This window comes from Lampetra planeri, chromosome 39, assembly GCF_965212315.1.
Source record: "Lampetra planeri chromosome 39, kcLamPlan1.2.h2, whole genome shotgun sequence".
Lineage (NCBI taxonomy): Eukaryota > Metazoa > Chordata > Hyperoartia > Petromyzontiformes > Petromyzontidae > Lampetra > Lampetra planeri.
Window position 1 is genome coordinate 8,056,764 of NC_136145.1, and position 65,018 is coordinate 8,121,781.

General features: G+C 52.7%; 1 long non-coding RNA gene across 1 annotated transcript; it reads left to right on the forward strand.

Annotated features, from left to right (window-relative positions):
- The first annotated feature begins 12,376 nt into the window (after positions 1-12,376).
- LOC144731412 (uncharacterized) lies at positions 12,377-58,663 on the forward strand. Its single transcript, XR_013587953.1, has 3 exons — positions 12,377-12,623; positions 39,847-40,032; positions 58,524-58,663. It is a non-coding gene; the product is annotated as an uncharacterized LOC144731412 (long non-coding RNA).
- Positions 58,664-65,018: the final 6,355 nt, after the last annotated feature.

Below are 65,018 nucleotides of genomic sequence, written 5' to 3' on the forward strand. Positions count from 1 at the left end.
CCATCTGAGGACCAAATCAAAACCATCACCTTGCCATACATAGCAGGGGTCACAAAAAAGATTTCCAAAATCATGAGCAAACACAAAATCAAGGTTCGATTTAACACAGTAGATCCAATTCGTGACCTGATCCCATCTGTGAAGGATGTGATCCATGACATGCAATACCCCGGCGTCTACAAACTAAGCTGTGTCTGCGGCAGAAGTTACATCGGGGAAACTAAGCGACATGTCTCAGACCGTGTTCGTGAACATAAGGCAAATCTCAAACACGATAGGACCAATACCTCGGCCGTGGCTGATCATTGTTTTAATGCGGTGGGCTCACACGAAATTGATTTCTCTAAGACGAAGGTACTTTGCAAACCCACTGGCTATCAACAAAGATTTGTTCATGAAGCCATCCATATATACAGACACGGACACAATTTCAACCGAGAAGATGGGTACAAACTGAGCAATCATTGGAAGGACGTTATCAACTAGTTTAAGTCATAACTGGCTGTGATGTTCCCATCCTACCACCTTCCGATGTCAGTTGATATTTTCGGCTCTCCGATTTTACATGAACAGGTTAAATTTCACACTTACACAGCCACCTTCGCGCGCCGACCTAGAGGTTGCGGCTCTGCGATCTTCCATTAACATGCTAATCTCTCACATTAACATAGTCACTTCAGCACGCTCGCCGTGGAGGCCGCTCACCGACCTTACGTTAACATGCCAATTCTTTTTTTTACCTGGCAGCCCTTTAATTGGTGGAAAACCCACCACCGTCTCGGTCGCTGCCCACCACTTACATTAACATTTGCTGCCCCGCCCATGCTGCTAATATTTTGGCTACGCCCATTTGAAACCTTTATAAACAGTTTGCCTTTAGAAGCTCACCCCCCTTTTCCTGATGACGACCGCTTGTGTTGCGGTCGAACCTATCTACGTGACTTTACTGAAAGACCCAAAGAATAAGAATTCCTGCAGTCACGAAAGCTTTAAGTCTATATGTCGCTTTTTCAAAAGCGACATGGCTCTTACAAATGATAGCTCAACGAAGTGGCTTATCACGTGGAAATTTATAGCAGCCAAACACTCTAAACGCGTGATGTTGATTCTAAATGTGGAGGGGAAAACTGGAGGACCGGGAGAAAAATCCACGTAACCATGGGGAGAGAGACACCGCAGACTCCAAATATACAGCAGGTGTCAGGGTCGGGTTCGAACCCACGACCTCCTGCGTACCCATGAAACCCGGTCACCTCGCTGCCCCCCCCAGCCCACGCCCCCCACTCCCATCTGACCACCCACATTGCCCCCCCACCAGCCCCGAACAAATGCTCACATGCAAGCAGGGCCTGCACAATATCGCCGGTGATTACAGGGAAATAATACGGTGCGATGGCTCCCGCTGCCAAAGGAGCAATCTCGCGGCATGGAGGCCCATCCCGCGAGACACTTTTCCCTCTCCTTGCTCTCTCGCTTTGTAATTTTCTCTCAAACTTTTCTGGCAAAAATGGAAATTTACGGTACCCCCCACCCCCTCACCCCCGTCTCCTCCTCCCACCTATTTTTTTAACTTAACAAAACTCCGATCGTTTTTTGTGTTGTTTGTTGCGGGGTCCAATTCGCTGGCTGGTTTAACCCCCTCAATGCTCGCCGTGCAGAGTTGGCGCCACGCGGCCATCGTGCAACGCTGCCACGTGGCAAGCACGTGGGGCCCGAAGTCTGAGGCACGCGCTCCATCAGCGTCGCACTTGTTCACTTACATCAACTTACCACTGCTCAGAGGTCGCAAACGGGTTTTGATTCCTTACCTGTACCCGTACCCGGCCCGCACCAGGGTCGCAAACGGCTACCCGTACCCGTACCCGGCCGGGTACGGGTAGCTGGGTATCGGGTAGGGTACGGGTATCGGGTACCCGGTTGCGACCTCTGCCACTGCTGCAGCAAGGCCAACTCCGTGTCAGTCATGATCAGGTTCTTTTGACCAGACTTTAGTAATAATTGACTTATCATGAAAATAATAATAATTCCCACTTGTACCGTGCCACGCAGTGTTTGCTCACTCTCGTAGGGAGCATCCCAGAGGTGAGCCGGCGCAAAGTATCCTCCTGCCCCAAGCTCTGCGATCCTCTCGCTATCAAGGTGTTATCGGCCCAATTCGTGAGTGTTTACATGTGAGAGCAAACCGGAATACCCGGAGAAAACTCACACGTGCGGAGGGGACAATATCCAGATGGAACAAGAGTTTACAAGCCTGGGTGGGCACCTCCTCAACGCGCGCGGGGAGGTTACGGCAACATGTGTGCGATGATCCACCAACCCTCTCTGCCTCCACAGTGCTGGATTACGGTGCCACGTGTGCCACTTCACCACGCTGGTGAACGGGGGCGGGGGGCACCAGAGCCGCTTCAGATGACACTCGCCAACAATGCTAGCCGCCGCCGGGAATCGAACTCCGATGGCCGGATGTCGAGCGCAGTGCACTCACTGCTTTGCCACTCCTCTCCCCTCCCTTCCCTCACCAAGCACATTTTACCCAAATCACCCCAGATGAATCCAACCTTGTCATATTCCAGAAACGAAGAAGGTTTGAACCTGATCAGTCCTTGGCTGGGAGACCGTTTAGACACACCTGGTGATGTAGGCCTGAGCTTCACGGTGGCCAGGCGATGGCTGTACAGCGATGGGCTCAATCTATCTGTGTGGAGCTACGATTGTCAACCCCTCTTTCCTACGCGTGGTGGATTTTCTCCGGGACCTCCGGTTTTCTTGCCACACGATGCCAAACACTCGCTTGTGGAATTTGGCCGAACATTTCAAATGCCGCAGGATCCTCCTGAGGAAGTCTTGAGACTCGTCCGAGGCTTTTCCTGAGGTAAATTGTTGGCATCGTTATTATGATTTCTCACTCCTCAGCCAAGAAGTCAACTTTCATTCACAGCAGTGAAGGAAACAGGTGGACTCGAGGGCTGGTGATGTGAGTGGAATCTTTGGGGATCTGCGGTGATCATGATGAGGTGGGTGGGGGGGTGAGGATGAGCTGATGGGGGTGTAGTGGGGGGGGGGGCAGCCTCTTTTTTTGTTTCTTTGTGGCGGTGGTACAATTAGTTCCAGGGCCTTGGTGCATTCAAGACGATGACAAAAGAGAATAAATCCTTGAGCTGTGACCCAAAATATTATTAATAAACCGCGCCAAATCCAGGGCTCAGATCCAGCTGCGTCTGTCCGGGTCGGCGGTGCGGAAAACATCTCCACACCCGGCACACCACGTCCAGTATGCAGTAGGGTACCTCCCACTGTGGCTGTGGCTACTGCGAGTCACGTGCTACCTACTCTAGCAGCGACTGAGAACAATTTCTGCATGCAGCACACAATCTATATTTGTATGTACGTTTTTTTTACTTCTTTCGCACCGTACGTAGCCAACCGTGCTAATCGGACGTGCGGGGGAAGGACAACAAACTAAATACAAAACGCATTTTTAAAAAATATAAATTAATTTTAAATCTAGATTTAAAAGTGCATAGCACCCAGTGACTTCCTAATATCGGAAGGGAGAGCATTCCAGACGGCCACAGAAGCGCATTTGAGAGCGTGCTGCGCGGTGACCGTCTTTGTGATGGCTCGGCATTTGCCGCTGCGATGACGACGGGAGTCCGCGTGATGGTGGTGTGCGGTTGTGTTCGTCGCCGCGTGCCGCCTACTCCAGATCACCAGCGACCCGGGGACGAGCAGAGCGTGACTCCTCGTGCGCGCTCTCGCTCGCAGAACGGGGGTGGGGGGGAGGCGGTCTGGCTACCTGCGAGCGTTGCGCCAGATTCTCAAGAGGCAAAGGATGCCACCAGAGAATCTGAGTCCTTTGTTTCGACCGGAGGAGGAATCCAATGAGCGATGGGGCTCTTGTTCCCACAGACGTCCAGAAATGCAGTGCACTGGCGGTCAGCCAAGTCGGCGGGAGAGGTCTCCACAGGTTTGTCTGGAGCCAGTCGGTGCCCCTCGGTGGGAAGATTACAGCAAAGTGGCGGAGATTCTGGCAAGTTGCAGCGGTGCTAATCTTAGTCACAGTCGTAGTCCAGTCGACTGTAACCTGTGCCGTTAAAGTCGAAACTCAGTCTGTGGATCTCGATAAAAACTCTAAACTATTTTTTTTTTTATATTTTACCAGCTAAGGCCTCACTGAGCTATGTAGCTTTTTTAAGAAGCGACCTGGCCACAAATGATACCTCAACGAAGTAGCTTATCACGTGGACATTTATAGCAGCCTCATACTCTAAACGCACACTGTTTCTAAATGTGCAGGGAAAGCCAGAGGATCCTGAGAAAAATCATTGCGACCACGGGGAGAGAGACACCGCAAACTCCAAATATACAGCAGGCGTCAGGGTCGGAATTAAACCCACGGCCTCCTGCATACGAGGCGAGCGAGTCAACGTCTTGCCATCTCGTCGACAAAGCAGCCACAATGTTCAGTCAAGCGCTCCGAATTACTCAGCGTTGGTGACGAGGGGTGCGCAATCCCATCCCCTTAATATTATCGGGCCAGCCAGCCAATCAGTGAACCCAGTAAATCTTGGTATATATGTGTAGTGTAGAAACTTGGCGGGAGACGACCTTACGGGTAGCACACTCTTTTATTAACACCAACTTATATTACACGGGTGGCTAACTCCAGCCTTAACCCACGGGGTTCCCCCGGCTACACCCACACGGGCTCTTACGCCCCGTAGCCTCTCGGAACACACCCAGCCGGTGTGTCCGTCTCGACTCTGGGTCCCACAGTCTCGGCCCACATGGACGTCAGACCACGGGTCCCACAGTCTCGCCTCCGAGCCACACAGGGCCCCGGCCCTCACAAGGACAGCGGGACTAGGGGTCTCAGGGCCTACCTCTTGAACTCCGTCTTCGGTCTTCGACTGGTTAACAACTCACCGAGTGCTCCCGCGCGTCCCCCTTTATAGTCTTTCATGCGGACGTCGCTGAGAGCACCCACCCCAGTTGACCAATCACTGCGCGCTGCCCACGATCCTCTTTCCCACCTTGTGTCAGCGCGCACAACCACGCACCCCGCGCCGCCCCGTAATCTCTCACTCTCGGCGCGCGCGTCAACACCACGTCTACATCGCGTGCCCAACCACGCACCCCGCGCCGCCCCGTGATCTCTCACTGCGGGCGCGCGTCAGCACCACCACTACATCACCCCCTACCACATAGCTCGCAGCCGACCCGGCTGCTATAAAAAATTTGATTACCCCCCCCCCCCCGTGTGTGCCCCGTAACACAAGCAACAACGACAACAACAACACAACAAGAACAATATGTACAACGCGGCGAGCGACAACAATAAATGTGTATGCAAAAAAATGACTCGTGCAGCGTCCCTTCATTTCCGAGCGCCCCTTGAACGGGACATTACACCGGGCAGAAGGGGAACGCGGCGGCGAGCTCGGTTTTTTTTTTTCATGAAAAGTGTTGTGTCTTAGCACGAGTCCGCCTGGCCGGTCCGTCGTACGGCACCAGACGCGGTTGACCGTCCGGTGGTACCGGCAGTCCAGGAAGGCACGGGGCAGGCATCGGAGATCAGCGCGTGCCGCGGGGTTCCGGTTCCCGACGGTCAACAGCCGTCAGGTCCGAGACACCTGGGAGTGGGTCAGGTGGAGACACGTGTGGATCAGCCTGCGACACATCCCTCCCCGAGTCGACGACCACATCACACGCTCGGTCGTTACGGCACAAAGGGAGACCATGCGGTACCGCGAAGGGTTTCAGCCGGGAGGGGTGTACGTACCAACGGCGTTTTTCCCATTTAATCTGGATACTCTGGGGTCGTGCAACACGCACGATTTCCACCGGTCCCCTCCATGGTCTCAACAATTTAGGGGACGTAGCCAACGGTGCATGTGGACAGTGCAGCCAGGCCTTATCGCCTGGTTTCCAATCGTGCGTATACACCTTTCGTTCATGCAATCTTTCGTTAGCGATCTGGCGAGACCTCGAATTCAACCTCGCAGCCTCTCGCGCTTCAGCCAGTTTGGCGATATTAAATTTGATGTGGTCGGCCAAGTTAGATTTCGCACGTGGCTGGGAAATCCCCAGTTGGACATCCATGGCCGGATCGGCCTCCCGCCCATACATGAGAAAAAATGTGGAAAACCCCGTCGCCGCATGAGGGGCTATTCGATAGGCCGCGAGTACCCCAGGTACGTGTAAGTCCCAATCAACCTGATCATTGCAGACCTGTTGGCACAGCATAGAAGTAATCGTCCTGTTCAGACGTTCAACCATTCCATCAGTCTGCGGGTGGTACGGGGAGGTACGCACTTTCTTTGTACCCAACAGGTCGCACACCTCGCGCAACAAAACGCTCGAAAAATTCTTCCCTTGGTCCGTCAGCAAGCGTTCGGGGGCGCCTTTGTCCAAAACATAGCCCTGGACAAAGGCGTCCGCCACTGCCGCAGCCGACTGGTTGGCGAGTGGCCATGCCATGGGCCATCGGGTGAAGTATTCTACGCCAACCAGCAGGTACTTATTACCCCTAGGTGTAGCGGGAAAGGGCCCCAAGATGTCGAGCGCAACCAGTTCGTTCGTGCGCGAAACCTGAATGGATTGTAGCGGTGGATTAGCCGCTATTGGTGGCGGCTTCCTTTGGGCGCACCCCACACATCCCTTAAGGATGTTTGCCACGTCGTTGCCCATACCCGGCCAATAATAGTCCCGTTGGATTAGGGCGAGCGTTTTGTGAAATCCCAAATGCATGAGTCGTTCGTGAGCAGCCAGAACGACCCTACCCCGCATAGCAAATGGCACAACGAGCGCATGACGCCGAGACATATTGTCCCACTTCATCAGGAGGCCCTGTCTGACCACCCAGGAACCGACCCGCGTCTCCCCCCCCCCGGGAGCGTCAGCCTTCCGACGCAGCGTGAGTAGGGAGCTGTCGGCCATTTGGAGACGGCCCCACTCGATAAGAGGCAACGCTAGTAACGAGTCCCTCCCCGTGGGAGCGGCGGGCGCGTCGACCCCCGGAGCGTCAGTGGCGGCGAGCAAAACTTCCGCGGGGACGGCGACAGGGGGTTTACACCGCGCCGATCCCAGAAGACATGCGCATTCCGAGCGAGGCGGCAATCGCGACAAGGCATCCGCATTCGAGTGCCGCAATCCCTTGCGGTAAATCGTCGTGAATTGGTAGTCTTGGAGGACCTCCAGCCATCGGGACAATTGGCCGGAGGGTTGCGCCACCCGCATAGCGTATTGGAGAGCCGCGTGGTCCATACGAACAGTAAAATGACGGCCGTAGAGATACGGCCTGAATTGCTGTATAAAAAAAACGATCGCTAGCAATTCACGACGTGTTACACAGTAGCGTTGTTCCGCAGGTGACAAAACTCTGCTACCGTAGGCGACCACCCGTTCGACCCCCCCGACCACCTGTGAGAGCACTCCCCCGATACCCGTGTTACTGGCATCCGTGTCAAGCAGGAACGGTTGCGTGAAATCGGGGTAACACAAGGGGGGAGCCCACACCAAGGCGTCTCGAAGGGAGCAGAACGCAGCCTCCTCTTCCGGCCCCCAGTGAAACCTTACTCCTTTAGCCGTCAAAGCGTGTAGGGGCCTGGCTATGGTGGCAAAATGTTCGACAAAACGGCGGTAGTAGGAGGCGAATCCTATGAAGCTGCGGACTTCAGTGACTGAGGTTGGCGTTGGCCATGAGCTGACGCAGTGCATCTTAGCAGGGTCTGTAGAGATCCCTGAACGGCCAACGATATGCCCCAAGTACCTGACCGATTCCCGAAGCAGGTAACATTTCGCCGGTTTAAATTTTAATTTAGCGGAACGCATCCTGAGGAACACCGCTCTCAGTCGCTGGAGGTGCTCCTCGAAAGTCCGGCTGAAAACGATGATATCATCGAGGTAAATCAAACAGGTGTCCCATTGGAGTCCTGACAAAACCAATTCCATGAGCCTCTGGAACGTGGCGGGAGCGGAATGTAAGCCCATGGGCAATCGATTGAATTCAAATAGGCCTCCTGGTGTCCGGAAAGCGGTCTTTGGTTTCGATTCGTCATCGAGGGGCAATTGCCAAAATCCCGAAAGCAGGTCAAGCGTCGAAAAAAACTGTGCTCCCGCCAAGGCATCCAGCGACTCATCCATCCTGGGGAGTGGATACGCGTCGGCCATTGAGATTTTGTTTAGGCGGCGGAAATCCACACAGAACCGCAAGGACCCGTCCTGTTTTTTAACAAGGACGATGGGAGCACCCCACGGACTGGAAGAGGGCGAAATGATGTCGGCCGCCAACATGTCATTAACAGCCGACTGCACATGCTCCTTCTCGGCTGGGCTGAGCCGGAAGGGATTCTGCCGAATAGGGGCCGCGTCACCCGTCGCTATGTGGTGGCGCAACAGGTCTGTGCAGCCAATATCGTACTTGTTTCTGCTAAACACGTCAGCGAATTCGAGTAGCAGGCCCCTCAACGCTCCCAACTGCACACTAGACAAGTTACTAGACCCAGCACACAACGAGTCCAACCACTCTGTCCCCTCCTCAAATGGAGGATGCGTATCGAGGCCAGAATCCACGTGTGCAACGAGCTGTTCATCGACGGGTAGCGGCGCCGCATGAGCCAGCACCGTGCCCTGTGTAATTACGGCTGGCCGCGACCCCGTATTCAGAACCATAACGAACGGCTCCCTGTCCGCCCGCACAATGGTCTGAGCTACCGCTAAGTCGAGGTCCCCAACAGCTCTGTTTGACGGCCCCAACAGAACACCCTGTTCCGCCGCATCCACCCCGAGGGGTTTTCTCAATCGAAGGGGTACCAACATTTGCGATCCCGGGGGCACCCGTACAGTCTGAGTTGCCAGCGCCTGAACCGTCGCGCAAACCGTGCGTATTTTTGTAGGAAAAAATGCAACCCGCCGTCTCGATGGAAGCTCAATGCAGGCCTGATCGACGAGAATTTTAATGGGCATTTTAGCCAGAAAGTCCGTACCCAGTAAACAAGGAACTGCCAGAGATGATGATGCAAAAACAGGACCCGCCAATTTGATATCGCCAATACAAATAGTCGCCCGAATCTGTCCGATGATTCCCAAAGATCCCCCGTTCGCCGCGTAAAATGGTATGTCCACCGGCAAAAGGGGTCAACATTGGATGGGGAGGATGTTATAAATAAGGTCCGAAATGATAGTGGCTGACGCACCCGTGTCCACCAGCACCCGGACCTCAACCCCGTCAATAAAACCCGTTATCACGGACGACCCGGCCGACGCAGCCACTATCCTGTGGGCCAATTCGGACCATTCGACTGCTTTCGGGCCGTGTACGAACCCCCCTCGCCGAACCGAATCCCCGGTACCCATACGCGGTCCCCCCACCGCGAAGCGGCGACCCGAGTGTGCCGTGTATGTGGACCGAGCGTGTGGGGTGCCGCGACTTGCCGGGGTTAGCTGGGACGACTTGGGGCCTTGGTCGTCGCCCGGACGTGGTCCTGTGGCGCGCTGACGCGGAGCCCGGCACCCGGACGCGACGTGACCCCGAAGGTCGCAGTTGTAACACATGACGAGGGACGTCGTGGGTTTCGGTTGCTCTAGCTTGCGGGACAAACGTGTGGGCGAACGACCTCCCGATCTCCACTCCCCTGGTCTCGACACGGTGAAGGCCTCCTCCCGAGCCGTAGCAGTCTGAGGCCCGGCGACCATCGCGGCAGGTGCCGCGATCCCCGCCGATGCACAGACGACCGTCCGCTTGCGCTTGAGGACCTCGTGTGCGTGAATACTTGTAGCAATCCCCAAGGAGCAGATGTCCATTTTGTCCGCCGTATTGATGGGGACTCCCAGGTCGTGAGCCAACGCCAGCAGCTGCTCTGTCACCATGGCGTCCTTCCCCTCCTTGTCCATGCGGGGAAAAGCGGCGTCCGCCAGGGCGAGCAGCGCCGTGCGATAGGCGAGCGTAGTTTCTCCAACCATCTTGCGCCGTTCGTAGAACTGGTGGCGACAGGTCGAGTGCGGTCCGAACACCTTAGCCATTAGATGTAGCGCGGCCTGGAGCGTTGAGCGGGACGACCTTGGGGCGGATGTGAAGGCCGCAAGCGCGTCGTCGTCGAGCGTCGCTGGCAGCGCGCGTAGGGCAGTGGTGTCGGACCACCCCGACATTTCTTGATGTGCGAGGAACCTTCGTTGGAAGGCCCCCCAGTCGCCCCCGTCTGCCTTGAACGCCGTCAGCGCGGGCAGTCGTTGCTGGAAGACCTGGTCGTCGTCCTCCGAAGAATGCTTTTCCCGTGCGCCGCTGTGGTTGACGAAAATGTCGGCTCCGTCGGCAGGCGCATGGTGGCGAGCTCTGGCGTGCGCCGATGACGCGGGCTGTGCAGAGTGGAGGTCTCCGACCACGTGGTGTCCACGCTTCCCGCCAACCGATGGTGGACCCTCAAAAATGGCGCCAATTTCAAAACTTTCGGCGCGAAGCGCATTCTGGCGGGATCCCTCCGGCCGCGCTCCCTCCTCCAACCTCGTAGTCGTCCTCCCGCCTGCTGAAACGGTGATTTCTGCCAAAATTGAAGCGGCGGCGAGCAGCAACTCCGCCAGGCGGGAGTGTGCATCCTGTAGGCTGGTGTCGGAGACGAGCGGAGCGTCGGCCATCGCCGCGAAGTGCTGCATCGGCGGCAACTCCTCGTCCTCGCCTTCCGAGGTTTGTGGCTCCGGTACGCCGTCGTCTTCCCGATCTCGCTCGTGGGTACGGGTAGTCTTCCTAGTATCCATCCTTTTGAAGACAGGTTTACTTCTGACGCCAGTTGTAGTGTAGGAACTTGGCGGGAGACGACCTTACGGGTAGCACACTCTTTTATTAACACCAACTTATATTACACGGGTGGCTAACTCCAGCCTTAACCCACGGGTTCCCCCGGCTACACCCACACGGGCTCTTACGCCCCGTAGCCTCTCGGAACACACCCAGCCGGGGTGTCCGTCTCGACTCTGGGTCCCACAGTCTCGGCCCACATGGACGTCAGACCACGGGTCCCACAGTCTCGCCTCCGAGCCACACAGGGCCCCGGCCCTCACAAGGACAGCGGGACTAGGGGTCTCAGGGCCTACCTCTTGAACTCCGTCTTCGGTCTTTGACTGGTTAACAACTCCCCGAGTGCTCCCGCGCGTCCCCCTTTATAGTCCTTCATGCGGACGTCGCTGAGAGCACCCACCCCAGTTGACCAATCACTGCGCGCTGCCCACGATCCTCTTTCCCACCTTGTGTCAGCGCGCACAACCACGCACCCCGCGCCGCCCCGTAATCTCTCACTCTCGGCGCGCGCGTCAACACCACGCCTACATCGCGTGCCCAACCACGCACCCCGCGCCGCCCCGTGATCTCTCACTGCGGGCGCGCGTCAGCACCACCACTACATTTGTCTATAGCCAATTAGCATGTTTGATCTTCTACCAGTGCACCGCAGTCTCTATTAACGCCGCTAAATTCTCCCAGTCCGCGCCTCCACTTAGACCCGTTCATTTCTCCTCTCCACGGACGGTGACGCTTTGCTCCTTTGGTTTGCAGGAGTCGTTGTCGCGCCTGGCGATGTCCATCCGGGCTTCGTCACGACGGTCGCCCTCTGAGGTGGGAACAAAAACAAAAGGCACGCGTCTCTCTTCACCGAAATTTCCGCCGCCGAATGTCGTGAACGACCTTGGCTACGTCCAGCGGCCCAAGGGGTCGGTGCCGGGGGGGGGAGGCTGCGCGTTCCATCGGCGGACATTCGCGCGCATACATCGAGTCCCCGCTTTAGAGGCGAGGACATTGGCTTTCCTCGGTGGGGCGGGGGGGGGGGTTGATATTCCTTTCAGCAAAAGTTTCTAAGGGTATACAGTATGTACGTGTATTAAAAGAGCTTTTGTTATGCGCTATATTTATTTATTATTTCTAACACCACGAGGTTGGCGAGTGCTCCCCGTAATTTGCCGCACGTCTAAATGAGCTATTGAATCAAGGCGACCCTGGATGTGACATCAGCGCACGAGATTTTAATGCGATGCTTTATGCTCATGGTCTCTCGGCCTGGCCTCTCTCTCTCTCTCTCTTGATCTTCATTCCCCCCCCCCATGACCCCCCGACCTCCCACTCAGTCCTCCCCTCCTCCCACTCCATCTCCACCACTATTCTCCCTTCCACCACTCCATTCTCCCCCCCCTCTTCATCATCTATTATTCTCTCATAGCCCCACACCAACCGTCTCCCCCACCCACCCCACCACCGTGCCCTCCGGCTTCTCTCATGCTCACCTCTCTCCCCCTCTCCATCTCACTCCACCGCCTCCGAGCCTCCCTCCCCCGCTCCCTCCTCCTCACGTCGCACCTCCTCCCCGCGCGATCCGCTCCTCTCGCTCCGTCCCTGCGTCCCCCCACCCGCTGGGCCGGCGTGCGTGTGCTCGAGTCGTCTCCGCGGCGGGCGGGCGGGCGGGCGGGCGAGCAGCAGACGCGGTGCCCTCTCCCATCGCGGGCTCGTGCCGCTTTGCCGCCGGGAGACGGCAACACGCGATCCACGGAGGACGAGGGGGGCCGGGCCCGAACTACGGAACACTCCGGAGAGGAGACGGAGCGAGAGAGAGGGGCACTCGGGATCGCACGCACGCTGCCAGGTAAAACTCACGCGCGCGCGCGCGCGCACTCCCCTCCTGCGTGACGCCACGTGGGCGCGTCTGCGACGGCGACCCTCGTTAGTGTTGGGGGGTTCGTCCGGTGCGCAAGGCGCTCTTCGCTCGGATGAGTGCTCGCGCGCGAGAGAGGGAATCGTTCCCCGTGGCGCTGCGTTAAGCGAGCGCGCAGGAACCCCCCCCCCACCCCCACGAGCTGACCGCGGCGGCACTTTTTGGGGACGACGTTTGCCGCGGGACGTATAAAGAGGAGAGACACCGCCTACGCTTTTTAACGGCGACTCTCCTGCGTCGGGTAACGGACTGAGTTCCGACAGGTTCCACAGAGCGCTTTTTGAAAATTGCGGCGTCACGGTACAAAACGAGAGACCCGCGGTCTCGACGGGCACCCGCTTGGTTATAAAAAATATCCATAGACACAAATGCGTGGCTTCGCTTTTGCGCGCGTACGGCGGCGAGCTTCATTCAACGTTCTTTGAGAGATCTGTGCCGGCAACAACGGTCGCGTCTATGTCACGGCACGCGGAGCGAGGAGCCGCCGGGTGCCCATCGGCGCGGCTCCCAGCAGGGGCCCTGGGGAGCCCCGCGCCGCCGCCGCTTCCCCACGACGCGGTCTCCGTCAAACGGCGCTTGCTGAAATGACAGCGCGATGTTTGGCTTTGTGCCGCAGCAAAATCTAAACGACCCCTCCCCTTCCCCTCCGGGGGGAGAGGAGGAGGAGGAGGGGGGGAGGCTAAAAAGGTTGCCCTGTCTGGCGCATGCTCTCTGCTGCGTTGCTTTGATACATTTGCCCTTTTTTAATTCATGAGCAACCTTTAAAAAATAAAACTATCGGGAACAACATTCGGGACCGGTGGGTGGTACCGCCATGCATTATTGCAATCAAAATAAACCGGAGGGAGATTTAGAGGTTTTTTTTATTTCTATTTTGCAAAGCTGTCAAAGTGGGGGGGCCTCGTTGACAGCCCCAGGAACATTCGCCTTCAGTCGTGAAAAAAAGGAAATAAAACAATAAAAACATCACTTCCCTTTATATTTCTTAAAAAGTGGCAGCAAAGATTTCGGTGGATTGTATTTATGAGAGGAGTTTTCTTTACCCCCCCCCCCCTGACGTGGGTGGTACGGTGGCATCGTGAACCGGTGAACCCGAGTTCGATTCCTGGCCACGGCTAACATCAGAGGCGCGTGATGCCTGCACCGGTGCTTAGCTACCGATGTGCACTGCTCCGTAGTGGTGAAGTATGGTGGAACAAAACAATCCCCACGTTCGACGGGGTGTTTGGGAGACCTTCAACCCGACAGAGGATTGACAATGGGGCTGCATCATCATTATTATTACATGTTTAAGTGTATGAGGAATGATCATGGGAGGATGCCTCATATCTCCAGATTACGATCAAGAGCGGCTTAGAGCAGACAGAGTGCTTTTGTTAACGAAATCAGAGGTTTAGTTGTGGTTTTTGTCTTCTTATTAAATATATTCAAATGGATATTTGTCTTTTACTCTAAGGCTTTACTGAGAAATATTGAAATTGCTACGGGCAGGACAGTAAATCCAATGCAAGAGACTTCTAGAAAACAAATCGCCGCCGAGCTCCTGATGACAACACACGCGGCGCTTTTGCTCTCCGCGATTCATTCGGCTGCTCGCTTCTCGCGTTTTTATTTTTTTAAAGGGCCGCGCTTTTGCGGGCCGCGTCGACACGGCCGTCCACAAAGGTGCAGCAACACAAAAAAACACAACAACGCATCTTACCAACGGGGCAAATTTTGCAACAAAACGTTACATTCTGAAACGTAAACAACGTCCGGCACGGTCGGAAGGCCGTGATTCGTGCGGAGCCCACACGGAGCCGCGCGATCCACGTTGGAGCCACGTGGAGCCACGCGATCCATGTGGAGCCACGTGGTGCCATTCGATCCACGTGGAGGCACGCAATCCGTGCAGAGCCACGCGATCAGCACGGAGCCACGCTGAGCCACTCGGAGCTACGCACGCTGCAGCTGCTCAGCTTGTAGTTCAACATTTAATTGATTTGGTGCCTGCCGCAGCTAATCACCGGCAGGATTTAGCGCCTCGGGCGGGCGCAGTTTATTAAAATTAGCGCGGACGCGACCATATGGCGGGGTGTTTATTTGCTTGGCTTAAATGTCAGCGCCGCTGAAACGATAGCGCCTCTCAGTCTGGGGCTTTGAGCGGCGCCAGGTGTCTCCGTGCCTGGAATGTCAACCCGGGGGGAGCGGGAGAGCCTCCGCGAGCGCCTCCCTCCCCGATGCCGCGGAGAATCCATGGGCGCCGGCGTCCGTTGCTTCGTCGTCACCGTCGCATCCTCGGGATGGGTCGTGGTCGCGTTTACATTGACGATGCTGTTGCTGCTGCCTGCCTGCCTGCCTGCTGCTGCTGCTGATACGTGCGGTGCGAAAGAAGTTCAACGTCGTGCATACAAGAACAAAAAGCCACAAGGCTACTTCGAGCGCAAGATGTTTTCGCCAAATGAATACAATGTGTGATCAGTCAGGATGACAGTAACAATGATGGTAACCGTGGCCGATTATGCTGAAAACAACACCCCCTCTCGCAGACATCGCTCTCGCTCCGCGGGTTTCCGTGGCTGTGCAGCTGTGCGGCTTTCCGATGTGCTCACGGTTCGTACCGCGCGTTGTTCGGCACGATGTCCGACGTGTCGCTCCACGTGCTGGGGGCTTCTTCAGGAACCGACTTTTGTTCAAGCTGGAAACACACCGGAGAGAGAGACAGAGACTGAGAGAGAGAGCCGCTCCCAGAGACGTCGCAGCCGGAGCTTGCGTGGTTGTCGTAATGTCGAGGGGTCAGTTTTGTTTGACGCAAAGGGCCCTTCAAAGGCGTTCACTCCACCAGGAGCGCCCGGCGCCGTTGAGTTGTGGCCGTGCCCCTTGAGCTTCGTTGGACCCCGCGTGGACACCTCGAGGAGTGTCTCGGAGAAGTCTCGCCGCCTCTTCATACCTCACGGGCACCTGTGGCTCCCCCTACACTGGATTATGGCCAGAGTTTCAACTTCATTCGTTGAGGCCAACCACCACACTGCTACTGTTGGGGCAAGCGCTGTTAGCGAGCACCTATGAATGAGGGCACGACACACGAGGGGGTGGGTGTCCAGCACCACGCCCGACCGTCTTTGTCTCCCTAGCGGTTTTGTTGAGGTTAAGTCGACCTAGGGGAGGCCTAGGACCGGTTCAGATAATTTTTACGTCACAACTATACGCTCACTCACCCACCTACCTACACACGCACCCACTCACCACACTGCAGGTCACAATTACACACTCAATCACCCACCCAATAACCACAATGCAGGTCACAACTCCAGCGGTTGAGTGAGCGGCTCGCAATTGGAAAGGTTGTGAGTTCACATTCTGGCTGGGGGGTTAACTTAGCCCACCGTCCCTCCAGAGTCGATACAATTACCACGATGTTTGTGGGGTGATTATCCTAGGAAGCGACCCGCCCCTGCCATAGAAATGTTGAATTTCCACCACTGGCTCTAGGCTGTTCGAAACATTCATGAGCACTGCTTCGATTTGAGCGAGAAGCCTCTGACTCAATTGCAACTTTAATCGTGCCTGTTAGTTGTGGGCCGCTTGGCATCCTTGGCTTCTCGTCCTGTGCCCAGGGGATGGCCTCTGCGAGTGGCAGTGACCGTGGCTGTGTGGAGGTCACGCCCCGTCCCCACCACCCCTGATATAAATCAATCGCTGAATCAAAGCCCTTGTTAATAACCACGTGCTTTAAATGTTGAGATCAAAGTTGATCACTCCTCGAGGCGTGGTTGACGGAGGTTTCTATTGCGTGTTTTAACAAGAGAGCAGTGGGGCGGCTGGCGAGTGTGTGCAGGCGGTGCAACTGCACCGGGGCCCACCGAGAGTGGGGGGAGTTCGGGTGACCGGACTACGTAGAGAAGTTATAGAGGCGGGGGGGGGCAGCAGCCCAATTTCACTCCTTGCACGAGGACCCCGTGCCAACCACCCGACGCCATTGATCGACACGGTGGCTGGGAGATGTTAACTAACTCGCCTGGTATACAGGAGGTCGCGGGTTCAATCTCTACGCTGAAGCCTGTGTATCTGAAGTTTGCATGTTCTCCCCGTGGTCACGTGGATTTTACTCTGGGTCCTCCTGTTTTCCCCTCCACATTTAGAATCAACATCGCGCGTTTAGAGTATTTGGCTGCTATACATTTCCACTTGATAGGCCACTTCGTTGAGCTATCATTTGTAACAACCAGGTCGCTTCTGAAAAATAGTGGTATAGCTCAGTGGGCTTTACCTGGTAAAATAAAAAAATAGTTTTAGTTTGGTTTAGACACAGGACACAATTACTACCGCATCGATGTCACTGCGGCTGTGCCCTCCGGCACTGCGACGTCTGCTCGTGTCGTTTTGTCACAGACGTTAGACGTTCAACGCTCCACGTACGCTGAAATCGTCGCTTCCCAGCATGCAGCGGGAAACGTCGGATGTCGTGCCGAACAACCCCGCAGCGCGGTCGGAAATCGCGTCCTGAATAGCGCAATTATTTTCTAATCAATACCGCAACCGACGGCGCGAGAGACATTTCTGCGTCGTAAATTATCCCTCCGATGCTTTCGGCAAGACATTTTTTGTTCCACACGCGCCGACGACACGGCTCGAGAAACGCACACGCGTGTAATGGTTCAGTGCGCTGACGTGGAAATAAATAATTTCGCCGGTAAAACAATCAGATCTCAGCGAAACAAAACTGGTAATGAGGCAGCGCAGACGGAGCGCGTTTGTTGTCGTCAGAAACGAGGATGAGGAGGAGGTTTCCTCCAGCGTCGTGTTCCGCTGACTCGGCGTGCCGCTGTTACGCCGCTCACGCTCTGCGCGAACAATTCCGCTGCTAATTGCGCACGGAACTCTCGTCGTCAACACTTGAGCACTTTACTTTTCTTTGCCTTTCAAAGGCAGGCCGTGTTCTTGCCGCGCACAGCAGGAAAGATTTGAAAAATGCGTGGCGAATGTTGTCGTGGAACGCGGGGTTTTTTCTATTTCTAGATTCGTTTTGTGCTGAGAATTTGTTTATGGTCATTGCTGCTGCCATCGCGATCATCGTCGTCGTCGTCATCGGTACCATCAACGTCACTGTCTGATGTATCTACGTATGTTGAACTTCTTTCACACCGTACAAAGCATTGCAGATGACCGCAGGAGCGCATCTAAAAGCGTGCGTTGCAGTGACCGTCCTTTGTCCGATGTCTCGCCAAAAGTCGCTGCGAGGATGACCGGAGGTCGGGTGATGGTTTATGCTCCTTGACAAGATCAGCAAGGTATTGTGGTTGATGGTGGTTTGAAAGGTCTCACAGGCTTTCCTGCACCAGGAAGTGTTTCATGCAACATACATTTTTCTAGATTTTTAACCGTGTTACGACGTTTTCTCAACCCCCCTCGGGCCTTGAATGGAGGGCGGGGGTGGCCATCGCGGTCCACTAAAAACCCCGCTGACAGTGGCAGCACTGGGGTTCAAAGTTCACTCACATTTGCTGCCGCATTCTGGACATAAACTGCAGTTTGTTAAAGAAAAGCCCATAACAATCGCGTAAACAGTTAACTATCATGCCCCAAAAGATATCCAAAACGTTTTTTGCATTTTATCAAACGGCTTAGACACTGGAAATAATTTTCTCAGCTTCCAATTTTACACGTTGAGTGTAATGGCAGTGGTGGGCTGTGACCTTTTGATTATATACATATACATATTTGCTAAATCCGCAGAGCAGAATTACACGGCCAGATTAATGGAAGCTTGCTTTTATTGTAGCTGTCAGGCCCATTAAAAATCCGCGGGCGGCTGGTAATCACTTCCCTTCACCCAATAATGCCCGTGTGTTCCACGTGGCTTAAATTGGCTAAATACAATTTTTTGGGCCACAATGTCACTCGGTTGGCACAAAACAAAGCCACGGCGCATCGTGATTTGGGGGCATTTTTGTGTCGTTTTTATCTCACCGCGCTGGCACAGAACTATCCGCATCTCTCCTTTCGTTCTAAAATAGCGGTCACAACGACGACGACGACGACGGCGCCCCGCGTGCCCACAGGCGTCGCGTTCGAGCGCGAGCCGTCGTCCGCAGGCGACCACCGCCGCGGCCGCCACCGTGGACGGGCCACGTGAGACCGCACACCTGCGTGGCAGGGCAATTAGCCCGCTAACGACCCCCCAGTGACTCCACGAGAACGCTGAAACGATAATGATCACTTCAGAGACGTCAGTTCCATAACTGAGCTTCCACGGTGTCATGGTTAGCGCCCCGGACTTGCAGTATGGAGATCATACTCTTGGGTTTTTTCGGTAAAGTCACGTAGGTAAAAAATAATAATAATAGAAATAAAATGATTTCATTTATTATTATTTTATTTCTATTATTATTTTTATTTTTACTTTTTTTACCTACGTGACTTTACCGAAAAAAACCTAGGCGCATGAATCCTTGTAGTCACGAAAGCTTCACATCTAAAGTACGGAGATCGCCGGTTCGATTCCATCAAGGGGGAACATTTTTCAAAACCCGCCCCCCCCCCCCACCCCTCGCACAGCTTCCACCCCAGCGGTATCAGTGAGTTGCCCCGCAGGTCACGTGCGGAGGGGCAATGGTGTTGGGGGTCCGTCCACCTCTTCCAACACGTCGGGTCAACGCGCAAGAGTCGAACAAATTCCGTCTCGAGTTTGCGCCGAGTGGGAAGCCCTTCCCGCAGCAGTGGCGTGAGCAACCAAATCGCAGGGCTGCGCCCGTGCCTTTTCATTTGCGGCTGCCATTATTAAAGCGACTGAAGGTAAGTGCAGGGGAGGACCCCGTAAGCAAATCAACTGGAGCGGTAGAGTGGGACAGTTGCTGGGAAGCGGGACATGTGGCTGGCGCGCGAGGGCTTCAATTGGGGAAAAAGGCAGGAAATTTGGAGGATGGTTAGGGGCGGTTAAGGATGACAGAAGGTGGAGAAGAAGAGAAGCTGGCAGAGAACCTTCTGGAAGGTTCGAGAATGAACGGAGGGAGCGAGGATACGGGTGGGGGGCGCCGTGGAGCGAGCCCGCGGTTCTTGGCGGTGAAGCTCCGTACGAGGGCGTTGCGTGCGTGGCACGGCGGGAATAAAGCGCCGTACCAAATATACGTCTCGCGTGCACTCCCCCTCCATGAGTAAAGAGGTAACCGACGTCTGTTGAATGTGTTCCAAACAGCTACGTCTGATTGTAACACGCACACACACACAAATGTCCTTCGCCACTAAGTGGCGGTGATGTCACTATGGCGCTTGTGCCAGGCTAAGTGCACTTTAAGGCCACGTGAAGTGTCGAATGCCTGTTGGCAGGAGGTCACGGGAGAGAGATCCAAGTGGCATGGGTTGACTGACTTGAGATGACTGACCGATGCACCGCCTGTGCCCCCTACTGTGCACACACACACAGACACTTGCGCGCACAGACACGCACACTCTCCTAAAGCGCAACACGGGCGCCACTGCCTTCTCCACGTTCGTTTGGTGTCACGAAGCAGAATCAGAATCTTTGTCTAGAGCGCAGGAATTCAATGAGCTATGAAGCTCTTCTGCACAGATGTCCAGGAGAAGCAAGGGCAGAATAGCAATCGCGATGAACGTGGACGTGGCTGTGTGTTGTGTGAATGTAGGGAGCTGTAGCCTACCAACTTGTCGACGCACGAGCCGTTTAGCATCATGAAGCATGAATCCGGCATGAATCCGATATCAAGATCTGGCAGAGCGAGTGAACCCAATGAGAATGGCAGCGGTGAAATGGGCTCGCGTGCAGATGACTAAGTGGATTGTCGTGTTGCACGATCGTGACAGATAGACGGCTTCGGGAGGTCTTTAGCCAGCAGTGGATAGATCGTGGCTCATGGTGGTGGTGGTAAGAGCAGTGAGTGTGTTGGTGGAGGAGGCTATGCTCGTAGAAAGGGTTCCGTAATTAGAGCCCTCACAGCAGCAGTAGCTGCTGCTGCTGCCAATGTGGCATCACACAACTGCTATCACCAGAAACACCACGACACCATCACTCAATCGCCACCAATATCGCCACTGCACCACCACAGCCTCACCACGGTACCACCAATATCACCATCACATCACCGCAGCATCACTCAATCACCACAAATATCACCGTAACACTGCCACAGCATCGCCACCATCACCACAGCAGCACCGATATCACAAGATCAACACCATCACGACGCCATCGACAACAGCATACACCTTGACCACATCGCACTGCAAGAAAGCAACACACGGAGGGGGTGGTTAGGGGTGGGTGTTGCGGGGAGACCCGGGAGGGAGATGTTCAAGCGTAGCGCCCCCGGTATACAGAGGGGAGCCTCTTTGAAAATTAGCAGCCGCTGGGCTCAAGACGCCGGGATTTGCCAACACGAGCCGAGCTTGATCTGTAGCAGCAGGCCGCGGACATCACAGGGGAGGCTGCTGCTGCTTCTGCTGCTGCTGCTTGTGCTGCTGCTTCTGCTGCTGGTTCTGCTGCTGGTTCTGCTGCTGCTTGTGCTGCTGCTGCTTGTGCTGCTGCTGCTTCTGTTGCTTGTGTTTTGGTGCTGATGTTGGCTGCTGCTGCTTGTGCTGCTGCTTGTGCTGCTGCTGCTTCTCATTTGAGGCTGAGTCAAACTAGGGGACCGGTTCAGGTATACGTCGCTGGTGTTTGCCGGGAGCGGGAATCGAACTCGGGTGGCTGGGTTCGTAGCGCAGAGCGCTAACCGCTCCACCACCGCTCCCCCGCAACAACAAGCGACACACACGGACACGTGCACGGAATCCTCGTTTCCCGTGCCGCACTTTGAAAGCCACGCGTCTCATTGCCGAGGAGCGCGCAGCAGTCTGTCTGTGCACCTGGAATATTTTTGGTACCACGGCATCCCACGTGAAAAGCAAGAAGGGGGCGGGGGGGGGGTGAGCGGGGGGAGGGCTGCCATGGCAACTGAAAGCTGACGCATATCGCAGCACCTCCGCTCAATTAGCGTGGCCACAATTACACCACCACCACCACCACCGTCGTCTTACTCATTGCGACCTCCCTCTGTAATCATTAGCGCGCCTTTTCAGCGGCGCGCAGCGCGGCTCGGCGTGCGGGGTGAGTGGGCGAGCGGGGGAGGGGGGGAGCGTGCGTCCTTGGCACGCGAAACCGCGTGGCCCAGGCGCACACAGAGGCAAAGGTTCCCCCCCCCGTGTGTGTAGCCTCCACAGCGCTGTCGGGGCAAGTGCTGTTAGCGAGCACCTATGAAGGCCGGCGCGGGGCACGAGGTGGGGCCGGTGTAGGCAGCACCGCGCTCGGCCGCCTGTTATCCCACTGCTGATGTTCACGCACCGCAACGGGAACTCCGATTAGCACGGTTGACTACGTACGGTGCGAAAGAAGTTCAACGTACATGCGTATTAAGGCCGAGCCAACCTCAGGGAAGCCGAAGGCAGGTTCACACGTTCGGTGCTGATGTTGGCCGTGACCCCGTATCAAACTGCATGGGTTGCCGGCTTCGCAGAGCAGTGCGCTACCGCCCGACGCACACACGCACGCACACACACACGCACACACGCACGCACACGCACACACGCACACACGCACACACGCGCACACACACGCACACACGCACACACACACGCGCACACACGCACACACACACGTACACGCACACACGCAACACACACGCACACACACGCACACACACACGCACACACACGCAACACACACACGCAACACACACGCACACACACGCACACACACACGCACACACACGCAACACACACACGCAACACACACGCAACACACACGCACACACACGCACACACACACGCACGCACACACGCACACACGCACACGCGCACACACACGCACACACGCACACACACACGCACACACACACACGCACACACACACGCGCACACACACGCACACACACACGCACACACACGCACACACACACGCGCACATACACGCACACACGCAACACACACACGCACACACACACGCGCACACACACGCACACACACACGCACACACACGCACACACACACGCGCACATACACGCACACACGCAACACACACACGCACACGCACACGCGCACACACACGCACACACGCACACACACACGCACACACACACACGCGCACACACACGCGCACACACACGCACACACGCGCACACACACGCACACACACACGCACACACACACACGCACACACACACGCGCACACACACGCGCACACACACGCACACACGCACACACACACGCACACACACACACACGCACACACACGCACACACACACGCGCACACACACGCACACCCGCGCACACACACACACGCGCACATACACGCACACACGCAACACACACACGCGCACACACACGCGCACACGCACACACACACGCACACACACACACGCGCACACACACGCACACACGCGCACACACACACACGCACACACACACACGCACACACGCACACACACACGCACACACACACGCGCACACACACACGCGCACACACACACACGCGCACATACACGCACACACGCAACACACACACGCGCACACACACACGCACACACGCACACACACACGCACACACACACGCGCACACACACACACGCGCACATACACGCACACACGCAACACACACACGCGCACACACACGTCAAGGGACTGCCTCTGGTGCAGGTCAATCAGTTTCAAGGACAACGCGTGGGATACATTATCAAAACATATTTGTTTGCATGTTTTTTGCCACAAGTATGCGTGGTTTAAATGCAGATTCAATGCCTTGTAATAAAGGTGTCTATTTGATGTTTGAACATCTTAACACCTTCTGTATTATTGTATGTATGTTGAACTTCTTTCGCACAGTAAGTAGCTAACCGTGCTAATCGGAGGTGCAGGGGAAGGACAACAAACTAAACACAAAAAGCAGTTCTAAAGAACGAGTTTTCAATCTAGATTTGAAAGTGCGTAGCTGAAGTGGCTTCCCAATATCGGACGGAAGAGCGTTCCAGACGGCCACACAAGCGCATCTGAAAATGCCCGATGCAGTGACCGTCTTTGGTCAAAGCCTTATTCTTATCTTCTTCTTATCATCTTAACAGACTGTTGGGGTAAGTGTTGCTTAGCAAGCACCTATGAAGGCCGGCAAGGCACACGAGATGGTGGTTGACCAGCACCACGCCCGGCAGCCTTTAGCTCCCCAGTGGCAATGTTTACACACCGCACCAGGGTACTCATTTGAGGCTGAGTCGACCTAGGGGAGGCCCAGGACCGGTTCAAATAATCGTCACTGGTGTCGACTGTGAGCGGGCATCGAACTCCGTTCACCATGCTCGTAGCGCAGCGCGCTAACCGCGACACTAACGCACCCCCCCCCCCCCCCCCGTGTGGCCCCACCACGACAAGGCCGAGCTTCCGAGCCGCGGTCCGTGACCCCGCAAACACCGCCGGGGACGCGACAACAACAACAACACGAAATGTGCCTTTGCATATCTACTGAGCCCCGCTGGAATATTTAATTAGCTAAATCAATGCGCACACAAAATCAAATGAGAGGCCGCGTTAATGAATGCGCGAATAGATGCACCGCGCGTGTTGTTTCAATCCTTGCGGGGAGCACACGTGTCGCCTTCCCAGTCGTCTCAAGTCAGCCAACCCCATGGCACCTGGGGTCTCTCCCGTGACCTCCTCCTGCTGCCAGCAGCGAGGGCTCTCCACGCTCCACGGCCTCAAGGTGCACCTAGCCTGGCACAAGGGCCGCGGTGGCGTCAGAGCCGCTCAGACGGCGGCTGTCATTGTCGTCGCGTGAAGCCGTGAGGTTTGCGCCGCCTTCACCGCGTTAAGATCGCACGGCGAGGGAAAACGCCGGGCATTAGGGTGCAGGAATCCTTATTACCGAATCGGGCCATTCCAGGTCATTTAACAGAAGCAGCAGCAGCGGTGTCGTCACGTGCAGCAGCAGCGGCAGCAGCAGCAGCAGGGGGAGGCACGCGTCCTTGTTGGACATTCTAAAGAGGCCTCACATAGCGCAGATCCACCCACGCCCCCACCGCCAATATCGCATCTAATCTCGTTATCCACACTACAGGTATCAGACTGCGCCTCTTTAGATTAAGTCAGCGTGTTACCTTACCACAAATCGGGCTCGTCTTTCACCCGTGCAGACCCCCTGTGGTGAGAACGGAGCCGTGCAATTAAAACAATTATATTCTTTGGGTCTTTCGGTAAAGTCACGTAGATATAGGTTGAAAGAAAATAAAATAAAACTACGACGTTTCGATCGCTACACAAGCGGTCGTCATCAGGATCGAAACGCCGTGGTGTTTTGTTATTTTCTTTGAACCTATCTGCGTGACTTTACCGAAAGACCCACAGAATATGAATTCCTGCAGTCACGAAAGCTTCAAGTCAATAATTAAGACAATTGTTTAGGCTTCATGCTGCACCACACTCGCTGGTCGCCACGTGGGATGCCCACACGGGTCCCTCCCCGGTGCCAAATCAAAATGCCTTCACCCAGCGCCCGTAATTCCCCTCGGCTCAATGCCAGTACCCATTATGCACCTCGGCTCGATTCCAGTACCCATAATCCCGTGAGAGAAACCCTCCTCGTTTTGGAAAATTCAAAGTTACTCCAATTGGTACGAATACAACTCGTGCAGTTTTCATACAAATACAGAGTAGCAGTACAAACGCACGTCCCTGTTGGGTGAAGCCCTCCTCCTGCCGTGCCGGCCATGGGGGTTGGTTAACCATACTTCACCACTCTGGTCGGTGCGGGATGGTTAGCGGGGGGGGGGGGGGGGAGACGAAGATACCCACCCAGACCCAGGAATGTTTCGTGTCACTCGTCACCGGTGGCCGTCTCCAGGAATCAACTTTCACATGGCCACATTTTCTGAAAGCCACGTGGCGAGATGTTAACTACCTCGCCTGGTGTAAAGGAGGTCGTGGTTTCGATCCTGATGCAGACGCCTGCTGCAGATTTCGAGTTTGCATGTTCTCCCCGTGGTCGCGTGGATTTTTTCTCTTTCTCCACGTTTAGAAACATGCGTTGACAGTATTTGGTTGCTATAAATTTCCACATGATAAGCCACTCCGTTGAGCTATCATTTGTGATAGCCAGGTCGCTTCAGAAAAAGAGCTGTGTAGCTCAGTGGCCCTTACCTGGTATAACTGAAATAGTGTTCAGTAAAGTCACGTAGAATGGAAACAATAAAAATAATAAAATAAAACATAATAAAATAATTCTCACGACGTTTCGGCCACAACGCAAGCAGCCCGACAGACCTCGTCTTCACCTGATGACGGCTGCGACCGGGAACCACTGCGTTGGGTTTCGTGGATTGCACGGCGAAGTTCTCCATTGTTATGGTCGTGCCGTGTGTCGCTCGGCGCGGTGTCTGACGTTTCGCCCCCAACCGCTGCGAGACGCTCCCGGAGAGTCTCCCAGCAGCAAAACTGTTGGACATCGCGCGCTAACCGCTGAGCCACCGCTCCAAAACCCAATCGTAAAGCAGCAGCAGTGTGAAGTTACCACGACGCAGTTGCGGGGAAGTTGCCTACAACCCCATGGGCAACGTTTGTGTGGTGCTGCACCTCCCCTGCTGCACCAACCCCCTCGCAAATTCCAAACATCATAACGTCCTCCTCCTTCTTGAGGCCGCTAACGACCTAATGACTCCTACTTACGTCCTCCCATAGACAACAGTTGCAGAAATCGATGCGTGAATAACGAAGATGTATACGCCGGTTTGATTTGTGTTTCTATTTATTACCACCCAGGAGGGCCTTTACGGCGCTGGAAATGCTCCTAATTCAGACTCCGCCGCAGTGTTGAGGCTTTTTTTTTTCAAGACGGATGTTTGTCAGTAAAAGCAGCCAGCGTGCGGCTTGCCTCCGTGAGACTCTTCCCATTGCGATGAGATCGTGTTGGCTTCAGCATAAAATATACGGAGGGGGAGCCGGATGCTTCAAACACGTCATGAAAGACTCCCCTATGAAGCCACACATTGTGCAATTCACACGGGGGGCGATTCATCCGGAGGAGGCGGCAGCAGCAGCAGTCGCCACAAGCAGAGGCAGAAGCAGCAGCAGCAGCGGCGGTGGCGGCGGCGAAATCTAAGAGATAATTTTCAAAGTCGCATTTCGAGTGGGTAGCGAAAGGGAAATGGAACGTGCGCAGGGCAGCGCTGTGTGAGCTACGGGAGACAGGGAGACAAGCCTCAGCCTCCTCCTCCTCGCGCACGCCTCAGGAACGTGACAGCTGTTTAAATTCCACAGAACAAATATCCGATTTGCCAGATGCGTCACTGTCAGAAGGAAGTGGCAGCTGGGTTGAGCGTAGATATCGGCGCGGCCACGCGCTGCTGGGAGGAGAGGGGGGGACGAGGGGGGCGAGGGTGACGCGGCTGTGGCGGTGGACAGAGACGTGTGGATGTGAGGGTTTGGACCGGGGTGAGATCTCGGTGGGCCACTGATCTCGACGCCTGCACGGTCGTGCCACTCCGCGTAGGTGTCACGAATCGCCGAAGCGCTCGGCTTTACCGATTACCGGCGAACGCAATTGTTGGCCGCGGTCGTCCGCCCGCTGGGCGCGTTTGGGCAGAGATCGTAGAAGCGTCACCACTAGCAGCGCCAATGAGGATGCTATAATCTATCGTGATGGCAATGAACGTTGTGAGACGTGTGCCGAAAAGCACGGAGAGGCGCATGCTTGGAATAGCACAGAGAGACGGAAGGAGGAACACGTGGATTGGAGTCCGTAGTCAAGTCGGTCGACATCGTGCGGACTTGGGCAGGACACGTTCCGAGAAGGGACGATGGCCGCACGTCGAGACTAGCGACTGAGTGTCAGCCGAAGGAGGGAAACGAGCCCGAGAGGACACCCGCTGTGAAGACGGAGCGCTGAAATCATGCCTTGGATTGATCTTGGAATTTGTTTGCGAACAGTAAAAGCCCCTGGGCCGATGGTGGCCGTGAATCAAGTCTTGAAAATCCATGCACTCCTTCAAACTCGCGGCGAGGACGGGAAAATAAAACTGACTGAGCTACGTCGCCGGCTCCGAAAACCCATCGATTGCGTTTTGTAGGAACAAATTTAAAAGGCGAGAAATAGTGATGGATCCTTTTGGCCCGGCTATTGACGACAGGGAGCCTATTATTGGCACTGATTTGACCCGTCTATTTAAATCAATTGCCCATTACTGTGGACACACATGCCAGCCTCCCACCGGGACTCTCCTCTACGCCTACACACGGCGCACACAGGACGGCACAGCGCTGCCACGCGTCGCTACCCACACGCTACGCAAAGCCCTTCCAAGCCTCGTTGTGCCAATACCTGTGCGAGAATACACACCGTGTGTACGACCCCGGGGCACAACCATGAACATCGTCGTCTTCATCATCAGCCACGATCAGCTGCTGCATGAAGACCTCCCCCAAGCATCCGTCACCTCTCGCGACCCTGCAATGTAATGATCCGCCCAGCACCCGCACGCCAATTACAAAGTGCTTGCCATCAACAAACCACAATGCCTCGCTGTTGATATCGTCAATGAGCATAAACCATCAAGCGAACTCCGGTCATCCTCGCAGAGGCTTTGGGCTCGACATCGAACAAAGGACGGTCACTGCATCGCACGCTTTTAGATGTGCTTTTGTGGTCATCTGCAATGCACTTCCTGCCAATATTAGGAACCCACTAGTTTGAAAACTCATTTCTTAAGGGCCCTTGCCCAAGAAATCTTTGAAAGGCTATACGGGGGATCTTTGTCTGGGTGGAACGCCATGGGTTTTTAGGTAGCCGACTGCTTCCGTATGTTTTCTCACATATATACTATTTGTGTTAAGTGTGTTGTCCTTCCCCCATACCTTCGATTAGCACGGTTGTCTTTGTACGGTGTGAAAGAAGTTCAACATACGTAGATACATCAGACAATGACGTTGATGGTACCGATGACGACGATGATGATCGCGATGGCAGCAAAAATAACGAATCATTTCTCAGCACAAAACGAATCTCGTAAAATAAAAAACTCCGCGTTCCACGGCAACATTCGCCTTGCACTTTTTTCAAATCTTTCCTGCCGTGCGCGGCAAGAACACGGCCTGCCTTTGAAAGGCAAAGAAAAGTAAAGTGTTCAAGTTTTGGCGACGACAGTTTCGTGCGCAATTAGCAGCGGAATTGTTCGCGCAGAGCGTGAGCGGAACACGACGGTGGAGGAAACCTCCTCCTCGTTTCTGACGACAACAAACGCGCTCCGTCTGCGCTGCCTCATTACCAGTTTTGTTTCGCTGAGATTCGATTTTTTGTTTTTTACCGGCGAAACTATTTTTTTACCACGGGAGCGCACTGAACCATGACACGCGTGTGCGTCGCTCGACACGGGTCGTCGGCGCGTGTAGAACGAAAATGTTTTGCCGAAAGCATCGGTCACCGCATCGTTTGCTTTCAGATGCGCTTCTGATATTAGGAAGCCGCTGGAGGCTATGCACTTTTAAACCTAGATCGAAAACTAATTTATTTAGAACTGCTTTTTTATGTTTGTTTTTTTGTCCTTCCCTCGCACCTCCGAAAAGTACGGATGACTTTGTACGGTGCGAAAGAAGGTCAACATACGTTCGTGCATACATGAACTGATTTCATCGCTCCGTCTCCTGGGCGCTGGGCGTTCACGACCGATCTTTCACCCGGGGCTGCCTCCATTCCAGATGTGGACGCGCCGCCGTGCGCAAGTCGCTCAGCCCCATACTCCTTGGTTCTTTCGCTCAAGTCACGTAGGTAAAAAGATAAATGAAAAAAAAAATTAAATCACGACGTTTCGATTGCCACACAAGCAATCATCATCATCAGGTGTGACAACCACAGCAATAAAAAAATTACTGTAAAAATTTACTGTAAAAAATATTCTTGCTGTAGTTGTCACACCTGATGATGATTGCTTGTGTTGCAATCGAAACGTCGTGATTTTTTCCCTTCATTTATTTTTTCACCTTCGTGACTTTACCGAAAGAACCAAAGAGTATGGATCCTTGCAGTCACGACAACTTAAAATCTTTAAATCGCTCAGCCCCTTCAATTGCGCTAGCAGGGCATACCGAGCTCGCGGATGGAGGACGCGATGCACGAACGCGACCACGAAGTCGGAGGAGCTCTACACGCCGTGTCGGCCCCAAGCTCGCTGCGAGGCTCGCTCAATGCCGGAGCGGTGGAGCAGTCTCGTGCCTCCAGGTCTGGTTCTCCCCAGGCGGTGAGTGCGCTTGTCACAGAAGCTTGCCTGGGTCGTGGCCAGGCACTGGCGACTCGTCCTTAGTGGCCGTCCATAAATGACGTCACGCGATTTTGGACAATTTTTGACCCCCCCCCCCCTTTCGTCACACGGCGTCACAAAAAGTCAGACCCCCCCTCGAATATGACGTCACAAAGCTCTGCCCCCCCCCCAAAAAATATATATAAAACATGCTTCAAATCGCTTTAAACTATTGCCATTGTATAGTGCGTATTTAATGTGGCGCTGCACTCTGATGTTGTAGGAGAAAATATTTATTAAAAAGTATATTTAATTATGTAGAACGTGTTGTCTATATTTATTTAAAGTTGTGCATTTTGATGTGACGTCACATTTCTCACCCCCCCCCCGTCACACATCGTCTCAAAATGTCTAACCCCCCTAGGTGCGTGACGTCATTTATGGACGGCCCCTTAGGGCCTTGGTCCCACGAGTGGAAAAACACGGAAGAAAACCCGCGAATGATACCTAGCTGCTCATTATAATGATTACAAACAGCATACACCCTCCCCTCCCTCCCTCCCTCCGCCTCTTCCCCTCCATCCCTCCCCTCCATCCCCCCTTCTCCAGCTCGGATTCAGCCCCCCCACCCCCCGCCACTGGGCGTTTCTGTGCCCCACCAATACAATCACCACCGTGGCCTTGGGATTCATTTCATCCGCCTAGCTCCTGCACACCGCATCCAACGTGCCCCCCCCCCCCCCTCTATGGCCGTGCCCACCGCTGGTCACTTGCCGGATAACTTCGGTGTCTGCCAGCGACCCGGTAAAAAAAAAAATATTCAGCGAGTAATTAAGCCGTGCACGCGGTGATCACGCCTCGTTACCCAGAGCCACTTACAAGCACACGGGAGCCCTGCACGTGGTAATTACCACACGGTTAGGTGCACAGGGAGAGAAGGGGGGGGGTTCCATGGGTGCAAATGGATACATTTGCAAAAAAAAAAAATCCACCTGTGGTTTAATCATCGTTGATCTGTGTGGCTCTACGCAGCAAGGTAACACTCAAATTCCACCATGAGGGAAATCGATGTGATAGCTGCTGCTGCTGCTCCCGCTGCTGCTCCCGCTGCTGTTCCGAGGAAACGACGTTTCACGCACTTGGCCTCCCGCAGATTATTCCGCGTATTTAAAGAAAAACACACACACGCTAGTTCGTACGGCGTTACCAATTAGGCGCTAATTGCAGGACGCGGTGCACAGCGTTCTCTCTCTTCTGTTTGTGTCAACATCAATTAACATCTCACACGAGGTGGCAGGAATTGTTATGGGTTGGATGGAAAAGCCTTTCTACAAATCTCGTTTTTTTTTATTCATACAGCCTGTTTACACCATCGTCGTTATTATCGTTGTCATTATCATCATCATCAGCTTCAGTCATCGTCCTTATAGTTTACGTAACTTAGCGGTGGCTGGTGTCAACAGAAATCAAATCTACAAATATCCAGCAAAAATAAATGGTAACAGAATAACGGCGCCGGCCAGAAAAGCGTTACGTTTCAAACAACACGCAAATGCGAAAAGCAAACGGCCATTGCGCATTACGTAACAACAACAAAAACCATCAGCAGTTCCTGACGGCGGTGATTTATTGACAACAATGCATTTTTTCAATAAACGCCGATGCTTCTTCTATAAAATACACAAAGAAATGCTGCTGCGTCGTGTGCTTTTTACACATTTTCGCGTCTCGTTCGCAAACATAGCAGTAGCATGGTATGGGCCCTGGGTGCAATGAATAACATATTCGTTCTCGTGTCCACTTTCCCCTCCACCCCTTAGCCCTTAGTGGTGAGGCTGCAGCGACGGCGCTGACACCGAACCAAACACGCGGTCGTCTCTCCGATGGGCCTCCGTTTCTCGCGAGGGGGCTGCTCTGTTTCGATTTAAAGCTTTCGTGACTGCAGGGATTCATCTTCTTGGTTCTTTCGGTAAAGTCACGTAGAATGGAAATAATAAAATAATAAAAATAAAACATAATACAATAATTCTGGTGAGAATGATTTTATTATGTTCTGGTGATAATGATTTTATTATGTTTTATTTTTATTATTTAAAATAAAACATAATAAAATAATTCTGGTGATAATTATTTTATTATGTTTTATTTTTATTATTTTATTATTTCCATTCGACGTCATTTTACCGAAAGAACCAAGAAGATGAGGCTGTTCTGGTTTAGATATCGCCCTCGGGGTGCCGTGCGATAGTTTGTTTTTGTCGTCATCTCGCCGGCTGCCCGCAGCCCGGACCCCCACGAGGGCACTCACCGTCCTTGGGCTCGCCGCCTTCATCTCCCAACGGTAATTCGGGCCAAGAGACAGCGGTTACCCCCCCCCCCCCCGCGTATGCAGGGCTGTTAACTATTTATTTCATTAGCTCTTTATTGAGTCACGGTCGCTCAGCAGTGAAATACGTCTGGCACGCGCAGCCCGGCTGGAGGATTAAGCGGCCGCGTGCCGTCGCTGACGTGAAGCGTCACGCTCGGCGGCGCGCGGCGGGGCAGCCAGATCCACACGGGGGACGAGGGGGGGGGGTCTCTCTTTGCTTCCATCGTCCATGCCGCCTATCACCCCCCCCCCCTCCCCCCTCCACGTACCCCTTGAAACGTCAAAACAGACAACAATTTGTTGCTCAGCTGACCCAAAGCTCTCCCATGTCTGGGCACAAGAATCTTTTTTTTTTCGTCTTAAGACTGAAATCTTTTCCAAATTTCTAGAGGCGGAACGCGACGACTTCGATCACTCGGCCGAGCCACGAACCGCAGCTGTCCGCTTCCCCGAGACCGGGCGCGGGGCAGAGACGACGCGCGCCGCGGGCTTGGGGACGCGCTGCGAAGCGCCGCTTTGATGGGCGACGCGAAAGGGGCACTCGCCACTCTCGGCCAACAGCCGTGGCCGCGTCCGTCGGTCGTCAGTCAGGAGATGAGCAATCTGGGAAGCCTCTCGTCGTCTCCACTCGCGCTCCTCCACACGTCAAACCGCACCAACCTCCCCCCCCTACCGGCGTCCCTTCTCTCTCTCTCTCTGCCACATTCCCAGCAAAGCAAAAGGAGCGTTGCATTTCAATCAACCGTGGAAATTCGGCGCAAATGGCCAGCTGAGCCGCGTTCTCGTTTCAAGGGGAGCGTTGCCGTACACGCGACGGCTTTTCGTTGAGATTGTGGCGCTTTCGGTTCCACGAATAAGCGCCGTCGTAAATGAAAAAAAAATGTTCGTCCATGTCTTGTCCACTGCTGGATAAAAGTCCACCTCTGGACGTTGCCAATGTTCAATCTCCAGCGCCCGTGAAGGATAATGATCGAGCATGGAAAAGTGGAGAGTGCGGACAGACAGCACCTAATGCAAGGTTACCGCCGTTCAATAAACGCGTAAACGTAATTTAGACTCGCCGGGAAGAATCCGTGTTTAGCGGAGACGATGTGAATTCCTTTCATTGAGATGGTGATTGAGCCCAGGAATGCATTGCTAAGTGGATTGTGCTTTGTCCTCAAGAGAACAAATCTTCCCAAAATGCAATGTGCCAGCAGCAGTTAATCATTTGACTTTTCATATAAATGAATTTATTTCGGACTAATAGTTTGTGACTATTGAAGGGTTCGTCTTACACTGACCCAGCTAGTATTAGGTAGCTATTAATATGCAAATGTGAAAACAGTTAATCAAAACATCGTTTTTACATTGAATGCTCGTCAGGTACCATGGTGTAAAGTGCTGCCTCCACCCCTTATTATCTGCTATTCCCTTTGTATGTTCTAAGCAGAAGTTGCCACCGACTGATATGTCACCGACTATAAAAAATGTTCTCCTTTTAAGGCTTTCGGGTTACTGATTTGGAGTGTGTTGATTGGTTTGAGACGATGTAAATTGGTGTAACGTGACCGTGGTGGCTCAAAAACAATCCCAATGTTGACCACCTCCTTAAGGTGGACTTTGATCAGACATATATTGCTTTATGAACAACTCCTATCATCCTGGTTGGCAATTTCAACCATTCAATCAAAACGGTTGCTCTAAGTCAACTCGTGTTGCTCTAAGTCAACTCGTGTTGCTCTAAGTCAACTCGTGTTGCTCTAAGTCAGCTCGTGTTGCTCTAAGTCAGCTCGTGTTGCTCTAAGTCAGCTCGTGTTGCTCTAAGTCAGCTCGTGTTGCTCTAAGTCAACTCGTGTTGCTCTAAGTCAACTCGTGTTGCTCTAAGTCAGCTCGTGTTGCTCTAAGTCAGCTCGTGTTGCTCTAAGTCAGCTCGTGTTGCTCTAAGTCAACTCGTGTTGCTCTAAGTCAACTCGTGTTGCTCTAAGCCAGCTCGTGTTGCTCTAAGTCAGCTCGTGTTGCTCTAAGTCAGCTCGTGTTGCTCTAAGTCAACTCGTGTTGCTCTAAGTCAACTAGTGTTGCTCTAAGTGACCACGTGTTGCTCTAAGTCAGCTCGTGTTGCTCTAAGTCAACTCGTGTTGCTCTAAATCAGCTCGTGTTGCTCTAAGTCAACTCGTGTTGCTCTAATAAGTCAACTCGTGTTGCTCTAAGTCACCTCGTGTTGCTCTAAGTCAGCTCGTGTTGCTCTAAGTCAACTCGTGTTGCTCTAAGTCAACTCGTGTTGCTCTAAGCCAGCTCGTGTTGCTCTAAGCCAACTCGTGTTGCTCTAAGCCAGCTCGTGTTGCTCTAAGCCAGCTCGTGTTGCTCTAAGCCAGCTCGTGTTGCACTAAGTCAGCTCGTGTTGCTCTAAATCAGCTCGTGTTGCTCTAAGTCAACTCGTGTTGCACTAAGCCAACTCGTGTTGCTCTAAGCCAGCTCGTGTTGCTCTAAGCCAGCTCGTGTTGCTCTAAGCCAGCTCGTGTTGCTCTAAGCCAGCTCGTGTTGCTCTAAATCAGCTCGTGTTGCTCTAAGTCAGCTCTTGTTGCTCTAAGTCACCTCGTGTTGCTCTAAGCCAGCTCGTGTTGCACTAAGTCAGCTCGTGTTGCTCTAAGCCAGCTCGTGTTGCTCTAAGTCAGCTCGTGTTGCTCTAAGCCAGCTCGTGTTGCTCTAAGTCAGCTCGTGTTGCTCTAAGCCAGCTCGTGTTGCTCTAAGTCACCTCGTGTTGCTCTAAGTCAGCTCGTGTTGCTCTAAGTCAGCTCGTGTTGCTCTAAGCCAGCTCGTGTTGCTCTAAGTCAGCTCGTGTTGCTCTAAGCCAGCTCGTGTTGCTCTAAGCCAGCTCGTGTTGCACTAAGTCAGCTCGTGTTGCTCTAAGTCACCTCGTGTTGCTCTAAGCCAGCTCGTGTTGCTCTAAGTCAACTCGTGTTGCTCTAAGCCAGCTCGTGTTGCTCTAAGCCAGCTCGTGTTGCACTAAGTCAGCTCGTGTTGCTCTAAGCCAGCTCGTGTTGCTCTAAGCCAGCTCGTGTTGCTCTAAGCCAGCTCGTGTTGCACTAAGTCAGCTCGTGTTGCTCTAAGCCAGCTCGTGTTGCTCTAAGCCAGCTCGTGTTGCACTAAGTCAGCTCGTGTTGCTCTAAGCCAGCTCGTGTTGCACTAAGTCAGCTCGTGTTGCTCTAAGCCAGCTCGTGTTGCTCTAAGCCAGCTCGTGTTGCTCTAAGTCAGCTCGTGTTGCTCTAAGCCAGCTCGTGTTGCTCTAAGCCAGCTCGTGTTGCTCTAAGCCAGCTCGTGTTGCTCTAAGCCAGCTCGTGTTGCTCTAAGCCAGCTCGTGTTGCTCTAAGCCAGCTCGTGTTGCTCTAAGCCAGCTCGTGTTGCTCTAAGTCAGCTCGTGTTGCTCTAAGCCAGCTCGTGTTGCTCTAAGCCAGCTCGTGTTGCTCTAAGCCAGCTCGTGTTGCTCTAAGTCAGCTCGTGTTGCTCTAAGCCAGCTCGTGTTGCTCTAAGTCAGCTCGTGTTGCTCTAAGTCAGCTCGTGTTGCTCTAAGTCAGCTCGTGTTGCACTAAGTCAGCTCGTGTTGCTCTAAGCCAGCTCGTGTTGCTCTAAGCCAGCTCGTGTTGCACTAAGTCACCTCGTGTTGCTCTAAGCCAGCTCGTGTTGCTCTAAGCCAGCTCGTGTTGCTCTAAGCCAACTCGTGTTGCACTAAGTCAGCTCGTGTTGCTCTAAGCCAGCTCGTGTTGCTCTAAGCCAGCTCGTGTTGCTCTAAATCAGCTCGTGTTGCTCTAAGCCAGCTCGTGTTGCACTAAGTCAGCTCGTGTTGCTCTAAATCAGCTCGTGTTGCTCTAAGTCAGCTCATGTTGCTTTAAGCCAGCTCGTGTTGCTCCCCACGTCACTTGGGCGCAGCGCCGCATCACAAAACAAGCCACGGCAAGTTTTATTTCAGTTTCATACGAAATAAAAAAAATTAACAAAAGCGACTTCACAGATGGTGGCAACGCAATCAGGGGGAGGAGGAATCTGGCTCTAGAATCCGTCGCTGTATGGGCCGGTCGATTTCGCGGACGCTCTTGTGCCCGGTGGAGCTTTTGATTAAGGGAAATGTGGCCTCCAGTGACCTTGAGCAATCAAGGAGCTGGCGCCTGACGAGCCAAAGACCTCCCCGTGCACTCTCTAATCCCGACACGGGCCCCGGCCTTTTCTGCCCGTCTGATAGAATTCGTTGCGTCTCTCTCGGGATCTCGATTTTCGCCGCGCTTGTGCCGTCTCCATGACGGCGCACATCTTGTACGATCACCGTCGAATTAGATCTTCCCGTGGCAGACAGATGCAAGCCAAGGACAAAAAAAATGAGAAAAGGAAGAATTAAGCAAAAAAAAACAAGTACTGCGAAAAAACCCAACCCAACCACCGCAAACCACAAAGCACTCGCGCTAATTCTTTACGCTTTGCACGCGAACATCTCATCGCTTCTGCCGTGACAATCCTCTCCTGCTTTTACTTAACGTTTAATTAATCCCCTCCACATTCATTATTTTACATTTCAACCCATCCATTAATTCAGCCAATCGGCGCCGGCCGTACCATTTCCATGCCGACAACCGCTTTTTCTCGCCAGAGTGCATCGGCAACGTGGACAAAAAAGGCCCCGCCCACAACCCTATTTCACCTGTGCCTGTACACAAACTTACCGTTGCAGTCTCTCTCTCTCTCTCCCAGCCCTATAAGCGCTGGGAGTCTCTAAGCTCTAAGCCGCATTCATTGCATTCATTAAGGAAGCCCTTGGGAGATTGGCAAAGTTCAGCTTTCGCTCAGAGAGCCGCATTCAATATCTCTCCGCATAAAGCTAGCATATTCCTTCGCCGCCCGTTGATACCTCTCATTGTTGAAGCTGCGGTGTATACATAGCTCGCCAACAACAACAAAATATTTCACGCCGTGTCTCTGGCAGTCAACTTAAAGTGAAATTCAGTGGCACCAGCCCACACCGTTGGCGCTCCTCGCACACGCGCGCGCACCCACCGTGGCTTCTCGCAGAGTGCTCGGCAGCGCGGCAGGCGTTAGCGATTTGTGTGTAAAATCCATACGCGTATTTAATTTCGCAAATTAGCTCCGTGCCACGAGAGTCGTCCGTAATTCCGCGTGATTGGTGACAATGGTGACAGCACTGCCCAGGAGACAATCTGAACTTGTGAACCTCAACTCCTCAATCAATGAATGCGTTCGGCTAAAGACGACGTTTTGTATCTTTTTCTTCGAAGGGAGACGCCGCATCTTCGGGGCGGAAATTTCAGAGAAATCGGCACCCATGCCACCAAAACGCGGCCAACCGCCACCACCGCCGCTGCCGCGTGCACCGATCGCACGTGTGGCTTGAGTCGGGCGCTCCACGTGAAAACGGCAAGGGGTTTTTTTTCTTCCTCTGACAAATCTGCTCATTCATTATCCTCCAGGAGCCGCGCTGCCCGGCGAGGTGTTAATGTGGTAAAACTCTTGGCTTCTCAATAAAGCTGAGGCCGCGGAATAACTTTCCGTGGCCTCGTCACCTCCAAATTAACGGCGCATTATTGTGTATGGGCTCCTGCACGAATGTTGGAAGGTGATCACTCGCCGTTAAATTTAATTTAAAAAATGTTTAAATCTCTCCGTGATTGGAGCCGCTCTACTGCCGGGCACCAAGGTGAAGCGTGGGAGCGTGCGTGCTGTTACGCGAGCACTCGCGTTTCGTGCGGCCAAATTAAGCCGGCAGCGGTTTCAGACGCTCACCGGCTCACCCGTCAACCCTCAGCCTGAACGTCATATAAACATCGCTCCTCAACTCGACAGCCTGGAACCCCAGGAAAGGAAATTGCTTTAGCTCTGCGTTACAGTGTAGAATCTCCCTCATTATCTACGTTGCTAATCATTTTTAGAATTATTACAAAGGATGTTTTTGTTGTCAGCCGGAGGTTGAATTTTCCCGGTGATGGAACCACTTCAGCGACGGCGGCGGCGCTCGCCTTGCTGCCTTCCCTCCCGCCGCCCGAGTGGTTAGCATTTCCTGCACTGTTTCATTATTTCAAGTCTAAGCCGGCCAGAAGAGTGGCCCTGTATCTCATATCCTGAAATAACGCATTGATATTCAAAGCGACCGATAATAAGATTCATTCCTTGCACAATAACGTGCCAGATGCTATCGCTCGCATCTCAAGCTGGCATCAAACACTGATCCTTAATTTGTGGGATTGCAAGACGGCTGCAGGGAAGGTGTTCTTGAAAGGTATATATATAGTGGCTTTTTTGCTTCAATATACATTCAAATCCCGCACATCCAATGCATCAGCGATGCGACGACGCTCCTAATGCAAAATTTGCAAAAAGAAAAAAAATTGGTAAAGCCACATTGGTGTGGGAAGGGAAATATACCAAAAAAATACAAACCTCAACCCCGGCTGCTATTTTGCACGACTATTAGCGCAACATCTGATGGTACGTTTCTTTAAAAAAAACCCCTAGAGAGAGAGAAGAGGAGCACGGAGGGAGGTATTGTTATGAAAGATGAAGGTAGGGATAAGGGCACGCCTCCAGCCTCTGCCGCTCTCAGCAACTGAAGAGGAGTGAATGTGGAGTGCGCCAGAGGAGATGGATTGGGCGGCCTGGGCGACTGGGGCAGCCGGGGCAGGCGAGGGCCGGGCGCTGATGCGCGACATGGGGAGGGGGGCCGAGGCCACCGCCGCCACCACCGCTACCGCAGAGCGACGCGCGCACGCCACCCAAGCCCCGTCGTCGTCGTCGCCACGGCGACCGCCGATCCCCCGGTGCTCTCTCGCGGCTTAGCGGGAGACGAGGAGAGCGAGCGGACGGACGGATGGACGCGTGCCGTCCCCTCGCGTGTTCCGGCGCACCGCCCCTGCTATCAACGCCCCCCCGCCCGCCCTCCCCACTCGAGACTCGTGGCTTGTTCCTCTCGGGTGCCTGACTCTGTACACCCCCCTCGCCCGCACACACAACGCCCCCAAACCACTGCCCCCACCGCTACCCCCCACCACTACCCCCACCGCTCCCCCCCCCCCACAACGCCCCCTCCCACACCATCCCGTGCACCCCGCATGACTGACGGACCGCCTGCCCATTCGCTCAACGCCCCCCCCCCGCGCCCTCCCTGTGCAGACTGAACCCGCCCGCCCCCCCAGTGCCCTCGCCCAAAAACTCCCCCTCCCATCCGCACCGCTCCCACCGCAGCCCACGCTCATAACACTCAGAGCCAGGCGCGCGCGCGCTGTTCACGCGCGCACTCATAGCGCGAGCACACACACACTCTCACTCACACACTCATCTCGCACGCACCCACCGCACGTACACGCGCGCACTCATAGCGCGAGCGCACACACACTCTCACTCACACACTCATCTCGCACGCACCCACCGCACGTACACGCGCGCACAAGACTTCGTGCGCGCACACTGCTCGTCACACGCAGGCAACGCAGTCACGCGCAGCACTCGCACTCGCACGCACTCTGAGCAGCCGCGATGCTCCCATCCTCCCACCCCTCTCTGCCCGAGCAGCATCATCGGGAGAGATGGCAGCCGACAGACGCTCCCCCTCGCCGATCAATCGCCGTCGCCGTCGCCGCTCATCTGCGTTGCGCCGACCGCATTGGGAACACGCCACTGCGCTCGCTCGCTCCACCTGTGTGCAGGAGGGCGCAGCGGTTTCTGCCAGGACAGCCGGCGAATCCAGCAGCCGCCTGGGTGAGTGGCTGAGCTGCCCTTCCCTGCCCCGTGCTGCCCCGTGCTGCTCTCTCTCTCTCTCTCTGCGCGGTCTGCGGTGCGGTGCGGTGCACCCACATTTTCCCGGCTCCGAGCGCCAGGAACTCGGGTGCCTTTAGTTGGCGTGGTCAGACCCGACGGTTGCCACCTGTCCTGCTTGTCTCAAGCTCGTCTTGTTGTTCAGGCGGTCGCGTGTCCAGGGAAATCTGCTTCCCAGGATATAACACGCAAAAAAAAATCACAGTTCTTGTCAGTTGTGCATAATAATACACCACTCAAGACGAAGCATTTACATATTGGTCTCCCCTCTGCTGGTATCGTGAGATGTTCATCTTCCTGTGATGCAAACGTCCCGGTTTTTTTTTCGTACCTCAGGGGTGGCAACCCTATCAGAGGGGTCATCAGCAGCTTCCCACAGTTAATTTTACCCCGAGAGTAATTTTCTAAGAGGTGACACGGGCCGTGGCGTAGCGCTGGCGGATAACGATCTCCCTCGTGGAAACGACGACGTGGATGAGTCATCAACGTTCACTTCGCTTTGGTGACCGTCGTTCCGCGGACAATCGCCAGCTTGGCACCGATATTTAACGGCAGTGTTCCACGCAGATGAGAGAATTGGCGGGCGTGTTCACCACCACTAACGCCGTTCCGTTGACAATTCCATTTCCGTTTTTGTTTAATTGTCAATTTATTCTGGACACAAATTATTTTGTTGTAACGTTTTTTTTTACGTAAAGTACATTTCCTCATTGCCCCCCCCCGCCCCTCATTTCCTCACGTCGTACGGCTGATGTTGATGGAGAGCAACAGCTGTAATTTTACATCGAGGTGGTTGAGCCAGATGATTGCGTCGGGAGTAAAGGAGTGGTGATTCATCGCTGTAATGATGCCTCCTCCTTCGTATTTGTGAATCAGGCACCGAGTCGGTCAATGTTCCACGGTTCTGTGTGGGTGGTGACCATAGTCACAGAACGCTGTGGAGAGGTTTCCATTTTACGTTTGAGCATCAAGTATCCTCATCTGCTACCATGGTTATGGGCGGATGAGGTTAAAGGTTGATTTCCTCACTGTGCCATTACTAAGGAAGGCATAGGTACGATTCCGACCCTGACGCCTGTATATTTGGAGTTTGCATGTTCTCCCCGTGGCTCACGTGGATTTCTCTCCGGGTCTTCCGGTTTTACCCTCCACATTTAGAAGCAACATCACGGCTTTTGGAGTATTTGGCTGCTATACATTGCCACGCGACAAGCCACTTGTTTGAGCTATCATTTGTGGCCAGGTTTGCTTCTGAATAAAAGAGCTACGTAAAAATTACAAATACTCTCCACCTTTCTGCAAGTTAAATGTTTATTTTCAGCGGAAGGCATCACTCGTGGACGCCGTGTTCTTAGACGCGATTATATTTAGATGCTCATGCGTACACTGCAACTTGCAAAAGAAGCCCGGCAATTCACACTCAACCGTTCCCATATCAGCCGCTGTTGTAAAGTGCAAAAAAACAACAACACTAACAGCACCACCGCTGTAACCGTCCATGGACAATGCTGAGGAGCGACCCCCGTCTCTGACGCTGAACTCACTCACGGACGCACGCAGGCACGCGCGCGGCGTTCGCCCGTACGTTCACATCAATTTCCTTACAAAAGGCCGCTGCAAGATTTGGTTTTGTTTAACCCGGTTGAGAACACAAGGGACCGCGATGAAGAAGACTCGTTTGCGAAAGTCGACCTGTGGGTCAATAAAAATGAAAAACGCCAAACAAATTAAATGAGACGATGATATGCCGTACTCCTTAACGCTGGCTGTAGGGTGACTCATTGTTGATCCACTAATTGAAGCCGATCATTGGGGGTGGTTTGACCATACTTCACCATGCTGGTCACGCAAGGGTTGGGAGAGGTTGGACATCACTCAAAACTGATGTTGGCCGTGGCCGGGAGTCTCACTCGTGTCGCCAGGTTCGTAAGCGCAGCACGTGAGCACGTGGGCCTCGGCTCCACCCCGATAACGACGATGATGGTGATGACGATGATGGTGATGACGATGATGGACAATGATAAGGGTTATACGAGTGCAGGGAATTACCAGCCTTAATGCCACGTGTGTGCTCGTTATCACAGCGTGTCCAACCCATTGTTTTACTGGGCCAAGATGCGCGTGCAAGAATAGAATGTACAGGCCCTCTATCTATCAATCAATCCACTGAACGCCTCCCGAAGCCGTTTTGGCCATGGGGGTTGTTTGATGACAGCTCACCACCCCGGTGAGTGCAGCTTGGTGAAGGAGGGAGCCAGGACTGGCTCGCACATCGCTCGCCATTGACGTCGGCCGTGTCTGGAAATCGCCGGGTTCAGAGCAACTTCACCGTCGTTCCACCCGAGAAAGGAGTCGTCAAATTTCATCACGAACACGTTTGGTATGCGGGGATTCTGGGAGCGCAAGGCTGTGGAAAAGAGCTTTACAGCTCACCGGATTCCTCGAGTACAAATAATTATTCTGATTGTGAAGGCGCTATGTTTCACAGACAGGCTCCGGCAGCTGTTTCGCAGGAGGCGGACAACTGCGATGCGTTTCTCATTTGACAAATCCGCGGAGAGATTTCACATTTGGCCAAATTGTACCATTACGCTGGCACAGGCGTGGCCAACCCTGAATTCAATGCCGTCAAAGAATCTTTAAGATCCACTGTACAGCAGACGGCACTCGTGTAAGGTGAATACACCGTAGTGTTAGTAACCAGGGCGGCTGACCCATTTGAACCGCGAATCTCTCGACCACGTCACCATCATCAACCATGGTCAGGAGTTGGCAACCTGCAGCCCCGGAGCCGCATGCAGCTCTTTAAGGACTGCTGCTTCGTGGCCGCTATTTATGAAGGATCGCCGTCTCTAATTCACGTGCACTGCGAATTTGAAAATATTGGCTCCTCTTGTTGTTTTGCTTGACGACCCCTGGCCATGGTCAATCCCCTGCTGGATGAAGCCCTCCAAACAGCCGTCATCCAGCGCAATCTGCCGCGATCCTCACCGTGAAAAACTCCACGGGGCACCCGCACACACCGGTTGAAATTCATCGCTCCATCTCCCCGGGCAAACGCGTCCTCTCAGACGCCCTCCGAGGAAAGGAAACAGTCAAATTGTAAATTCCTCTTTTTTTTCCCCCCTCTCTTCTTTTCTCGTTGACCTCACGCGCGGATAAACACGCGGCAGCGCGGGTCGCCCTGCACGAGGCCGTCCTCACCACGCGTCCACTCCAACCTCCATTTATTTATTTTCCCCTCATCAGGTGAGACAACCCAGGGCCCCATTCCCCAATCCCCCACCAACACCCATCATCAGCAACAAGGACTAAGAAGCCGGTTGCCATGGCAAACCCTTGTACCCCCCCCCTCTCTCATCTCCCCTCTGTTCCCCAGCCTCTCCACACGATCCTCAGCCTCCTCCGCCTCCTCTACGCCCCTCCTACCCCCTGCGGGGTCCCCTCCAGCTCCAAGACGGGCGTTCCACGGCCCCCCGTTTCCACCCCTCCCCCCCACCCACCTCGGCCCCCGCCCCCCCCTGCCCCGCCATCAGAAGCCTCGGCCCTCTCACCACGGGGAGGGGGAGATAAGCGGCCAGCAGCTGATTAGCGGGATAACGGAGTGGAGGCGGCGACGGGGGGAAGGGGGCCCCCCGATAATTACTTTGAGCCTCTGAGGGTCGTGCGGTGGCGTTGTGGGATCGCAGCGTTGACCCTCGATAAGGAGAGGGATTCTCTGGAAAGCGCAACCCAATAGCGGAGAACACAAAAAAAATCTGCAAATTCAGATAAACAAGCGGGTATTAGAACATCCGTTTGGGATGTTTGACAGAGCCAATTTTCACTTGTTTTTTTTTGGCTTCGGAGCACTAACCGCACGTAATCATTGTTGTGGTTGAGAAGAAGCAGGAATATATTTTGCGCCAATTAAAAAATAAAGTAAACTTAATCAGTACAATAACGAGTTATTTCACAAGCGTTAAAATTTTTTTGTTTAAATATATCCGTTACTTTGCGGTTGCAGAAATTTGGTGCAATTATTTTTTTTATCTTTTGCCGCACTGTGCAACAAAAAAATCAACTCGGTAATATCCCAGAGTGTCACCTTGATACAAGCTATAATTTGGTTGCACGGCAGCAACATTTTCGACGCAAAGAGAACGCGTAACAACAATGTTATTTTAAGCAACGGTTTGTGAAAACAATAATTATTCAGATTTGCGATGAATTAACGGCAATCACGACCGGCAACGCCCGGGCGGTGAATTCCCCCCCTACCCCCCCGGCACGTCGAGACCGCCGCAGACATTCGTTCCGAGCAAACGTCCATCACGGAGACTCGCCATCATCATCATCATTATCTACGTGACTTTACCCAAAGACCCAAAGAGCATTAAATATATCGTCGTGTTGATTCAAAGGTCACGTGTGCCCATTGCCCGTCGACCGAGACAGGCACCGTGGTGTGGCCGGCTCGTGCTTATTGGCTCAGGCTGCATTCAAATTTCCGTGAGGCTCGGCACGGGCACGCGCGCCGTGCCACGGACTCATCTTCCACCGCTTCGCCGGGCTCCGCTCCCCTTTGGCCGCATCCGCCCTGCCTCCTGGGCGGCTCCCGGCGCCGCAAGTCTTCCTTGGCAAATTTAAAGTCAAGCGCTATATTGCTCGAGGCCCCACCACATCGGTCACGCTCTCGCGCCGGTGATAATCAAAAGTGACATTTCTGAATTGAAAATAATTTTTTGTAACCGCGGAGTATGACGAGAGCCAAGGCGGGCGGGCGGGCGGGCGGGCGGATGGGCGGGTGACCGGAGAGCCGGCCTGCCGGCAGCGCCGTCTCGCGGGCCGGAGATCGCGACACCAGCGACCAAACGACGAGGTGGTGCCTCCTCCCCCCGCTCCCCCCACACCGGCCAGGACCCACGGCCATCTCAGCTCCCAGAGCAAGCTCGGAAGCAGTCGAAGCAGTGTTTGTCATGTCCCATACGTCGAGGTCTAGACCTCCCCACATCGCCTGCAACTTTGTTCATCCCAATGATTGACTTTAAATGGGAAAAAAATAAATTGGCATTTAAATCGAGATTGATTGAAGGACCTGATTTCACCAGGTTAGAAACCATTGATGCTCTCACGTCTCTTTTGCAATGAGGTGGCCGGGCTGCTGAAAGGTCAGAGCGCTGACCTGTCACCGCTGAGATCCTGGTTCGGAATCCAGGCAGCAGCCCACATGTGACGAATATTACTCAGAGTGGCACAGAGGATGGTCAAGTGAAGTGCTGCCCCCACTGTGTGGAGCACAGCTGAAGGGATTGCAGAGCTTGCTCGCTGATATCCACTTCCGTCGGCTGTTATCTAACACTGCTCTGAGAGGAGATCCAAATGAATCGTTTTTATCACGCTTGCTGAGCGCAGAACCAAAATTCCGATGATGCCAAGCCGTCAGCAACAAACAGCACGAATGAAGTTGTAACATGAGAGTTAATACATCCCTTGAGTTGAATAAGGTTATTCGAGATTTTGAAAAGAGACTATAGGGAGGAATTACAAAGTGGTGAAGCGTGAGAGAAGACGCAAGAGGAGTGTTGTGTGGCCGCTTGAGTCACGTAGAAGGGAAATAATAAAAATAACTATGATAAAATATAATACAATTTTCACGACGTTTCGGCCACAACACAAGCAGCCGTCCTCAGACAGCGTCCTAATGACGCTGTCTTTCCGACAGCTCTGGTCTTCACCTGAAGACGGCTGCTTGTGTTGTGGCCGAAACGTCGTGAGAATTTTATTATGTTTTATTTGTATCATTGTATTACTTCCCTGCTACGTGACTTTAGCGAAAGATCCACGAATATGAGAACAAACAGTCAGTGTGAACTGAGTCTTCATCACGGATGGAGGAATGGATACTTCCTCTCATGCCACGACGCCGATAGAGCGGTTGGGATTTTAATAAATGAATAAAGACCTGCCTGTGCCATGGCTTAGTCACAGCCTACAGGCGGGGGGGGGGGGGGGTGCTCAGTCTCCTTCTGTCGATTTGTTCTCGATCTGGCTTTTCCCCACGTTCACCTTTGCCCGTTCCGAGATGTCTGCAAGCTGCAGGGTGGGTCCCGTTCACCGCTTAATCTCGGAATGCGCAAGCGGTTCAGCGTGGATTTTATTTCGAGAAGCGTAGCGCCGTTGTTTTTATAGACATTGTACTCACCGTATAGAAACCGGGGCGACACGACCGCATTCTGTGATAGCCGGCGCCAAATTGTGCCACACGCCCTCCCGCATGGCCTTGTGGGAGCCTCGGTACCGATACAGTTTTTTTTAATTCTTTCTTCTGGTTTAATTCCGATGACGTATGTGTACATCATCAGAACGGAATCAGAATAGAAAACTGACGTACACGTACGTCATCGGAATGCAAAAGGGTTACGTAATGTCACACCTTTCCGATAACATCCTCTATCTTTCCCTATCATCTTCCCACCTCCGATTAGCTCGGTTGGTTACGTATGGTGTGAAAGAAGCTCAACGCAGAAACACACATACGTTGTTCGTTTTCTCCTCAATTTTCCCCATTATTTCCCCTCTACTGGGTCACATCCGGAGAATGCTCCGATCTTGTGCCACGTGCATCAGTCTGTTTACTTGACCACAGGCTGCCCGGCCCCCCAACGCACAACATCTCGCCACTGTGGCGAGATGTTGTGCATTGGGGGGCTCCCTTGCCTGGTATACAGGAGGTTGTGAGTTCCATCCCGACCCTGACGCCTGTAAATTTGACGTTTGCATGTTCTCCCCGTGGCCGTGAGGATTTTTCTCCGGGTCCTCCGGTTTTCCCCCCCTCCCTACATTTGGAATAAACGTCAGGTTTACAGTATTTGGCTTTTATAAATTCCCACAGGATGATGACAAGCCACTTGGTTAAGCTATCATTTATGATGGCCAGGTCGCTTCTGAAAAAGAGCTGTGTAGCTCAGTGGATCTTACTCCTGGTGAAATAAATAAAAATAATTGTTTCAAATTGTGTTTGTTTCACAGCTCCCACCCAGGGGCTCAGGGCTGTCGTTGCCCAGCAATTCCGTCACGAGGTTCCAGGCACCGCCGACAGCGGGTCCCGACGATCGCCCCCGTATTGATCTCGACCACCCCCCTAACCATTTTGTACCCCTTCGACAATAATAAAAAAGAATAACACCTGACGAGGCACAAGACACCGTGAAAAAATTAATACGACGAAAGTGCTCGTGGCCTGCGATTTCATGCCACGGGAAATGGGGGGCTGGGAATGGCAACGGCTCGAGCAGAGTGCTCTCTTTGCGAAACCTTTACACGTTTCAGCAACAAAAGAAGTAGGCAGCCTGTTCTGTACGGGGAATCTCTGCCTTTGTATTTACGGGACCCTTTTTGCCAGTATTAAGATAAGAAAAGGCTTTTACCGAAAACGGCCACTGCATCGTACGCTTTCAGATGCACTTCTGTGGCCGTCTGGAACGCTCTTCCTTCCAACATTAGAAAGCCACTGGAGCTATGCACATTGAAATCTAAATTTAAAACGAATTTCTTTGGAAATTACTTTTGTGTTTAGTTTGTTGTCCTTTCCCCGCACCTCCGATTAGCACGGTTGGCTATGTATGGTGCGAAAGAAATTCAACATACATCTCCCCACGTTCCTTCACGATTTTTTTTACACTTCCCATCAATGACACGGCCTCCTAGGAGTGCAAACTTCCAGCAGCGCGAGTTAAATCCAAGCAAACTTCGCACCGCTGTGCGGAGGAGGCAGATTGCCCACTTACTTATTTTGTTTCTCGTATTCTCCACAACGGTGCTTTAATAATTGTGTTTTACATCGTTTTGTGTCAAACTAGGACACCCACATCTCACAGAGAGGGTCCACTGCCTTTTAAACATCTGGCAGTTCACCAGACGAGGTTCAAGCGAGCACGACGATAAGACAGTGAAGGCCCAAACCGGTCCAGTGTTGCTTGTGTTACTGCTCAAGTGATGCATTCCCAAAAGGCCGTATGGCTGACGAGATGTGTAATATATATATATTTGGCAAGAAAGATATTGTTAAGAAGGGGTAATTTTCTGCTTTTTAAATTTTTACAATCAATTCTCCACAACGACGCAAATAACAGTGTAACACATTTTTTTTGTGTTCCCAGGTAGTAAGTGTTGCTTCGTAATTGCTTATGCCTCAAAAGTACAGAACATTTATTCCCCACAAACTTTGCTTTTGTGACCACGACAGTGATATTTTAAAATGTACCTATTTTCAATGAGAAAACTAGCGAATCTGTGTCTTTTTGTTCACATGAAGTCAGAAAAAAAAACATATGAATCAAAATGAACATGTATTTATACTAAAGTAATACAAAAATGACTACAAAAGATTTAGACACCAAGGCGCACTACCACAGGCGGGACTGGCCACAGCGGACCGTGTTCTCTGTGGGGAGGAACCATCTCGAAAAACTACTCACTTCGAAATCTTTTGTAGTAATTTTTCATTGAAAATAGGTAGATTTCGAAATACTGTATCACTGTCCTGGTCACAAAAGCAAAGTTTGTGGGGAATAATAGCTATTTTCTATACTTTTTATGCATAAGCAATTACGAAATAACACTTACTAGTTACTACCCAAGAACAAAAATTGTGATACATGGTGTTATTATATTGTGTTAATGTTTTATACTGGTAGGAACCTCCTGGCTACACCAGCCCACAGGGGATTATTGTGTCCGTCGTGCAGGGAGGGGCTGGGTGGGGAGGGAGGGGCTGGGTGGGGAGGGTGGGGAGGGGCTGGGTGGGGAGGGTGGGGCTGGGTGGGGAGGGGAGGGTGGGGAGGGGCTGGGTGGGGAGGGTGAAGAGGGAGGGGCTGGGTGGGGCTGGGTGGGGGGTGGGAGGGGTGGGGCTGGGTGGGGAGGGGCTGGTCACCCCGTGGTGCCCTTATAAAACTCAACGTTTAACCTACTCACGCCGGCTTGTGCCCGCCCTCACAGTCGGGCATATTTGCGGAATACACCACGCCGCAGTTGACCCTGGCCATGGACCGAGCAACCCAACGTTCCTACCAGCTCCCTCCGCAGCAGGACAATGTGTTAAGGTGACAATAATGCTTCACAAGGGACAGGAAAACTCTTAAAAAAGCTATTTAAAAATACGTGTTGTACGTATGTTGCCAACCACATGTAGCCATCCGTCCTAAAGTGTCGCTCATTTAAAAATGAGCAACACAATGCTCTGGGGTGGGGGGTGTAGTAGTGGTTAGCGCACTGCGCTGTAAACCTGGCAGCATCCTGAGATTCATTCCCCGCGGCACGGCCAGTTTTAAAGGCGCGTGACATCTGAACTGATCCTGGCCAACCCGCACTGAGCTGCGTGGTGAAGTACGGTCGAACAAGCACCATGACCAAACATTGCATGCGGTGTCCTTCATCCAGCAGAGGATTGACAACAAGACATTATTATTATTATCATCATGCTGAAAAAAGTCACGAGTTGAAAGCATTTTCACAATGCGTAGCCGTAACTCTACGGCTGTGTCGTGAATACACACTGTGTCTGTGCCACAGGTTTATCACGCACACATTTTCACACGCAGTCACGACGCACAACAACAACAACCGCCATTCGTCACTAAGTGGCAGCGACGTCACCACGGCGCTTGTGCCACGCTATGTGCACGTTGAGGCCACGTGAAGTGTCGAACGCCCGCTGGCACGAGGTCACGGGACAGACCCAGGTTTAGGTATGTAGTGGCTGACCCAGCTAACGCAGCCTTGCCTGCCGGAGGAGCTCACCGATAGGACTTTGTGAAGATCTTTCAAGGATTTGTGAGCTCCTCACACAATCCAGCCTGGTTAAACCCAGAATGGATCGTAGGCAGGCCAGCCTAAATGTTTCTAACTGGCAAAGATGTTCCATTAGGGGGGATCAACGTTTTGCAAGCGTAGAGAAGGGAGGGAATGACTGTGGCCGAGAAGACCTGAAGCTTCGTGTGGAGCGACAGACCAGGTAGCTTCCACACAGTGTTACGCAACCGATGAAAAGATAATGCCGCTCGACTGATTCGGAGTGAAACCTCTGCTGTCACACCGGAGCCGGTCATGAGCACATTGCCCAGGTATGGGAAACTCTCCACTGTGCTTAATTTTGGTGGAGCTGATGGTAAGGCCCCACCTCTTAGTGGCAAGCTCCAGGTTAATCAGCAGCGCCTCCAACTCCTCCTCTGAGTGAGCAGCAATTACCAGATCATCAGCATACATAACATGTTGAGCAATAGGGAGCCATCCCTTGACCGCGCCCGGGCATCGATCAGCCTCCCATTGTATCTGTACCAGATGGAAATCCCTCCGGTACAGCTATTGAAGGCTTCACGAACTACGCGGTCGAAATAGTTTTATAAATAATGTGGGAGCCAGAGGACATTCCTGTCACACCCCATGGTGTACAGGGAATGGCTCCGACTCCCGGCCACGTAATTTTACCCGGGCCCGCTCACCATCATGAAGGTCCTTAATGATCATGAGTAGCTGGTCAGGGACTCCGAAAGCACGAAGAACAACCCAGAGCCCAGGCCTACTGATGGTATCATAGGCCTTGACCAGGTCAATAAAGCAGAGATGTAGGTCTTGTTGGAATTCCCTACACCTCTCCTGTAGCAGACGGACTGAAAATATGGCATCTGTGCAGGGCCGCCCTTTCCTGAAACCGCATTGGGGCTCCGCAAGCCTTTCCTCAGCGTACCTAGCAAGGCGATATTGAGTAATCCTTGTCAGGACCTTTCCCGGCACACTGAGAAGTGAGATGCCCTTGTAGTTGTTACAGTCTGTGTGGTCCTCCTTCTTAAAGAGGGGAACCACCAAGGCATCCTTCCAATCCTGCTGAAGCCGTCCAGTGGTCCAGACTGTTGTTATGATGTCATGTAGGGCAGTCTGTGCACAAACGCCACCCTCCCTCAGCATTTCGCTTGGGAGATCATCTCTGCCCGGTGCCTTTCCTGGTCTCAGACTCCGGATCACCTTCAGTACTTCCTCAACAGATGGCACCTCAGCCAGCCACTCACAGGGGGTGACTTCTTCCAATATTTGAGGTACCGCAGCCTCAGCAGGGTCATCCCCACTTTGTCCCGCGATATTTTCCAGGCTGAGGGATTTCCCCTCCCACAGGACTTCACAGAAATGCTCAGCAAATCTGCAAACCTGTTCGTGGGGGTCGGAGATTGGATCACAGGTTGACACACCCAGTCACGGTGCAAGTACCCACATCGTGGCACGCTCCAGCGCCTCTGGTCGTTATCCTCCACACTTTTTTTTGGACAATAAGGAACGAAGCGGCACGCTTGCCAGCGGAAGTCTCGCTGGCAAGCAGCGCGAGCTGTCGCTCTGGCAGCCCAATGGCGCTCATCCACGCGGTGTTCCCCGACGCGAGAGACTCGTTTCGCGTCCGTACCACGGTGACGTCTCGCCGGCCAGTCCCCGCGAGTATCTACGAATGTACAGTATGTTGAACTTCTTTCGCACCGTACTAATCTGAGGTGCGGGGGAAGGACAACAAACTAAATACGAAAAGCAGTTGTAAAGAAATGCGTTTTCTCACTAGATTCATAAGTGCATAGCTCCAGTGGCTTCCTAATATCAGAAGAGCGTTCCAGGCGGCCGCAAAAGCGCATCTGAAAGCTCGCGATGCGGTGGCCGTCTTTGTTCGATGGCTTGCGAAAAACTGGCTGCTGCGAGGATGGTTTATGCTCCTTGTCGAGATCAGCGGGGTGTTGTCCGGCGAACACGTTGGCCGGGGAGGCCGGGGACGACGGTCATGTTTGGGGCGCAGGCGACTCGAGATGAGGGCTGGCAGCTTTGTGGCGAGCCAACATGGAAGTGCGGAAGGGAACGCGACGCGTGACCGTTGTGGATTGTGATTATTTGGCACGGGCGTGTAGGATGAAGGAGAGCCGGTTACCGAGACAGGCATTGGAATTGTCTCCACGGGTCCGGCGACCGAGGGGAAAATCAAAAAGCAGATGGTGGGAGTCGTGGCAGATCTTGCAGCTCCGCATGTCGACTGTGCACCAGCTGCGGGGAGGAGGGTAGAAATTTTTGCCGAGGTGCTGTGGCATCAACGGCTTTAACTGCGATAGCTTGATCTTGAGGACGAAGATAGCATGGGGAGCACGAGGCAGACGGTAATTACAACGATAAACAGGCGGCGGCCATCCACAGTATTTTTTTAGTTGAGATTTATCCAGCAATTCTCCAAAACGTTCAATAAATTCACATTTTATCATGATGTTTCTGAATGACCAAACGCTCCGCAATGCACCCGATCTCATCAGATCTTAGAAGCTAAGCAGGAGTTGCGCCTGGGTAGTGGGTGACCACCACCATGAAAGAGGCAGGCACAGGCGGCGTTGTGGGCAGTACAGTGCAGTGCAGAACATCCATCATTGCCCACCCCCGCCACCACCTTCAAAAACCTGCACTGTCCAGCGTTGTGAAGTATGGTAACAAAAATATATTTCTCATGGCTCGTAAGCGGGTTTGGCAGACCCTCACCCAGGAGCGTACTGCTAACAAGACGCTGTACTCACGTGTGAATTGCATGCGAGTACCTCCGATTAGCAAGGTTGGCTAAGCACGGTGCCGATAGAAGTTCAACATACATATAATGCCACCAACGAATGATAATTTGAAATCGAGTTTCTGGAGCAAGATTGTCTGTGCCAACGGAGAGCTTGAGAGCCAAGGAGAGAGCGAGGCAGGGAGAGAGAGGGAGACGCTTTTGAACCTCCTGGGCAAAGTCGGTGACCTTTGCTTCAGCGCAGGTTTAATGCACCAGCAGATTTAATCAAATCCCACTTTTAAAGAGATTTATTAAAGAGATTTATTTATGCGGGAGAGTCTGCTGACCTTACGGGAGACGGTGCCGCAAAAGGCGCCGTTCAGATGTTCCATTCCGTACCTCGCGTGGTCATTCTGAAACATGCTTAATTTATTTATTTCCCTGGATCTTCGCTTTATTCCTTCGACTCTACTTCCCTGCCGCCTCTCTCCGCCTCCGCACCACAGTTCCTCCTCCGAACGCTGTTAACAATCACGCCGCTCCTCAATCATCCAACATTTTAAGGGCCCCGGAGTACGCAATAATGCGGCCATAAAAGCCTCAAACACCACCGAAGGCAGGGCCCATCAGAGCCTGCGATACAAAAGATAATAGTGGCTTCAGACAAGAGATTCTTTTTGAGTTGTTTTTTCTCTCCCCTCTCTCTGCTTTTTCCTTGTTAAGGCTCCGGCGCACTGCCGAGACGCCGCTCTCATGCCTTCTTTGTTACATTTCAAATTGGACGCGCACGCGCGCATGCACGCGCACGCTCTAAACGGAAGCGCTGCTGAGATCAAATCGCGGCCGTCATGTTCGGCACAGGATCCCCGTGGCTCGCGCTCACTGCCGGCGTCGCGTTCCCCCGGCTGGCACGCAGAGAGCCGTTCCCGCTGAATCGCCCCCCCACCCCCCCCATCGCGAGCAGTACGACGAGCCCCTGCAGGGGTCGCCGTTAACTGGCGACGCACCAACGTACCACGCAAGGCCCCCCGCGATAACCGCATCGTCCATCCCAGCGCTGCAGAGGCGAGGGTTGGTGGGTGACCGCATAAATGACAAAATACACTATGAGACCTCCTTTACCAGTGGCAAAATATAGTAGTAGGCTTTTACCCTTTAAACTGGTACAAAAACTGACACCTTTATACAAGGCATCATGTTTGCAATAACCACAACACAAGTAGTCAAAATGCAAACAAAAAGAAACAACTCTGATAATGATAATAATATGCACTGTCCTTGAATTTGATTGGTCCACACCCGAGACGGCTTTCCTTAGAGCCTAGTCTCCATTGGTGTTGGACCAGATGACACCAAAAGGCGTACAACTCAAAAACAGCGCACTATCAAAGTATTGAGAGCTCGGGGTAAGCATTTACACTATGAGACATCTCCTTTACCAGTGGCAAAATATAGTAGTCGTGGTAGTAATGTTGCGACACTTCTTTTCCGTGGGGATCACGGCGCCCACGGCGTGACTCGGCGGCAGCATGCGGTCCACCAAAGTGCGGACTTCAATCGTCTGTTACTTCTGTGCGGGATAGGAGCGCTGCCTCATGGCATGCGTGGGTTTTTCTCCAGGCGCTCCCGTTTCCTCGCACATGTATAAGCACTCAGTAATTGGCTGAAAACATCGTTAAAGAGAACTGCAGAGAAATTGTTGGCTGCCGGCTCACTACCTGGCAGCCTTGCAGCTTGTCTGTGATTCCTCAGCGATTGTGAGATGAAGCTAATTATGTATATGTTGAGTTACGTAAAACAATAAAACAGCGAAATATACGGTCACTTTCGCCGTTAAACATGCTTGTTTTCCCATATAGAAACTTAAAGCAAGCCTCGACTGTTGTGAAAGTTAAAGTAGTATTTTTTGTTGTAACTGTCACCATGTGCGTTACGAACATCGTAAAGTTGCAAGGATGAGAAGACTATATGGCAGGCTCATGCTGAGTGAGCTGCGGTTATAGATTGAAAATGTTTGTTCTGTATACGCGTTTGCTGTGTATGTGTCAAGCGACATTCTGGGCACACTTGCCAATGAGATGATCCATCTCAGGGGATTATTCGAGTAAAATATTTGAGTTAAACAGATGGATACGTACTGTGTAAACAATCTTTCACTGCAGTGGAAGTACGGCAGAGCCCAAAAACAAGACAAAAACGTGAAATCTTAATTTTTTGAGCTTTCGTGACTGCAGGAATTATTCTTTGGTTCTTTCGGTTAAGTCACGTCTAAAGATAAAATAATAAATTAAAATAATAGCGACGTTTCGATTGCAACACAAGCAATCATCATCAGGCATAAGAGAAATAGCAACAAAAATCTAACTAGAAAACTATAGACAGACATACAAGCAGACAGACATCACAAGGACACACAGAGAGAGGACACATATCGGCACAGAGAGAGGGGTCGTTTCTGTGACGGTCCCTTAAATATAGAGAGGGGGGGGTGGGGACGGAGAGAGGGAGGGGGCAGAGAAAATTAGCATATCAATGACGTGAAATGCAATTACGTTGGGGAACAAGTATATCAGAAGATGTCGTTGGTTGAAAACTGATATGGCAAACTATTTAAACGAAACTATATGTTTTTGTTTTACCAAGTAAGGCCCACTGAGCTGCACAGCTCTTTTTCAGAAGTGACCTGGCCACAAATTACAGCTCAGCGTAGTGGCTTTATCATCTTGTAAATGTGTAGCAGCCAAATACTGTAAACGCTTTTTAATTCTAAATGTGGAGGGGAAAACCAGATTAAAAATCCACGCGACCACGCGGACAAAGACATGGAAACTCCAAATATACAGCAGGCATCAGGGTCGGGATCGAACCCACTACCTCCTGTGTACCAGGTGAGGTAGTTAACATCTCATAGCCACCGTGGCACCCATATTGCACAACCCTACCCGTTCTCTTCGCCTCTTTTCCACGGGTTCTGCTATGACGACGGATCCCCTCTCGCTCTGGCTGGCATGATCCTGCGGCATGGCAGCCTGGCCACTCTGGTCTTGCGGCCGGGTGGAAGACTAGTGATTTTGTTGTTTCGATCTAGAAACCAACAACAAGTCACAGTCTCCCGTCCGGCTCAGATCACACACACCGTGAGCGGCGTCACAAACTCCACGCTCCGCCCTCCACGCTCCGCTCCGAACTCCGCGCTCCGAACTCCACGCTCCACTCCGAACTCCACGCTCCGAACTCCACGCTCCACACTCCGAACTCCACGCTCCGCCACGAACTCCACGCTCCGAACTCCACGCTCCACTCCGAACTCCACACTCCGAACTCCACGCTCCGAACTCCACGCTCCACACTCCGAACTCCACGCTCCGCCACGAACTCCACGCTCCGAACTCCACGCTCCGAACTCCACGCTCCACTCCGAACTCCACGCTCCGAACTCCACGCTCCACACTCCGAACTCCACGCTCCGAACTCCACGCTCCACACTCCGAACTCCACGCTCCGCCACGAACTCCACGCTCCGAACTCCACGCTCCGAACTCCACGCTCCACTCCGAACTCCACGCTCCGAACTCCACGCTCCACACTCCGAACTCCACGCTCCGCCACGAACTCCACGCTCCACTCCGAACTCCACGCTCCGAACTCCACGCTCCACACTCCGAACTCCACGCTCCGCCACGAACTCCACGCTCCGAACTCCACGCTCCGAACTCCACGCTCCGAACTCCACGCTCCGCCACGAACTCCACGCTCCGAACTCCACGCTCCGTACTCCACGCTCCACTCCGAACTCCACACTCCGAACTCCACGCTCCACTCCGAACTCCACGCTCCGAACTCCACGCTCCACACTCCGAACTCCACGCTCCGCCACGAACTCCACGCTCCGAACTCCACGCTCCGTACTCCACGCTCCGCCACGAACTCCACGCTCCGAACTCCACGCTCCACACTCCGAACTCCACGCTCCGCCACGAACTCCACGCTCCGAACTCCACGCTCCGAACTCCACGCTCCACTCCGAACTCCACGCTCCGAACTCCACGCTCCACTCCGAACTCCACGCTCCGAACTCCACGCTCCGCCACGAACTCCACGCTCCGAACTCCACGCTCCACACTCCGAACTCCACGCTCCGCCACGAACTCCACGCTCCGAACTCCACGCTCCGTACTCCACGCTCCGAACTCCACGCTCCGAACTCCACGCTCCGAACTCCACGCTCCGAACTCCACGCTCCGAACTCCACGCTCCACTCCGAACTCCACGCTCCGAACTCCACGCTCCGAACTCCACGCTCCACTCCGAACTCCACGCTCCGTACTCCACGCTCCGAACTCCACGCTCCACTCCGAACTCCACGCTCCGAACTCCACGCTCCGAACTCCACGCTCCGAACTCCACGCTCCACTCCGAACTCCACGCTCCGAACTCCACGCTCCGAACTCCACGCTCCACTCCGAACTCCACGCTCCGAACTCCACGCTCCGAACTCCACGCTCCACTCCGTACTCCACGCTCCGTACTCCACGCTCCGAACTCCACGCTCCACTCCGAACTCCACGCTCCGAACTCCACGCTCCGAACTCCACGCTCCGAACTCCACGCTCCGAACTCCACGCTCCACTCCGAACTCCACGCTCCGAACTCCACGCTCCGAACTCCACGCTCCGAACTCCACGCTCCGAACTCCACGCTCCGAACTCCACGCTCCGAACTCCACGCTCCGAACTCCACGCTCCACTCCGAACTCCACGCTCCGAACTCCACGCTCCACTCCGAACTCCACGCTCCGAACTCCACGCTCCGAACTCCACGCTCCGAACTCCACGCTCCGAACTCCACGCTCCGAACTCCACGCTCCACTCCGAACTCCACGCTCCGAACTCCACGCTCCGAACTCCACGCTCCGAACTCCACGCTCCACTCCGAACTCCACGCTCCGAACTCCACGCTCCTCCACCAACTCCACGCTCCGAACTCCACGCTCCACTCCGAACTCCACGCTCCGAACTCCACGCTCCGAACTCCACGCTCCACTCCGAACTCCACGCTCCGAACTCCACGCTCCGAACTCCACGCTCCACTCCGAACTCCACGCTCCGAACTCCACGCTCCTCCACCAACTCCACGCTCCGAACTCCACGCTCCACTCCGAACTCCACGCTCCGAACTCCACGCTCCGAACTCCACGCTCCACTCCGAACTCCACGCTCCGAACTCCACGCTCCGAACGCCACGCTCCTCCACCAACTCCACGCTCCGTCACAAATCTTCGTGACTTCTTGCGCATCCTCGCCGCATGTTCGTCTCATTTGTGGACATCGCCGAAGTTGTTTTGTGCGCTGCACTTATGGTTTTTTTTAACGCAAGCGCGGGAGGCTGCTTGGAATATTCAACATTCATAACAAGTTTCGCACTATAGCCTATATTTGAATACATTGAAAGTTTTGACTGCAGCAAAGGGACCAGAGTTCTTCATTAGAGTGAAACGTATCCCAGTCACGACAGGCTGAAATATGAGAAAGAAGGCAGCGAAGTAGGAGGTCGCAGGCTGGAATGTAAAGCCATGTAAACAAGCCAGAAAACATTCCAGCAGCAGCACTTTTTAAAGAGCAAATTCAGCTATGAGAATAACTATGGTGAAAGTCAAAGTGATGTTCTGCTCAAATGAGCATCGAGGCAGTCCTCATTTCCTATTTGCAGCCCGAATCCACTGGTGGAAATTCCTCATTCCTATGACAACCACTTTTGGTTTCCCCACAAAGCTGTATTCATTTTATCGATCTCCGCAGGGATGATGATGATGATGATGGGCAGGACGTGAGCGAGTTTCTTTTTGCGGAAGGGGATTGTTACACGAGTGGCTGACCTTGATCGCGTGTTGTTACAGGAACGATGCGGAAACGTCGCCTGCCGTACCGCAAGCACCGACGTCACAACGAAAACTCCGAAAACTCCGAGGTCGAGCGCCTGGAAATGGCTTAATTGCCAGTCCTGGGGTTAATAAATGCACTTTGGCGAATCACCCGCGATAACGGCTCTGAATGCTTCACCGGTGGCTGACTTTCCGCCATCTCTGTCCCGTGTCACCATCTCTCCATAGAGCCGCCATCTCTCTCCGGTGTCGCCATGTCACCATCATCTCACCACGTCAACTCAAATATACTTTTGAGGAGAGATTCGATTTGCCACGGCGATGAAACTGTGTCCAGTCCTGCAACGCTGCCCTTTCATCAAAGCAACGGCGACTCTGAGTGGACGGAAACTCATCCAGCGTGACGACGACTATGAGTACGCAGCAAAGATGAGAGTGCGACTGACTGTGACTAGATGAACTTAACGAGTCTGAATGAACATACAGACTGCACCTATGATTAGCACAGTTGACTACATATGGAGCAAAAGAGGTTCAAAACGCATACATACATTATAATTAGAGACTGTAATGCAATGAGGAAGACCCAGCGTGGTAATTGGCTGTACATATACAGTATATATATTTTCATTATGATTGAAAATATATATTGAGTCCACTGATTGGCTCACGTTCTGAAACTTGTAGTGGGGAAGGAGGGGGGGATTATGCGGTCTTCACATCAACACTAAATAACTCAAAGCATGTGACTTAATGTGAGACGCTGCTTTAGCCGACGCGACAAAAAGGATGAGTCCACGACATGGCAGGCTCTCGGCGAGTGAGAAGCAAGGTAAGAATGAAAGCGACGCGCGCGTGAAGGGTTCATCTGCAGCCTGGATACAATCTACCCACGGATAATGGAGTGAGGCAGCAATGACGATGGGCCCACGAGGGCACCACCAACACCAACGAAGGCAAATGCGGGACGGCTTCGTCGTTTGCGCGGAAACGCCACGCCGCGTCTGGTTGCAAAACGTTTCAGTCTGTCCCAGGCCCACACACAAGAGGGCCCCGCAAAGAGGGCCCTGTGGATGGTAAACAAGTAGACCCCCCTTACGTGGCCTTGTGCGCCCCGAGTCTCCAGGAATATCTGAGCGGCCGTGTCTCGGTGCTGGGTCAATTCCATCAGATTGGTGGCTCGCGAGATTCGCCCGCCAATGCGCCCGTGGTGTTGTGTGACCTTCGTGAATATGAGATTACGCGACGCAATTGAGAAATGTGAAGCGTAAAAACATACGAGCACATCCCACCACACCCCGCGATGCACTTGGCTCCTTGCCTGGCTGTGAGTCAAGGATGTTTGTGCAGGAATTGTGCGTATGCAGCCCCAAAAAGTCAAATATTCCGTCATATAGCCTCAACAGACTATTTGGGTCAAGCGCTGTTAGCGAGCGCCTATGCAGGCTGGCACGGCACGCGAGGGGGTGGGTGGCCAGCACCACGCCCGGCCGCCTTTGTCTTCCCAGTGGCGATGTTTACACACCACACCGGGAATTCATCGACCTATGCACACCAACACACCCACGCACTTGCACACATGAGTTCAAACTGCAGCCAGTTCATCCGCAAGCGTGCGAGCGCCGTGCGAACCTCATCATTCGCAGCCTACAGGAGGTAACATTTGAATACATCCCCTGCCATGATCTTGATGTATCCACTGCTGGATGAAGGCCTCACCAAAGCCGTCTCGCCATCTCTCTCTCCCTCACAAAATCCTGCGCTGCAAACCATCGTATCTAGCCCCTGCACACGAGATGATTTTCATTGCTCCGTCTCCGTGATGGACGTACCCCCGGGGCACGCTCGCGTTTCCTGCCCTAGGGGCGCGCTCGCGTTTCCTGCCCTAGGGGCGCGCTCGCGTTTCGTGCCGCGCGTGCTCCGAAGTGAACGCGGACGTCGGCGACGACAGCCGCTCCACGAGTTGACTCGTGTGAGTTTGTCGACCGCGAGACTCGTCGTCCGTTAATTACTGAGCGAAAACATCAAAAAAACCACCCACCGCACTGCGATACGTTAATTTACCAATCGTGTTTTAGAAAGAACAAAAAAAACAAGAAATTAATTAAACATTTTAATTTTTGCTCATTAGCAATGTGACAGTTGAAAAGGCTAAATCGGATCTCCCCTTAAAGGTTGGCAATGGCAAGACAATTGTAATTTGAAATATTTTTTTGGCAAGTTGAGAAAAATTAATGTGCAAGCACTGCTCCGTGCAACTAATTAAGAGCCTAATGAATGTGAAATTGTCAGTGCTAATTGTTGCCAGAACCCTACAGGAGGTGACATATATTAACTTATCCATGTCACACGTTAATTATTCTCTGTCTATTCTTTCATTAGCTCCCGTTCTCTGACATCAATTTCCTTAAATCATGGCTAGTGAAGTCAATTTACATTTAAGTGCATAATGAAACCGGCACTCTTGAGCACACACCGCGTGCCGATGTGACAGTCTTGTCTGGGAACGTATCGCTCGCGTTCAGATCAGATCCACTGCGCAAGACACCGCCGCAATGACCCTGCCTCGAGTGTTCACCTTGAGGGCTGCTGCAAGGGGCAGCAGGGGCAGCAGCTCCAGCAGCAGCCGCCCGGCCAACGTCCACGCGATGGCCTCCGCACTCAGAGGGGACACCCAGATCACGAAGCATGCGCCAAGGCCTCGGCTCTCTCGCCACCCACCGCTACGCGAAGCAGATGACGCAAGAATGTCCGGCCCACAGCTGGGCAGCAGCAGCAGCAGCAACAACAACAACAGCAGGAGGCCTACATTGAGAAAACCTCACACATCGAAACACACGTACACTAAAGATGAAGAAGAATGCGTACATGTGGTATCATGACATACAGCTAACAAATTGGTATCGTCTGCCGGTAGGAGTGCATTGTTGCTATTTGGTTTTACCCAATTGGGTAAATTAAGTCACTTGTTGGTAACTTTCAAATATGGACCGTGATGCCGGCGGCAGACACGGCCTAGACCACGCCTGTCTGCTGTGAAGCAGAGGCGGTGTGCAGTGCTGTTGAGCTACACCTGCGGCCACATCAGGCGGAGGGGGCCTTGTGGCTGTTGAGGGCCGCTGTGCGACGCGTCGAACAAGCAGGCCAAGAGCGGGCAGCCTTGGCCACCGACGTGTGGCACCGGCGAGAGATGCTGGGATTGATGGGGGTGGGGAGCCTTCTCAGTCAGTGCCTTCAGACACCGAGACTTTAACCAGGTTTACGGTTCTTGCCACGAAATCTTTAGCTATCCAATGTGAAATGTGTGTTCTTTGGCATGATGTCTGACGTCTCGCTCCACGTCCTGGTAGCATTTTCAGGAACTGAATGTGGATTTTCATGGTTGTGCTGCATAGCTGAATTAAGTTCCTGTAGGAGCTCTGAGTATTTGGAGCCAAACGTCGAGCACCGTGCCGAGTAACATGCGGTGCAACCAGAAAAACATGTCAGTGCTATCCAGCACAACCGTGAAAATTTCCGAAGGTAAAACTAAATTTGGGATTCCATTTATTTCTACACGTGCCCCCATTATGGTTTAACGACACCATCTTATTTTAACCTTTATTACATTTAACTTTCCGAAGGATTCGGTTACAAGAGAGGCACCATTTGTTATTGTTGTTGAATTGTGTTAAGAGAATAATGTTACGTTGCATGCTCATGCAAAAGCAGATATAATTACCTGCTAGATTCCCACCAGAAATAAAATGTAAGAAAATCTCTCGGGGTTTTGCAGATTTTTTTTTTACTTCACACAGCTGCGGGGACATGCCCCGAGCACTGCACACAATTTTTATATTTATATAAATGAAATAGTCAAGATCATCTTAATTACATTTTTCAAATTAAAAATAATCATTGCCTGCCATCCGGATTGCCCCCGCACATTCTGCACTTACTTCTCCGCCTTCTCGGCTTGCTTAAAATTAAGGCCGAGTTCATCAAAGAGGTTTTTCCGAACCTTAATTAAACCGCTCTGCAGCCTTTTGGTTCTCTTGAACCAACAGACACGTGTGAAGGTACTCATAAAGCCTTAAAATACTGGCTTCCCTGTTACGAGCTGTGCCCAAACAATACGGCTTTGCATTTATCATTATATTAATTGAACGTGCCTTGCAGTGAAACTCGGTCATAACTCACAAAGGTATAATAATATTTGTCAGTTTTCATAATAGCCCATGAATTCAATAGAAATCCACAGGTTACATACGTGTCTGCATTGACACAAAACATGATCATCCAAGCTACTAACAAATTAATTTCACTCGTCTCAAACAGACGATATGGCTGGAGGAGACATTATCCTACTGCTACATTCAGTAACCACTTCCATGAGCTGGACTCTTCTCTGTCCCTTAACTGAACAAAAATTATCTTCTTGGTTCTTTCGGTAAAGTCACGTAAAAGGGAAATAATAAAATAATAAAAATAAAACATAATAAAATACAATTCTCACAACGTTTCGGCCACAACGCAGGCAGCCGTCCTCAGGTGAAGAACAGGTCTGTCGGAAAGACAGCGTCTTCACAGACCTGTTCTTCACCTGAGGACGGCTGCTTGCGTTGTGGCCGAAACGTCGTGTTTTATTGTTATTATTTTATTATTTCCCTTCTACATGACTTTACCGAAAGAACCAAGAAGATGAATCCCTGCAGTCACGAAAGCTTTAAATCGAAATTGAACAACATTAATATATGTATATAATTTTAGCTCTGTTCAAATTGCAATGGTATTGTCCGTGTCATTGTCAAGAGACACAGATAGGTAAATTTGCAACTCTCTGGGAGTACGTCGGTTCGTTGGAAAGTAACATCACTGAGCTTCTACGATGCTTTCTGTTGACCTCTCATCCACACCGAAGGCACTGCAGTTTCCCCCGTGGCCTGTAAGAGATTTTCACCGTATGGCAGCCAAATTTAAATCACTATTAGTGACGATCATTCCGCTGCTGGATGTTAACCTCCCAAAGCCATCGCCATCTCTCACGATCCTGCCACGTAATACAAACCAACATGTTCTTTTTTTTAAATCCTCGGAAATGGAATTTTGCCAAATTAAAGAAAACCCCCCCATTTTTTTGCGTCCAATCATTGGTGACCTCGCTGAAAATCAACTCTTACACATGATAAGCTTGTTTATAACCGGCTATCTGGCTGGATTTGAACCCAGGATCTCAGCGGGACCAATGAAGTGATCTTACCCTGGACCCTAACCTCTTGCAGGAGGTACAGGTGCTGGCAACAATCTGCAGAGCAACGGTGACATCACCTAATTGAATCAAAATATTTATCCTGGAGGAATCCGATGAGCTATAAAGCTCTTTGATTTTACAGATGTCCAGTTGGGGGGCGGGTCAGAACGTTACAACAACAAACAGTACAAAACACGATAGGAGTGAAAATTGTTGAAAGGTAAGAAAATCACTAAAAATATATGTAAATAAAACTAAACGATTGTATTTTTACCAGACAAGGCCCATTGAGCGATGCTCTTCCTTTTCAGAAACGACCTGGCCACAAATCAAGGCTCAAAGAAGTGGCTTATGTGGAAATGTACAGCACCCAAATAATGTAAATCACCTAAATCAGTGCTCTTCGTTGCAAGGCCCGCGGGCCACTGGCGGGCCTCTGGCGGGCTCTTGGTGGCCTTTAGTGCGGCCCCCGACAATACACAGATGTGAAAACACCTCCATCATCATCATCATCGTGGGGTCAAGCCCAATGGTTTAAAATGTGGCGGCCCTCACACTGATGATTTCTTATCGGCGAAAGTGGACCCCGCTCTGAAAATGAGTGAAGAACACTGCTCCAAAAGCATGTTTATACACGTGGAGGGAAAACCCGAAGGACCCGAAGCAACACATCCACGTGAGCACTGGGGACAGGGAAGCAGCACACGGGGTGTGCGTGTGAGCGAGGCGCCCCTCTCGATGGAACCTCTCTGGACATCAAACAGTTAATGTCGACGGGTAAACAAATAGGAAAAACCTGGCTTTTCGAGTCAAATAAAATCGAAATGTATTACGAGAACCGTCGGTGGTTTTGAATGCTTCACAGTTGGCAGCTGATTGCGGCATACAAGCCACGTGAAAGATGTGAGCAGTCGAAATTGTAAGGCACCTCAGAGTGCTTTTTGAATTAAAAATAAAATACTGATTTTATATATAATAGACTATACAACACACAAGTAAATAAATGGAATGCATAATAAACAATGCCTGAAACTTGTCAATGTGAAGGATTTATTTTAATGGAAAATGGCCATTTAAATTGATTGAAAGACAGACTTTATTTCACCAGGCAGGTGAAAACCCATTGATACTTCACGTCTCTTTTGCAATGGGGTGGCCGAGTGACTCAAAGGTCAGAGCTCTGCGCTGTTGCCGCTGAGATGGCTGAGTTCAAATCGAGGCCACTGTCAGTGATTAAAGCGGGTTCTCAAGTTGTAGTGGACTGAGTGCACAAAAAAACA